General features: G+C 41.5%; 6 protein-coding genes and 3 long non-coding RNA genes across 9 annotated transcripts; 7 read left to right on the forward strand and 2 right to left on the reverse strand.

The window, feature by feature from the left end:
• Positions 1 to 9,239: 9,239 nt before the first annotated feature.
• Positions 9,240 to 10,118, forward strand: LOC147517437 (uncharacterized). The gene is made up of 3 exons (XR_015213875.1): positions 9,240 to 9,362; positions 9,449 to 9,632; positions 10,042 to 10,118. It is a non-coding gene; the product is annotated as an uncharacterized LOC147517437 (long non-coding RNA).
• A 1,191-nt stretch (positions 10,119 to 11,309) lies between these two features.
• LOC147517438 (uncharacterized) lies at positions 11,310 to 11,660 on the reverse strand. Its single transcript, XR_015213876.1, has 2 exons — positions 11,611 to 11,660; positions 11,310 to 11,525 (listed from the first exon to the last, which is right to left on the reverse strand). It is a non-coding gene; the product is annotated as an uncharacterized LOC147517438 (long non-coding RNA).
• An 11,112-nt stretch (positions 11,661 to 22,772) lies between these two features.
• Positions 22,773 to 26,819, forward strand: LOC147517439 (uncharacterized). Its single transcript, XM_086593588.1, has 5 exons — positions 22,773 to 23,024; positions 25,030 to 25,660; positions 25,745 to 26,026; positions 26,103 to 26,439; positions 26,667 to 26,819. Exons 2-5 carry the CDS (start codon positions 25,500 to 25,502, stop codon positions 26,817 to 26,819), a joined length of 933 nt encoding a protein of 310 aa, XP_086449714.1. The 5' UTR covers positions 22,773 to 23,024; positions 25,030 to 25,499.
• LOC147517440 (uncharacterized) lies at positions 26,526 to 28,182 on the forward strand. Its single transcript, XM_086593589.1, has 3 exons — positions 26,526 to 27,135; positions 27,679 to 27,882; positions 27,959 to 28,182. Exons 1-3 carry the CDS (start codon positions 27,060 to 27,062, stop codon positions 28,180 to 28,182), a joined length of 504 nt encoding a protein of 167 aa, XP_086449715.1. The 5' UTR covers positions 26,526 to 27,059.
• A 305-nt stretch (positions 28,183 to 28,487) lies between these two features.
• On the forward strand, positions 28,488 to 30,746 carry LOC147517441 (uncharacterized). Its single transcript, XM_086593590.1, has 4 exons — positions 28,488 to 29,567; positions 29,669 to 29,806; positions 29,937 to 30,601; positions 30,686 to 30,746. The coding sequence occupies exons 1-4, from the start codon at positions 28,488 to 28,490 to the stop codon at positions 30,744 to 30,746; spliced, it is 1,944 nt and encodes a 647-aa protein (XP_086449716.1).
• On the forward strand, positions 29,945 to 31,793 carry LOC147517442 (uncharacterized). The gene is made up of 3 exons (XM_086594682.1): positions 29,945 to 30,601; positions 30,686 to 30,969; positions 31,046 to 31,793. Exons 2-3 carry the CDS (start codon positions 30,773 to 30,775, stop codon positions 31,764 to 31,766), a joined length of 918 nt encoding a protein of 305 aa, XP_086450808.1. The 5' UTR covers positions 29,945 to 30,601; positions 30,686 to 30,772; the 3' UTR covers positions 31,767 to 31,793.
• A 1,114-nt stretch (positions 31,794 to 32,907) lies between these two features.
• Positions 32,908 to 35,883, forward strand: LOC147517443 (uncharacterized). The gene is made up of 9 exons (XM_086593591.1): positions 32,908 to 33,249; positions 33,347 to 33,547; positions 33,626 to 33,718; positions 33,813 to 33,920; positions 34,008 to 34,334; positions 34,420 to 34,461; positions 34,580 to 34,835; positions 35,201 to 35,301; positions 35,502 to 35,883. The coding sequence occupies exons 1-9, from the start codon at positions 32,908 to 32,910 to the stop codon at positions 35,736 to 35,738; spliced, it is 1,707 nt and encodes a 568-aa protein (XP_086449717.1). The 3' UTR covers positions 35,739 to 35,883.
• A 336-nt stretch (positions 35,884 to 36,219) lies between these two features.
• LOC147517444 (isoprene synthase, chloroplastic-like) lies at positions 36,220 to 37,835 on the reverse strand. The gene is made up of 4 exons (XM_086589634.1): positions 37,329 to 37,835; positions 36,844 to 37,210; positions 36,496 to 36,714; positions 36,220 to 36,400 (listed from the first exon to the last, which is right to left on the reverse strand). The coding sequence occupies exons 1-4, from the start codon at positions 37,576 to 37,578 to the stop codon at positions 36,271 to 36,273; spliced, it is 966 nt and encodes a 321-aa protein (XP_086445760.1). The 5' UTR covers positions 37,579 to 37,835; the 3' UTR covers positions 36,220 to 36,270.
• Positions 37,836 to 50,838: 13,003 nt separating this feature from the next.
• On the forward strand, positions 50,839 to 51,899 carry LOC147517445 (uncharacterized). Its single transcript, XR_015213877.1, has 2 exons — positions 50,839 to 50,907; positions 50,976 to 51,899. It is a non-coding gene; the product is annotated as an uncharacterized LOC147517445 (long non-coding RNA).
• Positions 51,900 to 70,295: the final 18,396 nt, after the last annotated feature.

Raw genomic sequence — 70,295 nt, forward strand, 5'->3', positions numbered from 1 at the left:
GTCCGACATTGCCACAGATAGGGGAGTTCTTCCTCCTTCCTTTTCTGTTGGGCTAAGATAAGTATTGAAGTCGCCTATAATGAACCATGCTCTAGACTGAGAGTTTAATTTGCTCAACTCCGCCCATAGTTGTCTTTATCTCACATACACTGAGCTTGAATGAATGATAGTAATCAACCCATTCGGAGACTCTACCGTGATGTGTTGGCTCGATTGACTGTGTAGAGTTGGAGCTAACAAGTCATTCTTCCAGAGCAGCCAGAGATTAGGCACCATGTTATCATTAGAGTTGTGAACAATTTGGGTGTAAAGCCCCAACGAACGGAGATAAGATGTAGAAAAACTAGAAGGATCAATCTTAGGCTCAGCTATACCAATGATATCTGGCTCCCATTTTTTCACAAGCTTTGCCAGCCTAGATTTCGTTTCATCATTCGAGATACCTCGAACATTCCAAAATATGCACCTCATTAGGAAAAGAGATAAGTTTATTATCAAATATGGCAAGCCTCAATTCTTATTTGCTGATTTTACCCTAGACTAAAGCCTTGTCTTGGGTGGAGAACCATTTTGCAACTTCCATTGAGGCATATAGCCTATTTTCTTTGCTGGGTTGTCCCCCTTGTCAGGTGGTAAATGTTCCTCTGCCATATCCGCCCTGTTCTTTGATGAGAAACCCCAATCTTTATTAAACCCTGAGTTCTCCGCATGCTGCGTACCCCCAATTCTTGACTATGGAGGAGTACTCATTACTGCATTGTTTCTCTCTGTTGCATCTTGTTGTGAGCTAATATTATTTAAGTTTTCCTGATCCCCATATGAAGTACCCTGATGAACCACCATATGTAGAACCATATCGGCCTCCACATTTATAATTTGTCTCTACTGCTCTGCCGGTGCTGATGGAGTGGTGTGATTACCACTCATATCATGAATCACCATAGCCAATGTAGTCGAGGAGTCCTCCTTATCGACATCCACAGTATCATTAACCACTTGCGGCTCTGTATCATCAAAGAAAACCTCTTTGGTAGCCCCTTCCACCTCTTCACTGATTGTGTTCAAGGTCTCGAAACTATTTTTTACCACAGGTTCATTAGCCGTTCCTGAGGTACTACCTTCCTTAACTTTCTAGACCTCTGAGCTTGTTTCCCCATGTTCCCGCCTGTGCCTGTGTCCCCTTTTCCTCTTGGGATGATTGACGTCTGTGGGAGGAGGAGGAGTCTAGTCTGTGACCACAGTCTTCCCACCTTCACTCATGGCCCTCTTGAACTTCTTACATTCCGTTACGAGAGGCCCGACAATTTTGCAGTGATTGCACATTTTAGGCAACTTCCCCACTTCCACTGTTTGCCAGAAGTTATAGTGAGGCATTTTAACATATATCTGGTCTGGTAAAGGCTTCGACAGGTCGACATCCACCAGAATGCTTGTGTAATACCCATATTCTTTGCACATCATTTTCTCATCTATTTGCATTGGGTAACCAACCCCTCGTGCAATAGAGAGCAGAGTTTCTGGCACCCAGAATTCTTGTCCAAGTCCCGGCAGACGAATCCAAACCAAGGCATGTGATTGTCACTGCAAATCTGGGTTGAAATTGGGACTCCATTGACTTAGGCAGAGAGGAACCTCGTCAAAGTTCCAGGCCCCCTGAGCCCAAACTCTATTCATGTCCTTAGCATTAGAGAAACGAAGGAAGAGAAAGCCCTTCCCAATTGGCGTGATAAGCCACTCCCCAGTTGGATGCCATTTTTCCTTTACTAGTCGTCTGACCTTCTCAAGCGGCATCTTCACCAAATTAATTCGACCGATGAGACAATGTTTCCAGTACTCCAATCCTTTTTCATAGGTGGAGGGGGAGATAGTGACGGAGGGGTAGTCTCCCATCTATTTTGGAGGTGGAAGTTCATTCATCACCACCTGAAGCAGAGAGCTTTGCTTCGTTGCTTCTGCATAGCTCCTGGTTGGTACTGTGTTATCAGCAACACTCCTATTGCCCACCACCCCCGAGGGAGTTGGGTTCTCAATCTCATAAAGGTTCATCCTTGACAAACATTTTCGAAACACTCATTGTAATTCAATGAGGGACTTTACCCGAAAAAAGAGAGCATGAGGATAAGAAGCCAAAATGTCTAACCTTTTTAAAACTCTCACTGTTCACAGTGAAGGATTTGACCCAAAAAGGCAGGAAGAAAAGAGATCTTCAGAACTCCCACTGTTGAGCAGTGCAGGATTTTACCCAAAATGGAAAGGAAAAAGGATTGAGAAGATAGAGAAGAGTCTCCTATCTTTAATATTAACTAAAAGCGGGAAAAGCAAGGAGTACTGGATCCTAAACGCAACTTATGTAATATCACACCCAGTCGCCCCAAAAAGAGTCCCCATTGCACCCCTTCCTAATAATAAATCACTATGTCTTTTGGTTAGATTCTCAAAGGATATGGAAAATAAGTTGTCTAACCATGGGTCCCAGAAACTTACTGCTATGTACATTTAATGATAGTCAGTGTATGAATGTTCATGAAAAGATTTAAAAACTATTGCATATGTATTAACTTAAGTTTCTAAGAACAAATCCTAATTCTAATGCTAGGGTGAGATTTCTAGATATTTTTCATCACTGAAAAGGAAACAAAACTTTGTCACTAAATACACTTATTTAGACAAAAATTAAAACTATATACAACCTATAAATGTTTAATTTTTGCAAAAGGTTCTAACCACCCCCAAACAGTAAGACGTTGTGTCCTCAAATTGTCAAGAGGAAGAAAGAATATACCTGATAGGCTTGACCAACAATAAAGCTGATATCTTCAACAGAAAATTATGCTGACACCACATATAGTATACAACATAACAAGGAAAAGGACACTGTTAAGTTATTTATTTTTCACATCAAAAAGTAAAACAAAAAATATATACATCAACTTACATTGTCCTAATTATGAATTAGAGGTATGTCCATTCTAGCCTCATCTCTATCGAAGTGCCATTCTTTGGCATCACGCCAGTTTATCATTGTCTGCCAAACTTCGCTCCACTTTCTCTTCTTAGAAGTGTCCAAATGAGCTATCATGTCTTTGTCTTTGGGGAAGCAACAAACGTACCTCAAGTACCTTGAAGAACGCCAACGCCAGACCCGAAATCTCAAAGAACAAATTATCCTGTTCGTCGGACACATAGAATCTACTCGTACCCAGTCATGAAAAGTGGCCGAAAACTGTGGGAAGAATGTCCTCATTATCCGGCATGCGGTAACTGGCAAAGTGATATAATGGTCTCGAAAAAAACGAGTCCTTTTCAGGTTCTCAATTACGAGGTTCGTGATGTCGAAGGCGGTATGTTGCTAAGCGAGAGCATGGAAAGTCTTCCAAGTTGATTCGGAGGTGGTGGAAAAATGCCAATCCCCCATGATGTTCAGAAGGGTAAATAACATGGCAGTCCGGCCATCGTCTAGGTTCGTCACGTTCAATGACTTGGGTGAGGCCATCGCCATAGAGGCCGGCAAAATCTTTCCAAAAGTAGTGATTAAAGGTGGTTTGTATGATGTATTGAATGGGGTTGGCTGATTATAGGGAAGGTCCAAAGTCATAGCAACTGTTGGCTCATAAAAGAGATGTCTGGTGTTACCAATACGGATTACAAATCCGTTCAAAAAGAACCCACGTGCAGCATTAAATGTAGGTGTATCCTCCATATGGTCATAAAAATAAGTTGCTAAACCTGGAGAGTATGTCTACTCAGGGTGCAGAATGAAGGAGGTCCACCCAACTTGGGTGATAAGGTCTTTGAAAAGATGTCCATATGTAGGAGAATTCAACAAAGCATGGAAAGATTGTTCAGGAATAATCTTTGGAGGTGCCATTGCAGAAGACGTGTGATGAAAGATACCACATGTAGACAAAGATAAACCAAAAATAAGAATACGATGGAAATGACTAAGTAAAAACAAATGACATTTATTACAATAGGAAAATTGCACAATACTAAACACTAAAAAGAAAATGACAAAGAACATAAATTTGCAAAATTTAATTTGGGTCATGGCCCAAGTAACAGCGAGGATTCTTAGGTGAGAGAAATCCATTTATAAGATTCTCGATGAAGTCAATCCGTGCAACAGCCCGTTGCAACAGGGCGCTTTGTGTCTGGTAAATCTCGGCTTGGTTCTCCATTATGAGAGTGTGATTTTCCAAGAACTAGTTGTGGTTGTGCAAGAATTGTGCTTGTTCCTCGTCTTGTATTGTCCGCAGGTCATGAAATTCAAGAAGACTAGTGATGATGATGTTTTGACGTGTGTACAATGTCATAAGTCCTTGGTGAATTAAATGAAGGGCTTCCATAGGATTAAGTACGTCGTGTATTGCATTTTCAGTGAAGATGTTGACAACTGAACAAGCTTCGCCAGTTTCTGCACCGGCATGGTTCTTTGCAACGTAGGGAGTCCAAAAACCGTTCATACAGATGGAGTGAATGGTGAGAATGTTCGATGTTCTAAGATAGGTATTAGGAGCAGTAATAGGAAAACCCCAACGCACCACGATAAGTGTCACAATGGTTAGCAAAGGAGCTAACTTTTTCCTGGCATGTGCAATCGTGTTGCGGAGAAATTGAATTATGCAAAAATCATTATTTTTAGTCTGTAGTACCCAAAGTAGATGGAGGAGGGGTTTTGTTATTTCAGAAGTCTTAGATGTGCCGAGCACATTATAAGCTAGCCATTGGATCACAGATAATTGGTTTCTTTGCAAAAATCGCTGATAAACAATGCGGTTTTTCCGGTTGTATTCGCCATAAAGGATAGTTGCAAACATCAGATGCCTTATATTGTTGAATGGTGAATCCTGAAGGTGTACCCTAGGGTTTGTTATGGGAATTTGAAGGACCTCGGAGATGATTTCCGGAGTCAATTTGCGCTCTCATCCGTTTACACGGGCAAAGAATTGCCCGTTTTGGAAATAACCATGTTTATAGAAATGCAGAACAAATTCTCTGGAATAAACTACCTCCTTATGATGTAATAGAGGGAACCATCCTCGATGTAAAATTTCAGTATCAAAATATGGGTGAAATAGACCGCTCTGAAAATTTTCCATAAAGTTTTGCTCGGGCACGAAAATCCGAGTGAGGGCCATTAAAGATGGAAGGAATGGAGTGGTGAAGGTAATTTAGTGAAAAAGGGAAGACTGGATTTGAGAGGTGTCTAGCCTAGCTATAAATAGGCACCAATCCGCAAGTTAAGAAAATACGGATCGAGGTGTCACAAGGTAGTTAGATCAAGTGTATCTTCTAAAATAATTATATCGAGGTGCTTGCCCAAAAGATCGTTTAAAATAAAATCCCTGAGATTGTGAATCAAACGTGGGAAAAGATAGAATATACGAGAGAAGGTTTCACAGGATAGTTTGACTAACTTGTATATTCCTAAAACAAGGTGCAAAAGTGGATGTAGTGTGGATGGGAAAGAATAGAGCATATGACTACAAGGAGTGGCGTCCTCTTCATTTTTTTTTTTTTTAAAAAAAGTTTTTTTAAAGTAAGAAGAACAAGGAATACGTAAATGTAATCTCACAATAAGTTGTAATAACGTACCGGGATGTGAAAACACACCATAATGGCAACGGGAAAACAAAATACAAATATATATAGGCATATAGGACTATATGCCACATTAACAACATTATGATAATAAAACTAACGAGCATGAAGATTTGAGTAGCATATTCAATTTGCTGCTGCCCGAACTTTTCTAGCGCATCCATGAAGCTTGAAATATGGTAAAATCTTAAAAAAAAACGTGATTAGAATTAAAGAAAAAAATGTAGAGGGAAGAAGATGAAAGTCTGAATGTGAAGGATGTGGTGAATTTTCTATTTATAGAAAGAAAATAGAGCCGTTTTCTAACCGTTTTGGTCACTGTTTTAAAACCATTTTCTGACTGTTTTGCAAATCATTAGTGGACGGTAAAGCTCGCCGTTAAGTGTGATGTCATATATATATATATATATATATACGGTTTGTCTAGAGTGCTACTCTAATCTCACACTTCTCCTCAGCCGTCCGATCCACCTCAAGATCTGATGATCTAACACTCTAAATTTCAACCAATCAAGTGGGGGTAAAAACATCTTTTACGTCTCATCTTCTCAAAAAAAGAAAAAAAAACAGATCTACAAAAAAAAGAGGGATCGACTAATTTGAGGGAACCTTCTTTTTCCAATTTTAACGAGCATGAGAAAGATCAGTTTCTGTTCTTAGATGCAGGTTCAACTAATCAGAACGAAAAGACACTATTGAATCACGAGTTCAGCAATTCAGACCTTTACATGTAAACCAAAGTCCAAATGGGATAGTTCCAACAAAACAACCAACCTTGCTTTGCTTTTGGAGCATCGTTACATCTCAATTACACCAGCAGCAAGCCAGAGAAGGGACAGGTATCATTTGGCAATTCAACTACCAATTGCATCAATTCAAATTTAAACTTCTTTTGACTGTCTTTGTGGATAGAATTGATAGATATGTAATTACTATAGTGCACTTTTGGTTATGGTGCTTGCCTATTGGAACGTTTTAATTGACACTTGGATTATTATACCATAAAAACTTGAATTTTAATTTAATTTAGGTTGCTATGATTATAGTTATGATTGATACCCTCGTTTAAAGGCGGCGACAATTTCGGTGAACTCTGTCAGAGTTCGGTGAAGTAGCATATTCGGTAAACTCTGTCAGAGTTTTAACTAGCATATTCGGTGAACTCTGTCAGAGTTTTGAACTTTGTCAGAGTTCAGTGAACTAGCATATTCGGTGAACTCTGTCAGAGTTTTGAACTCTGTCAGAGTTCGGTGAACTCTGTCAGAGTTTTGAACTCTTTCAGAGTTCGGTGAAGTAGCATATTCGGTGAACTTTATCAGAGTTTTGAACTCTGTCAGAGTTCGGTGAAGTAGCATATTCGGTGAACTCTATCAGAGTTTTGAACTCTGTCAATGTTTTGAACTCTGTCAAAGTTCGGTGAAGTAGCATATTCGGTGAACCCTGTCAGAGTTCGGTGAACTCTATCAGAGTTTTGAACTCTGTCAGAGTTCGGTGAAGTAGCATATTTGGTGAACTCTTTCAGAGTTTTGAATTCTATCAGAGTTCGGTGAACTCTGTCAGAGTTCGGTGAATTAGCATATTCGATGAACTCTGTTAGAGTTCGGTGAACTCTATCAGAGTTTTGAACTCTGTCAGAGTTTTGATGTTTAAGTTATTTACAATGTTTATGTACATTGGGATTTTTTTTGTTTTAAGTTATTTATATTTTTTAATTTTTCGATTTATAGAAATGGAGACAGAGACATCAATCAATATCGAAGAAGACGTGAAGTTGGGTCTTTCGCCTACTAAAGCCCCGTTCAAGGCACGCAAACATTAGTCGCTCCTTTTATAGGAATGACATTTACAAGTGTTGAAGAGGCAAAGAGTTATTACAAAGAGTATGGTCAACAAGAGGGATTTGAGACTCGCGGTTGGACGACTTCAAGCAACAAAATCAAGTGGATTTGGTTAGTGGTTGTTCTTGGTTTGTTCACGTGAAGGGGTTAACAAAGAGATGAAGTCCGATCAAGAAATACATCAACTATCCGATTGTGATTGCCAAGCTAGAATTCAGATTAAGAAAAGAATGCATGAAGAGATATATGAGGGGCGTTGGTCATAATGACCATAGTCACGGTCTGGTGACCCCATCGAAGAGAATTTGCATGAAAACTAACAAACATATGCCTAAAGCAAAGTGCTTGGTGAGATATTTAGTGATAACGGTTTATCTGTTGGGAAAGTGGCATCTCTTTTCCATGGAGAGGAAGTTGGGTTTACACGAAAGATTGTTGGAACCATTATTATGGTTTGACCGAAAAGATGCCTAAAGAAGGTGATGCAACCTGCGGCCGCAATATTTTATCTGTAAGAGTGCCGAGGATCCCCGGTTCTACTATTTATTGATTTAGATGAAAATGGGATCGCGGTGAACTTTTTTCTCGGGTTCATGGGAGGTCTCGATACCAAGATGACTATTTAGGGGGATGTTGTGTCTTTTGATACCACATATCGTACCAATGCATATTCCATGCCTTTTGCCCCTTTTACTGGAGTCAACCATCATTATCAGTCGATTCAGTTTGGTTATGCATTGTTGCTTGATGAGACAGAAGATACATTCATATGGCTATTTAAGGCCTGGCTTGTAGCCATGGGTGGTCGTGCACCAACTGCAATCATCACTGACCAGGATAGAGCGATGACTGCAGCCATTGCCAAAGTGTTTCCTAGTACTCGTCATCGTTACTGTCTTTGGCATATTATATAGAAATTCCAAGAGAAGATGTCATTTGCCAAATTTGAGACATTGGTAACTGAGTTGAAGAACACTATTTTTTTTTCGTATAGGATTGTTGATTTTGAGAGAAGATGGTGTACAATCATTGAGAAGTATGAGTTGTCTGAAAATCCTTGGTTGACAGAGATATATTCAATGCGGGAGAAATGGGTTCCTTGTTATCTCAGTGGCACCTTTTTTGTTGGTATGCACACGACTGGTCGAAGTGAATCGATGAATGCTCATTATGACCAGTTTGTCAATTCGACAACTACGCTTATGCAGTTTGTACATGGTAATGAGAAGTCTTTGGCTTTGCTTGTTAGGAAAGAAAGAGATTCTAATTACCGCACCGAGCATAGTTCACGGATTGTGCCTAACGATACTTTCTTCCTTATGCATGCCGCGAAGGTCTATACGATCTCAATATTCAATAAATTTAAAGAGCAACTAGAAAAGGCAAAGATGGAGTACAAAATTGATGGGGAACAGATTGAGGTATGGAACCGAAGCTACATGGTGAAATGGAGAGACCTTTGAAGAATTCGTTGGAGAGTGAGTTTCGATAGAGGAACCTTAGAGGGAGATCATGAATGCAAGTACTTGGGTTTATGGGTTTGCTTTGTGGTCATATCTTAAAGGTTTTATGCACTACGAGATTGAAGAGATTCCAAACCATTTTAGATTGACGCGGTGGATGCAAAAGGCTAGCACTTATAGAGCGGAGTTTGATATTGGATTTGTGGTCGGGAATGTCTCAAATGAACCTTTGAGAGTGGCTCATTCTATCAAGGTTGCTTCTCAAGTGGCTTACGATGCGTCGCATACTTTTGAGGGTTATTTATATTTTATTGAAAAGATTGGTGAAATGGCTATTGAAAAGATTGGTGAAATGGCTATTGAAATTTCAAAGTTTAATGAGACTTCCTACGAAGGAGACGCAGAAGTTGTAGAGCCTCCAGTTGCAGAGCCTTCGATACCTTCGGTTAATACATCACAGGTTTTTTTTATTTGAATGTTTAATTTGATATAAATTTAGTGTTTAATTTGATATAAATATTTATTTTAATTCGGTCTTTATTTCAGCTATTGATTTTGAATCCCAACATTTCTCAAACAAAAGGGAGGGGGAAGAAGAAAGCGGATAGATGGAAATCCCCCAAAGAGATAGCCCTAAACAATTCAGGAAGAAAGTGTCACAGATGTGGACAGATTGCTAACCATGACTCGAGAAATTGTCCGGAGAAAAATAATACGTAATCTGTCGATTGTAAGTATAGCTTTATTCAAAACTCTTTGATTCATTTTTTCACTAGTTCTAATGATATTTTATCTGCGCGTCGAATATTTGATTCTATATTGGTCCCAGATGTTGTGTCATGGACTTCATTGATGTCTGGACTTGTTAAGAGTGGTTTAGATATGGCAGCCTTGTTAGAGTTTATCAAGTGTTGTTAAGTAGAACTGTGTCGAGGGTTGTGGTCTATTGCATCATTATGTCCATTGGATAGTATCTAATGTTGCATTCTAGGCTCTAGATAGGAAACAACATAATGATAGACCGGTGCTTTTTTTGATAACTTCTTTCTCCCTTTTTATTTTCAAAGTTCAATATTGCTGGTTTAGGTTACTTTTGGGGAGTTTAATTAGACTGAGTTCTAATCTCATTGATGTTGTAGAAAAGAGAAGTATGGCTCAAGGAGAAATGGAGAATCTGGAGGCAAAGCTTTGCTTTAGGTAAAAATACTGCCTACTCATCCGCTCGTTTCCACCCCTCGACTTTGCATCGGTCGATCTTGATCTTTTCATCATTCTCTCGGTTATGTTTCGATCGCTACAGTTCCACAAGATGCTACTGATATCATCACTGCCACCTCGACTATGCACCATTCAAGAAAGTCGTCAAAATTGAGTTATTAGCTACAACGGGAGAAATTGTCGCGGAAAGAGCGAGAGAAGAAGCGTATGTTGAAAGAAGGTGGAGAAGTTGAAGAGAGCTGAAACTTGGAGTGAAAGGCTTGAACAAGCCAAAGCTAGGTGCGCAGGCTATACTTGTTGCTAATTCATTCGATGTGCTTAAATGTTGTAATACGAACAATAATATTTGGGATTGCATAAAGCATTTTGATGTGCTTATTATAAATGTTCTTGTTGTTACACAATGCGCCCACTTGCAATTTTGTTCGTAAGTTGATATGATGCATTGATGCGCATACTATACCACCAAATTATAATGGCAACGCTTTGTCAACAACAAATTTACCTCAACTCATATGATCATCAATCAACATCAACAAAATTTAGCTCAACTGATAAATTGCCAAAACACGAAACTTCTGTTTTTTTGCCTCTTGACCGGTGTGGCCAAGGGGCAAAAAAACAGACACGTCATTTTTTTATCCAAGTTCAAATCCAAACGATATGGCCACACCGTTTGGACTTAGTCCTAAACGGCATGGCCACACCGTTTGGGACTAAGTCCAAACGGTGTGGCCGTATCGTTTGGATTTGAACTTGGATCAAAAAAATGACGTGTCTGTTTGGACTTAGTCCCAAACAGATCTTTTGTGTTTTGGCAAAAACATTGCGTACTGCATTAGATTTTTGTGTTTTGGCAAATAATATTGGGATTTTTGTTGATAACATTGGGATTTTTGTGTTCTGCATTAGATTATTAATATAGATACTTCGCTGTGACAAATTAAAATGCGCAAGTTGTCGGAGAGCACAAGAAGAGCCATTGAATGGATATAAACTGAGATCTAAGCAAAGCAAGGCGGGCAGCCCGGTAAGTAGTATAACTGTTTACTCCACTGACAGACGTCCTATTAAATTCAATGCCTGCTAATAGCAGAAACATAACCAAAGGCCATTCTTTGGCATGCCGTTTTACTAGATCTTGCACCAAAAAACCCTAGGATCTTAGGTGAACATCAAAAGAATGACAAGTCCAAAGCAAGATCACTATCATTTCATATTTCAACAATGTGACACCATGTGAAATACATTGTCTGAATTATTGAACATAAAGCTAAGTTGCTACATATCAACAACTTGCACTTACAAAAGAGTCCTAACATAACATTTTTTGACTACAAAGAGATTTCCAATCTAACTTTCTGACTTTAGTTGTATATCTAACTCTTTGTTCTTTATCTCCTTCCTGCAAAACAAAAAAATTGAATAAATAGGTCAGTCAAGCAAAGTTAAATCAAACTGCTTTATTAAGGTCTGACAGAAAAACTAACCTCTCCACTTGCTTCCTCATGTTCACCATCTTCCTCCACCACCATTTGCCTAATTACCCCCCAATAAAAACGCATGAATCAATATAAATACTACCACATATGCATGTCAAATCCAACACCAAATCTAGAAACCTCATTGATTGGAAAACTCTTGAACTTAAGTCATGATCAACTCTCAAAAGAACGAAGAAAGACAAATGCCAATAAACACTCCCTGCACCGCATCATCTCAAACAAGAAGTATACAACTCTGTAGCACTCCCCGCATCATCTCAACTAACACAAACTGAAAAGTAAAGCAAAACCCACCAAAAAACAAACACAAATTCCAACTAAAATGATCTCCTAACTCTTTCTTTAGCTCCAAGACACATAGTACACTTACAACTCTCAGTCTGCTAAAGAATCAAAGTTAAGAAAGAAAGAATCTTGGAATCAATACCCCTCATTTCGGTCGACAATAACTCAGAAGATCGCGGTGCATAATGCATGAGCATTTTTATCTACCGGACAAAAACAAAACCACCCTCACTTCCCACTTCCCCACTTAAAACTCTAAAAAAAACAATACAAGAACTGATAAACACTATTGAGAACTGATAAACACTATTGAGAACTGATAAACCATTGAGAACTGACAAACAAACCATTTCCATTTCCAACACTCATCCCAACACAAGATAAAAGGAGGTAAACTAACCAAACTAACCACTAAACCCTAAACTAACCAAACTCAACATACCTAAATCCTATGCTCCTTCACGATATCGTCCGCCAATGAACTTGCATCGGGTCAAATTGTATGCCTCCATGAACTCGTTCTGTGCATCGTCTGGAATCGCAGTCCCACCCAATTGCAGGCCTTGATTGAGCAAGCGAGAAATTTCATCGATGACGGAGTGCTGCCAAAATTAAAATGAAAAACTACATTAGTATATACATTTACATTTATAAAATACCAAAACAAAACAAAACAAAAATTAACGTTGTAAGATATTAACTCACCGATTATGATATGGAAGACTCGTAGGGGAGTAGTGACTAAGATGATCGGGGTTTATCATTCAAATATGACTATTGTTTTCGTACCAACTCATGTATCTACTAACACACTCCTATGGATAAGAAGGAATGGGTCCTCGTTGTTCAAGTTGAATCAAGTGATTCGCCATTTACTCGATAGGAAGACGCAATATTAAATTAAACATCATACCAAGGCCCGTAAGTAGTTAAGCGTCGAGGTCTCGGTTTGGGGATCCGAGGGTACAAACTGCATATGACCTAACCGACGACAACCCTCGAAACATTGTAATCGCTTTCGACATTATCAAGAAAGCATATAAATCCCTCGAAAAATGCTATTTCATCCACCAGCCGTGTAGCTCGGACTTCAACATAGGGATACCATTCAACCTGTCAAATAGCATATGATCGAGGAAATTAATCATTAACCACATACTAATAATATCAATTAATAAATAAAACTATTTACATACAAAAATGCTTTACATCAAGATAAGTCATATTATCAAAGGTGGCTCGGGTATGCTTCAATGCAATTTTTGTTGTGCTAGCATAAAAGATCGATAATAATCGAGTACCTATGAGCACGGGACATGCTCAACTGATAGTCCTCATTTGGGTATGGCCTCAACACCGGGAAGTACTCATAAATCCATGCCTACATTAATATAGACACCCAGTTAATATTGTAATAGATAGATAAAATTGACATTGAAAAGAAAAACAAAAAAACTAATACCTGTAGGAGAGTGAAATAGCCTGAAACACCCTTCACCTTGGCACTTGTGGCAGTCCCAAGACCCCTGTACAAGTAAGCTAGTAAGGCTGTGTACCCCACGCGTAGTCTCTGATCTCGGCAAATTTTGAAAGCAGTCTCAGATAACAAACAGGAACTGCAGTTCCAGACATGTCGGTGAAGGCGGTACATCCAAAGAAAAATAACAGATAAGCTCTCACAAAGAAATCGCACCTCTTTTTGGGTTGGCCTTCTTCTTCACAACAACCCCATTTTCATCACGTAAATCTTCATCCGTTACCTTCCCAAAGAAACCTGCTTCATCAAGAAATCCATCCCAACTTTGGAAGTGAACTTATTGGATTTCATCTCCGTGATCTATCTTATCCATGGGTATGCCAAGATCTTTGTGGAGGAGTCTTTTTGTTCCGTTCAAGGTCAAATCGGTGTCCCGATCCAACTGCTTTGCCTCGATCGAACTCCTAAGAGTTGGGAAACATCGTCCAACGTGATTGTCATCTTGCCCCACGGCATATGAAACGTGTTGGTCTCGGATGCCACCTCTCCACAAACGCAGAGACCAACATAGGATCCTCGATGCGTATACACCTAAGACCCGAGCACATAAGCCCGGTCCTTTGAAGCTCCGTGAAAAGTAGAACGGTCGAGCGGTCTCGATGATATCCCATTGTACCAACTTGTTTAGGTGCCCATGGCACTTCAACACCCTCGCTCGCCTAAAACAACAAAAACTTAGTATTAATGTATGCACAAGTTTCATAATACAAAATTTAAATACTAATAGACACTATATGATAATATTACCTGCCCCTCCCAAACATCGTGGAGCCGCGTTACTTTGCATAGTCATACAACGGATGTGACACACAAGGGCCACCTCCATAAACACCTCTCTTGAACTCCAAGTCATTGTTAGACTTTCTCACAATATTCACTGGAGGTACAGGTACATGGACTTCCTCGTTATCCTCGTCATCCTCCTCCTCCTCCTCCGCGTCCTTTTCCTCCTCGTCAGTCTCCTCTTCTGCATCATCAACACCCTCTTCTTTACTATCAGCATGACTTAGAACTACACTCTTCCCATGATCCATATTTACGTCATCATCATCTACATCTAAATCTAAATCTAAATCTAAATCTACATCTACATCTACATCTACATCACTCAGAACTGTCCCCTTTCTTCTCTTTTGATTTCCTAACTCTACACCACTTACAGCATTACTGGGATCATCCGCTTTCCGATCCCCTCTACGAACTAATGCCGAAGTGGTTGTTCTCCTTCCTCTCTTTTTCTCAGGCTCCTCATCGCGACCCGAACTACTACTCCCCCCACCTAACAACTTCTTAGCACCCGTGAAAATACTTTTTGCTGCATTCTTCACATTCACATTCTTTGTTCGAGGCATTGCTACAAAATAAATAGGAGTTAAAAATAAGACATTCAACTAATTCAAATTGTTGCAATACCAACGTGAAAAAACAAAGAAGGAAATAAGGCGGTGTGCATGCCAATCTATATCTAAGGTGTGCATGCTATCTTGGCAAACTATACTCCTCTATTAAATCCCCCCTCCACACACTAACAAAAAAAACCCAATCTAATTCAAGCATGCGAAATCGACTAGGAAAACTTTGCGAGAACGACTCATGTAAAACTTTAAAGCCGCCATGGAGATAATGAACATCAAAAAAAGAAGCACATTTGTAAAACGAAAATAGTCGACGCGGCATAAAAGAAAGACAATATAAGAGCTGAAGCTCAATGGGGAAAATGAAAGGGCCATAATCTCACGAGTGGAGGAATGAAGAAAGAGCAACATCAAAGGGGAACAACTGTCGATACTCGATCTTAAGTCTCTAACTCAAAAACTAATGAATATGAACTGAGTGTAGAAGCTATTAAAGTCACAGTTATATACATAGCACATCAAGATCAAGAAGTCAGAGAAAACTGTAGAGTCGAATGCATCTACTTTGCACATATATATATAGCAGGAGGCATTATAGAAAAATTGCTATCAGTTATTAAGTTGGATTCGAGCATATGGCATAGATGCAAGTTAAATGCAGCCACGTGGTCTTGAGTTTGAGGCAAGTATAGTGTCGGCGATACACATTAATGAATTTTGGCATCTCTCTTGCTAGTTTGGGACGTCCAACATAAACTAAAATGTCAAAAACTTTTAATCTTTTGTACTTGCATGATCTTCATGGAAAATTCTTAGCTGGAAAGAAGCCTTACGACCATGCACGAGAGTACCAGGGTAGGACGGTAGGTAGTCGGGACCTTAATTAGTTTAGTTAAGCGTCACACTCCTACTATGATTTGCATGTACAAAATGGGTGTCTAGAATTCAAAAGAATTGAATCAAACATAACATTATACAAAAAAAAAAGATAGAAAGATAGAACAGTTACCCGAAACAGAGCTATATATTTATTTTGAATCAAGCAAAGCGCATCTACCGATCGATATGGCCTCAAATAAAAATCTAGTGATATCAACAGGAGAGACAATAAGTTCATAACTTCATTGCTTGATTTAATGATTTATTTATTTTGAACATGGATAAACATAACATTGATGTCTCTGTCTCCATTTCTATAAATCGAAAAAATTAAAAATATAAATAATTTAAATAGTCAAAAATCCCAATGTACATAAACAGTGTAAATAACTTAAACATCAAAACTCTGACTGAGTTCAAAACTCTGAAAGAGTTCAAAACTCTGATAGAGTTCACCAAATATGCTACTTCACTGAACTCTGAAAGAGTTCAAAACTCTGATAGAGTTCACCGAATATGCTAGTTCACCGAACTCTGAAAGAGTTCAAAACTCTGATAGAGTTCACCGAACTCTGACAGAGTTCACCGAATATGTGTTTGTCACCGAACTCTGACAGAGTTCACCAAATATGCTACTTCACCGAACTCTGACAGAGTTAAAAACTCTGACAGAGTTCACCGAATATGCTACTTCACCGAACTCTGACAGAGTTCAAAACTCTGAAAGAGTTCAAAACTCTGATAGAGTTCACCGAATATGCTACTTCACCGAACTCTGACAGAGTTCAAAACTCTGAAAGAGTTCAAAACTCTGATAGAGTTCACCGAACTCTGACAAAGTTCAAAACTCTAAAAGAGTTCAAAACTCTGATAGAGTTCACCGAACTCTGACAGAGTTCACCGAATATGCTACTTCACCGAACTCTGACAGAGTTCACCGAATATGAGTTTGTCACCGAACTCTGACAGAGTTCAAAACTCTGAAAGAGTTTAAAACTCTGATAGAGTTCACCGAATATGCTACTTCACCGAACTCTGACAGAGTTCAAAACTCTGGCAGAGTTCACCGAATATGCTACTTCACCGAACTCTGACAGAGTTCACCAAATATGCTACTTCACAGAACTCTGATAGAGTTCACCGAACTTTGACAGAGTTCACCGAATATGCTACTTCACTGAACTCTGACAGAGTTTAAAACTCTGAAAGAGTTCAAAACTCTAATAGAGTTCATCGAACTCTGACAGAGTTCAAAACTCTGAAAGAGTTCAAAACTCTGATAGAGTTCAAAACTCTGACAGAGTTCACCGAATATGCTACTTCATCGAACTCTGACAGAGTTCAGAACTCTAACAGAGTTCACCAAATATGCTAGTTCACCGAACTCTGACAGAGTTCACCGAATATGCTAGTTAAAACTCTGCCAGAGTTCACCGAATATGCTACTTCACCGAACTCTGACAGATTTCACCGAAATTGTCGCCGTCTTTAAACGAGCGTATCAATCATAACTATAATCATAGCAACCTAAATTAAATCAAAATTCAAGTTTTTATGGTATAATGACAACCAAGTGTCAATTAAAACGTTCCAATAAGCTAGCACCATAACCAAAAGTGCACTATAGTAATTACATATCTATCAATTCTATCCACAAAGACAGTCAAAAGAAGTTTAAATTTGAATTGATGCAACTAGTAGTTGAATTGCCAAATGATACATGTCCCTTCTCTGGCTTGCTGTTGGTGTAATTGAGATGTAACGATGCTCCAAAAGCAAAGCAAGGTTGGTTGTTTTGTTGGAACTATCCCATTTGGACTTTGGTTTGCATGTAAAGGTCTGAATTGCCGAACTCATGATTCAATAGTGTCTTTTCGTTCTGATTAGTTGAACCTGCATCTAAGAATAGAAACTGATATTTCTCATGCTCGTTAAAATTGGAAAAAGAAGGTTCCCTCATATTAGTCGATCCCTCTCTTTTTTTTGTAAATCTGTTTTTTTTTTTTCTTTTTTTGAGAAGATGAGACGTAAAAGATGTTTTTACCCCCACTTGATTGGTTGAAATTTGGAGTGTTAGATCATCAAATCTTGAGGTGGATTGGACGGCTGAGGAGAAGTGTGAGATTAGAGTGGCAATATTAGAGTGGCACTCTAGACAAACCGATATGTATATATATATATATACTCCTTCTCTAAAATGTAGCTACTTAAGTTAACTTTAAAATTAGTACATAAGTAAAACTTCACCTATAAAATGAATTCAAACCTATTTTTGTGTGGATATGATATACTCAATATTAAGATCATCTCTACAAATTTTCAGCTAATTTGGAAGCCTCTAATATAGATAAAAATTGTTGGCATCTTTAAATAGAAATCTAACGGTCCAAAAATGTTAAGTTTTTGCTAGTGTTGTAGGTTTCCAAATGAGCTGAAATTTTATGGAGATGATCTTAATATTGAGTATATATCTACAAAACATTGGGGTTAAATTTATTTTCTAGGTGAAGTTTTACCTACGTGCTTATTTTAAAGTTAACTTAAGTAGCTACTTTTTAGAGAAGGACTATATATATATATATATATATATATATATATATATATATATATATATAGGGGAGGGGGATCCGTTTACCATGATTTATACCATGCCTTTACAAGATGAGTTAAAAGCTAATATTTTGTGGATATGATCTCCTAACTATGGATAGATTTTCCACAAAAATTCGGCTCATTTGGAAATCTCTAACCTATTTAAAAATTGTTTACAACTTTAAAATTTTTTTAACGGGCCAAATTTTTCGATTTTGCAATCATCTTTTGTCATTGTTAAACATCATCAAATGAGCTGAAATTTTGTGGAGGTGATCTTCATGGTTTGTTGGACATATTCACAAAAAATTAGGTTCTAGTTCGTCTTATGGGTGAAGTTGTGAGCCATAGTATAGACCATGGTCTCTCTCTGTCTCTCTGTCTCTCTCACCATAGTTCATACCATAGTATAAACCATGGTATGAAAACCATAGTATATATATATATGGGGAGGGATCCATTTACCATGGATTTTTATACCATGGTTTATACCACGCCCCTTTACAAGATGAGTTAAAAGCTACTATTTTGTGGATATGTTCTCCTAACTATGGATAGATTATCTACAAAAATTTGTCTCATTTGGAAATCTCTAATCTATTTAAAAATTGTTGACAACTTTAAATTGTTTTAACGGCCCAGATTTTTCAATTTTGCAATCATCTTTTGACATTGTTAAACATCATCAAATGAGTTAAAATTTTGTGGAGGTGATTTTCATGGTTTGTTGGACATATCCGCAAAACATTAGGTTCTAGTTCATCTTGTGGGTGAAGTTGTGGGCCATGGTATAATCCAAGGTATGAAAACCATGGTATATTGATCCTTCCCCTATATATATAAGACAAATAATACGTAATATACAACCTAATATGTGCTTAAATATTTACAACGTGTTTCTATACCACCCCCAAACAAAATCATGTTTTGTCCCCAAAATATGGAATAAAAATAAAGGATAAAGAGTACCATAGAAACGTGCTTGTAAATGGAAGCACCTGAAAAAAAATGTTAATCTATACTAATATAAAGAAATAAAAATATACGCAACTCCTATATGAGTTCTACACATTATGGGGATAACATAAAATAATAAATAGCGCTTAGGACATAAGCGGACTCTAACATAAATAAAATAATATCATACGTTTACAAATCAAACATGCGCCTATCGTGGCTCCTATCGGATTAGCTTTTGAAATTCTGTGAAATAGTGAATTTTATGAAATTAAGGTACCTAATTACATTATGCATCCCAATAAAATCAACAAGGCCTATGGATTCTATATTTTGATATTTATACATGCAATTTTAATACGTGAACGTACAATGTGCTAAAACTAAATATACCACCCCCAAACAATTTGGGAGAAGGGGGTTCATGAAACAATTCAATAGCACAATTAAATTACGTAGCGAACTACTTTTTATGATTTTTAACATTTTATAAAGAAAAGTGCGTAATTTACATCCTAAAACTGCCTAATTTTTGCAAATATTTCTATCCCACTTCCAAACAATCGAACGTTTTGTCCTCAAAGTGTAAAGAGATAAGGAAATAATTTACCATAGAAACGTGGGCAAAATTGACAGTACTTGTAATAGAAATATTATAAAGATAATATGATAATATGAAGCACAATTAAACTGTTACGTACTAACTAACACAAACTCTACTAGACTAAACATGACAGGCAAAGGGTGGTAAAAAGTTTTGAAAAAAATACCAAAATACGCCACCCCCAAACAAAATTTGAAAACACTTTTTAAGTTTGAAAAAATGTGTTTGGCCTATACTCTAGAAATGTGGTATCTTACAAAAACTTGGGTCTTTTAAAGTCAGATTCTCTAGACTTTATCTAAAACATCTATTAACATGCAGTTTACCATATATCAACAACCTAAAGAGTTGTGGGTCGTTCTATAAATAATTAACATGGAATGCACCACCAAACAAAATCAAGCACCAAGACTTTCTATGATGCAACTTAGTGAAATGAGAGAGAGGCCTGATAAACCTAGAACATAACCGAGCATGCACCTTCTTCTTCTTCTTTGAATGAAAGGGTGTCCAACTGAATGACCATGAGAAAATGGATGGCTGTGGAAGATACGTGGGATATGGATAAGTTTTAGAATGAAGGAATGGAAAAAATGAGAATGTGGGTTTAGCACAAAACTCATTCATGGTGTAGGTATGAACTGTCTCAAATCTAAAAATAAAGGTATCAGGTGGCTTGTCGTTAGGTATTATTTCCATATCAGGAGGGTTTAAAAAATCATGAAGCATAAGAGAAGCAAGAAGGTCAAGTGCAAACTCAAGATTCCTTTGATAAGGTGGAGGGCGAGGAACATTGGTGATGGAAGGTGAATGAGTGATAGGATGATATGAGGTGGGTGAATGGTGCTTAGCTAGTCTTCTTAGTTCGAGATCAACAGAAGCCTTGAGATATGCTAGACATTCCTTAATAGGTGGGTCAGAAGAATCAGTGGGATAAAGGTTGAAAAATTCTTCTTCTGTCATGGTGTCAAGGGATGAATGGATGTCAATATGAGGGGACTCGTGAGGTGGCAAAAAAGGGTTGCAAAATAGTTGAAGAAAATTTTTCTCGATTTCATCTATACGTCTAGGGAATCAAAGTTGTGATCTTTGTTTACTTCCATAAGAGGGGTATGTACTAGTGTGGGGATGAAAGCATCGCCCGCACTAATGTGAGATACAAAACTCTCAATGGACTTTATTTCTCCTTCTACAAGAAAACCTAGTTGTCCCTACTTGAGTCTAAACATGTTAACCTCCACAGACGGATTTCTAAAGGAAAGAGTCATTGATTCATCCCGACAATTGATTTGGGCATTGGCGGTTGCCAAAAAAAGATGCCCTAAGATGATTGGAATAGAGTCATGAGCAACTTCTGTGTCAAGAATAACGAAGTCGACTAGATAGTAAAAATCTTAAACTTTAACGTGAATGTTTTCAACTACGCCCTTGGGGTACTTAATAGAACGACCGGTTAACTGTAAAGTCATTTTAGTTGGTTTAAGTTCTTGGAGACCTAGCTATTTATATAAATAAAAATGGAGTAAGTTAACACCCACCCCCAGGTCTAATAGAGCAGCTGTTATGAAGTAATCTCCCAAGGTGCATTGTACAATAGGACGACCAGGGTCCTTCTACTTAATAATTCTGTTATGTTCAGATAAAGAGGGATATTGTTCAGTTAAGAAAACTTTGTTAGGTATGTTGGTTTTCCTCTTCTTGGTGCACAACTCTCTTAGAAACTTAGCGTGTCTAGGTAGACTTTTTATAGCATCTAGAAAGGGTAGGTTTATAGTCAGATTTTTAAACACTTTCTTAATCTCTTCAAAATTCTCGTCCTTTTTAGACACAACTAGTCTCTGAGAATACACTGGTTTATCTCTATATTTAGCATAAGGGTCTTTATCTTTAGCCGTTTTCCATCTAGGTGTCCATATTGGAACCTCTACAGGTGTAGGATCTTCAATTTCTATGGTGGCATTCGATAAGGTTGTACCTTTTGGTTGTGGTTGGACTGGAACTTTTACAGTTGTAGGGTCTTTAGTTTCTATGATAGTATTCTGTATGGTTTCATTTTCAGCTTCCGTTTGCGGGTGATCTACAGGCATAATCACTTTATTATCAACTACTCTACCTGAACGAAGGGTAGTGACTGCCTGTAGGTCCCCTTGGCTTATATCACAATTACAGTGAATACTGTTCACTTCGAAGGCAGTGTTTGTTGATGTAGGATTAGGCACTGCTTGACCTGGAAGCACGCCTGTTTGGTTATTATTTTGGTTAGGAGACATGTCAATAACCTTTTGGCACAAAGACTACATCATTTGAAATGTTTGTTGCATAATCTGATTTTATTTTTCCAGCAAGGTCACTACTATTTTGTCTATAGATGGTTTGATGGGTTGAGTGGCCATAGGAGGAGTGACGGGAATTAAGGCTTGTTGCATGGTCATGTCTTGATGTTGATAGTTCTGGGTCATGGGCACTAAACCTCTATTCTAGACACCTAAGTTTCCTTGTCCTTGCAGTTAAGTAAACTGGTTGAAGTTTGTAGTGGGCCTAACATTCACTACAACAAAAAGTAGCAGCAATAGCGACCACAGGATAGCCTACCTCATGGGCACGCTATTTCAACCAGCAATAGTAGCGAACCTAATCTGCTTCGAATTAAAACAAGAAGCGACGTAACCCCGCCCGCTATTTCAACTCTTCCCAAAAAAAAAATAGCGCCGCATAAGTGAAACCAAAAATGAAATCACAAGCACAAATCACTCCCCGGGTTTCCAAACTCTTGAGACCAGAAAATCGAGAAAACCATAAAATCAAGTGTCGCTATTTTCTTTTTCCTATTTTTCACTCTTTACTCCTCACATAAAATCGAGAAAACCCATTTCTATTTTGTCTCAAAAAAACTGGAAGAGAAAACTCATTTCTCAAGCCAAGTTTAAAATGAGGCGAGTGAAAATTAGGGATTTCAGATTTGATTATTTGGGATTTCAATGGTGATAAATTGATAATTAGGGATTTCAGATTTGATCATTTGGGATTTCAATAGTGATAAATTGATAATTAGGGATTTCAGATTTGATCATTACTAATTTCTTACATTTTTATGTAGATCAAATTGAATTTCAAGGCAGATCGATCTGTTTCTTCATTAAATTCGAGGAGATTTCGAGCTGTTTGTGTTGATTGATTTTCTGCTGTGTAGGTAATATACATATTTCATATTTATTTCATTTCATTATTGATTTCATTTGGTTATTGATTTCATTTTGTTATTTTGATACTAATATTGCTAGTTCAAACAAGGGTAGTGAAAGCATGTTTGAAACAGTTTAACTATATGCTTAGTATTGCATGGATTCATTGATATTGGTAGAATTGTTAGTTGTTTGAACTTCAAACTTTTGTTTGTTTGACTTTGAAAATTGAATAGAGAGAGAGAGTGACGGAGAAGATGGACAAGGAGTGGATGTCATATGACAGTAAAACAACACTTTAAGCGTCAAGACCTTCTCACTTCTTAAGTAGTTAGGTTGTTGATTCCTGTTTGTTACTTGTAGAAACACCAATGAGTATAAAGCTGGGGTTCGAGAGTTTATATTGTTCGCTAGAGGGAATGCTTTGAAAACTGGAGAAGACCTAGATAATATCTTATGCCCTTGCAAACAGTGTAAGAACCTAAGGCGTCAGAGTTGTGAAACTGTATGGGATCACCTAATAATTAAAGGGATGGATATGACATATGATACTTTCATCTGTCATGGGGAGAAACCAAATAAAGTCATACCAAATTTTGAAATGTCAGAAACATATAACTTGTGTAGAGCTGCTTATATGGAGAATGAGAGGAAATCAGTAATTGATGATGATCAAACCAATGATGAGTTTAAGAATTACATGGAAAATGTTGAATCACCTTTATATCTTGGTTGTACAACGCATTACCTAGATTATCAGCAGCAGCGATGGTTTTATACAAACTTAAAGCTATCGATTGGCTGGTCTAACAAGAGTTTTAATAGGCTATTGGACATATTGTGTGAAATGCTTCCAAATAACAATACACTACCGATTCTCTATATTCGTGAAAAGGTTACTAAAGGAGTTTGATTTAGAGGAGAGGAAAATCCATGCTTGTGTGAATGATTGTGTTCTTTTTAGGGGTGATCTAGAGCTTGCAAATACATGTCCAAAATGTGATTCTTCTCGATGGAAAGTAGATGACAGGACTGATAAGGTTTATAAGAAAGTTCCGAAAAAGGTGTTGAGGTATTTTCCTATAATTCCAAGGTTTAAGAGGATTTTTGGGTCGGTTGAGAAGGCTGAACTTTTGAGGTGGCATTTTAATAATAAAAGTAAAGATGGCTACATGCACCATCCGGTGGATTCCTTTGCGTGGGACAAAATCAATAAAAACTGGCTCTCTTTCTCAAATGATCCCCGAAATCTTAGACTTGCTTTGGTGGGGCCGATGGAATGAATCCTTACCGTGGTCTAAGTTCTAAGTATAGTATTTGGCCGGTAATGCTAGTGATATACAACTTACCACCGTGGTTATGCATGAAAAAGGAATACATGATGTTGGCATTATTAATACCAGGGGATAAGCAGCCGGGGGATGAAATAGACGTGTACTTACAACCACTTATAGATGACTTGCTTGAGTTGTGGAATAAAGGGGTTCAAGTTTATGATGCATTCACCAAAAGCTTTTTTAGTTTGAAGGCAGTTTTGATGTGGACTATAAGTGATTTTCCAGCTCTTGGAAATTTATTTGGATGTCTGATTAAGGGGAAAAAGCATGTCCTGTGTGTGCCAATGAAACCCATTCATGCTGGTTGCCTTTTAGTAAAAAGTTTGCATACATGGGCAGTAGGAAATTTCTTCCCAGTAACCATCCTTATCGGCAGAAAAAAAGTCGGTTTAACGGGAAGAAAGAACTTGAGAGAAAAGCCAAGTATTGGGTGGCACTAAAGTTTTTGCAGAGGTTGAGAACATTCAAAATGATTTTGGGAAAGTCAGGATAGGAATGAAAAGAAAGAAGAAGTGTGGGCGCATGTGGAAGAAGAGATCAATTTTCTTCGACTTGCCGTATTGGGAGGTAATAACTATCTTCGATTTGTATATAGTCCATATGTTTTTTTTTCCTAAGTTTGTAATAAATTTTCATTTTGCAGTGTGATAAAATAGTTCTTCATTCTGTTTTTCAGCATCTAGTTTTGTTACACAACTTGGATGTGATGCATATGGAAAAAAACGCGTGTGAAAGCATTGTCGGGACATTATTGAATGTGAAAGAAAAATCTAAAGATGGACTTCATTCTCGCCAAGATTTACAAGTAATGGGAATTAGGTGTGCATTGCATCCAAAAGATAATGGTAAAAGAACCTTTCTTCCTGCTGCACCTCATACTTTATCAAAGAAGGACAAAAATATCATGTTAAAGAGATTGACGGACTTAAAGTTGCCGGATGGTTATAGCTCAAACATTGGAAAAAGATGCGTTAAGATGGTGGAAGGCAAGATAATTGGTCTCAAGTCTCATGATTGCCATGTTCTAATGCAACAATTGTTGCCTGTATCTTTGAGAGGGCTTCTTCCAAGAGGTCCAAGACGCAATATTTCGATTTTGTGCTTTTTTTCAACAAGTTATGTCAAAGAGTCATACATAGAGAAGAGATGGAAGCCCTTGAGGATGAAGTTGCTGAAACTTTGTGCATGTTAGAAAGGTTCTTTCCTCCTTCCTTCTTTGATATAATGGTGCACTTGACTATTCACTTAGCACGGGAAGCACGAGTGGGTGGGCCAGTTCATCTTCGTTGGATGTTTGCATTTGAGAGGTAATTACTTGGCTTTACTCAGATCAATTTTGTCAAAATAATAAAAAATTAACATTATAAGTTACATCTTACATATTTCTTTAGATACATGAAGATGCTTAAAGGTTACGTTAGGAATCCCGCACGTCCTGAAGGTTGCATAGCAGAAAACTATGTTGCAAATGAAGCTATGAGGTTTTGTAGTGAGCATATGAAGAAAGTAGCTGAAATGGATGTAAGAGAATCTCGACATGAAGAGTATAATGAAACGATACTTGAAGGACGCCCTACTTCTAAGAAGAGACCAGTTTCATTAACAGACGAGATGCTTGAGAGTGCACATCGTTATGTGCTATTTAACATGGCTGTAGTGGAACCATATGTAAAGTATGTATAACTAAATCTTGTCTATTATTTAATTTTTAACATCAAACACGTGCATGATTGTTTTTGAATTGACCAGATTGCACATAGATGAACTTAAGCATTTAGAGCCACGTCTCTCAAAGAATGAAAGCTTGTTGTGGGCAAGACATGTAGCAAGTTTTTCTAGTTGGTTGAGGCAAAAGGTCACAGATGAAGAGAAGAAAACCAAGATATCCAACTTATTGAAGTGGCTTGCTTATGGTCCTCGCAATCAAGCAATGTCATGCTCATGTTATATCATCAAGGGACAACGCTTCCATACCAAAGAGGGAGAGAAATCTACTCAAGATAGCGGCGTTTGCATCAATTCGAAAACATTGTGCCGATCTAGTTCAAAGGATACAAACCAAGTTTTGAGACGGTTTCAGATTATGGTTATATAAAAGACATTATTTTGCTTGATTATCATACTTTTCAATTCCCTGTTTAATTGTTATTGGGCAAATGTTACCGTGGTGTTAAAGTTGACGATGGGTTCACCTTGGTTAACCTTCACCAAGGACAAAGCCAACAGAAAGAGCCTTTCATACTAGCATCACAAGCTAACAAAGTCTTTTACTCTAGGGAAAGTGATTTATCTGCCTGGTATGTCCTATTGAAGGTTCCGCCGAAAGGTTTCATTGAGTTGGTGATGCATGAGAACATTGTTGACATTTTCCCACAAGCACAAGATGTTTCTAGCCGTAACTGGAATGTCAATAATGATGATGATGAGACTTATGTGAGAAAGGATTGTGAAGGCGTATGGGTATAATAGTATATGCATGTAATTGGTGGTCGATTTAGTTTTGTTCAGAAATGTAATAGAATATTATGTCTCGACTTTTTGTTGGAATTTCTTATATGCTATTTTGTATTATTGACAAGTATGTTTGATGAATTTATATTTTGTTTGATGAACTTTGTGTCACTTTGTGTATGTATTATATATATTAAAGGTTGTTGATTGAACTTTATATAATGACTTCTCTGCCCTGGTCACATATTAGACATCATGGGTAAATCTCGGCTGTATCGCAATGGGGCTCATGGCAATGAGGAGGAAGAGAACAAGAAGAAAATGAAGAAAGGTAAGAATATTGATGATAGAGACCCTGAACCACTGTCATTCAGACGGTGGTGTACACATTTCAAATCCTCGCAATGATGTCTTTACTTCAGGTATACATGCATCCTTATATCTAATTATAACTTATTAGGAAGTATGTGGTCTCTGCCTTCAGACCTCTTCCAAGCAGGTTGGTCTGTTACCCACTTGTAAGACCAGGTTCTCCATTTTAATTACAAAAAACTAGATGCAAACCTTTCAAAAGACGTATTGAGTACTCAACTCTCAATTGCTATCATAAATCGATTAATGGCCAACACTAAAATTTGGAAACTGGAGATGGGTTATGTATGCTTCAGTAAATGCAAAGAGGATGGCACATGAGAAAGTTTTAAGCTGAAAAGAATAATGAAGAAACGAAAGACGACACATTACGTATGATCCTAGAGTTGTATCATGATACTATGCATCACATTCAATTAATAACTCGCATGGACAAGTTTAAATCACAATAGCAAGAATACAAGTTTTAACATGTCAGTTTTTCATACTGTGTTTGATGCAGACCAGAATATTAGACCAACTGAAAGAATATCTAATCATCGATTAAATGATGAGACTCACCAAGGTGACTCTTTCAAAAGCGGGCTGAACCCATCTACAAAAGGATTAACAAAGAATTCAACCAAAAGGGGGCCTGCTGTATGCAATGTCATACCAGCTGAAAAAAGCAAACGGTTGAATCCTCGCAATGATGTCTTTATTTCAGGTATACATGCATCCTTATATCGATTTGTCCTCACTATTGATTTCATGTTAAGTTTTTCATACTGTGTTTGATGCAGACCAGAATATTAGACCAACTGAAAGAATATCTAATCATCGATTAAATGATGAGACTCACCAAGGTGACTCTTTCGAAAGCGGGTTGAACCCATCTACAAAAGGATTAACAAAGAATTCAACCAAAAGGGGGCCTGCTGTATGCAATGTCATACCAACTGAAAAAAGCAAACGGTTGAAAGTCACATACAACGAAAGGGGTCAACTGAAAAAAGCAAACGGTTGAAAATTGAATAGAGAGAGAGAGTGACGTGAGAAGATGGACAAGGAGTGGATGTCATATGACAGGTAAAACAACACTTTGCGTCAGTACCTTCTCACTTCTTAAGTAGTTAGGTTGTTGATTCCTGTTTGTTACTTGTAGAAACACCAATGAGTATAAAGCTGGGGTTCGAGAGTTTATATTGTTCGCTAGAGGGAATGCTTTGAAAACTGGAGAAGACCTAGATAATATCTTATGCCCCTTGCAAACAAAGTAAGAACCTAAGGCCGAGTTGTGAAACCGTATGGGATCACCTAATAATTAAAGGGATGGATATGACATATGATACTTTCATCTGTCATGGGGAGAAACCAAATAAAGTCATACCAAATTTTGAAATGTCAGAAACATATAACTTGTGTAGAGCTGCTTATATGGAGAATGAGAGGAAATCAGTAATTGATGATGATCAAACCAATGATGAGTTTAAGAATTACATGGAAAATGTTGAATCACCTTTATATCTTGGTTGTACAACGTACACGAGATTATCAGCAGCAGTGGTTTTATACAAACTTAAAGCTATCAGTGGCTGGTCTAACAAGAGTTTTAATAGGCTATTGGACATATTGTGTGAAATGCTTCCAAATAACAATACACTACCAGATTCTCTATATTCGGTGAAAAGGTTACTAAAGGAGTTTGATTTAGAGGAGAGGAAAATCCATGCTTGTGTGAATGATTGTGTTCTTTTTAGGGGTGATCTAGAGCTTGCAAATACATGTCCAAAATGTGATTCTTCTCGATGGAAAGTAGATGACAGGACTGATAAGGTTTATAAGAAAGTTCCGAAAAAGGTGTTGAGGTATTTTCCTATAATTCCAAGGTTTAAGAGGATGTTTGGGTCGGTTGAGAAGGCTGAACTTTTGAGGTGGCATTTTAATAATAAAAGTAAAGATGGCTACATGCACCATCCGGTGGATTCCTTTGCGTGGGACAAAATCAATAAAAACTGGCTCTCTTTCTCAAATGATCCCCGAAATCTTAGACTTGCTTTGGCTGCTGATGGAATGAATCCTTACCGTGGTCTAAGTTCTAAGTATAGTATTTGGCCAGTAATGCTAGTGATATACAACTTACCACCGTGGTTATGCATGAAAAAGGAATACATGATGTTGGCATTATTAATACCAGGGGATAAGCAGCCGGGGGATGAAATAGACGTGTACTTACAACCACTTATAGATGACTTGCTTGAGTTGTGGAATAAAGGGGTTCAAGTTTATGATGCATTCACCAAAAGCTTTTTTAGTTTGAAGGCAGTTTTGATGTGGACTATAAGTGATTTTCCAGCTCTTGGAAATTTAATTTGGATGTACGAGTTAAGGGGAAAAAGCATGTCCTGTGTGGTATTACCAATGAAACCCATTCATCTTTGGTTGCCTTTTAGTAAAAAGTTTGCATACATGGGCAGTAGGAAATTTCTTCCCAAGAACCATCCTTATCGCAGAAAAAAAGTCGGTTTAACGGGAAGAAAGAACTTGGAGAAAAGCCAAGTATATTACCGGCACTAAAGTTTTTGCAGAGGTTGAGAACATTCAAAATGATTTTTGGGAAAGTCAGGGATAGGAATGAAAAGAAAGAAGAAGTGTGATGCATGTGGAAGAAGAGATCAATTTTCTTCGACTTGCCGTGATTGGGAGGTAATAACTATCTTCGATTTGTATATAGTCCATATGTTTTTTTTCCTAAGTTTGTAATAAATTTTCATTTTGCAGTGTGATAAAATAGTTCTTCATTCTGTTTTTCAGCATCTAGTTTTGTTACACAACTTGGATGTGATGCATATGGAAAAAAACGCGTGTGAAAGCATTGTCGGGACATTATTGAATGTGAAAGAAAAATCTAAAGATGGACTTCATTCTCGCCAAGATTTACAAGTAATGGGAATTAGGTGTGCATTGCATCCAAAAGATAATGGTAAAAGAACCTTTCTTCCTGCTGCACCTCATACTTTATCAAAGAAGGACAAAAATATCATGTTAAAGAGATTGACGGACTTAAAGTTGCCGGATGGTTATAGCTCAAACATTGGAAAAAGATGCGTTAAGATGGTGGAAGGCAAGATAATTGGTCTCAAGTCTCATGATTGCCATGTTCTAATGCAACAATTGTTGCCTGTATCTTTGAGAGGGCTTCTTCCAAGAGGTCCAAGAGACGCAATATTTCGATTTTGTGCTTTTTTCAACAAGTTATGTCAAAGAGTCATACATAGAGAAGAGATGGAAGCCCTTGAGGATGAAGTTGCTGAAACTTTGTGCATGTTAGAAAGGTTCTTTCCTCCTTCCTTCTTTGATATAATGGTGCACTTGACTATTCACTTAGCACGGGAAGCACGAGTGGGTGGGCCAGTTCATCTTCGTTGGATGTTTGCATTTGAGAGGTAATTACTTGGCTTTACTCAGATCAATTTTGTCAAAATAATAAAAAATTAACATTATAAGTTACATCTTACATATTTCTTTAGATACATGAAGATGCTTAAAGGTTACGTTAGGAATCCCCAAGACGTCCCGAAGGTTGCATAGCAGAAAACTATGTTGCAAATGAAGCTATGAGGTTTTGTAGTGAGCATATGAAGAAAGTAGCTGAAATGGATGTAAGAGAATCTCGACATGAAGAGTATAATGAAACGATACCTGAAGGACGCCCTACTTCTAAGGAGAGACCAGTTTCATTAACAGACGAGATGCTTGAGAGTGCACATCGTTATGTGCTATTTAACATGGCTGTAGTGGAACCATATGTAAAGTATGTATAACTAAATCTTGTCTATTATTTAATTTTTAACATCAAACACGTGCATGATTGTTTTTGAATTGACCAGATTGCACATAGATGAACTTAAGCATTTAGAGCCACGTCTCTCAAAGAATGAAAGCTTGTTGTGGGCAAGACATGTAGCAAGTTTTTCTAGTTGGTTGAGGCAAAAGGTCACAGATGAAGAGAAGAAAACCAAGATATCCAACTTATTGAAGTGGCTTGCTTATGGTCCTCGCAATCAAGCAATGTCATGCTCATGTTATATCATCAAGGGACAACGCTTCCATACCAAAGAGGGAGAGAAATCTACTCAAGATAGCGGCGTTTGCATCAATTCGAAAACATTGTGCCGATCTAGTTCAAAGGATACAAACCAAGTTTTTGAGACGGTTTCGTATTATGGTTATATAAAAGACATTATTTTGCTTGATTATCATACTTTTCGAATTCCTGTGTTTAATTGTTATTGGGCAAATGTTACCAGTGGTGTTAAAGTTGACGATGGGTTCACCTTGGTTAACCTTCACCAAGGACAAAGCCAACAGAAAGAGCCTTTCATACTAGCATCACAAGCTAACAAAGTCTTTTACTCTAGGGAAAGTGATTTATCTGCCTGGTATGTCCTATTGAAGGTTCCGCCGAAAGGTTTCATTGAGTTGGTGATGCATGAGAACATTGTTGACATTTTCCCACAAGCACAAGATGTTTCTAGCCGTAACTGGAATGTCAATAATGATGATGATGAGACTTATGTGAGAAAGGATTGTGAAGGCGTATGGGTATAATAGTATATGCATGTAATTGGTGGTCGATTTAGTTTTGTTCGAGAAATGTAATAGAATATTATGTCTCGACTTTTTTTGTTGGAATTTCTTATATGCTATTTTGTATTATTGACAAGTATGTTTGATGAATTTATATTTTGTTTGATGAACTTTGTGTCACTTTGTGTATGTATTATATATATTAAAGGTTGTTGATTGAACTTTATATAATGACTTCTCTGCCTCGGTCACATATTAGACATCATGGGTAAATCTCATTACCAGATCGCGAATGGGGCTCATGGCAATGAGGAGGAAGAGAACAAGAAGAAAATGAAGAAAGGTAAGAATATTGATGATAGAGACCCTGAACCACTGTCATTCAGACGGTGGTGTACACATTTCAAATCCTCGCAATGATGTCTTTACTTCAGGTATACATGCATCCTTATATCTAATTATAACTTATTAGGAAGTATGTGGTCTCTGCCTTCAGACCTCTTCCAAGCAGGTTGGTCTGTTACCCACTTGTAAGACCAGGTTCTCCATTTTAATTACAAAAAACTAGATGCAAACCTTCAGGTGCAGCACGTATTGAGTACTCAACTCTCAATTGCTATCATAAATCGATTAATGGCCAACACTAAAATTTGGAAACTAGAGATGGGTTATGTATGCTTCAGTAAATGCAAAGAGGATGGCACATGAGAAAGTTTTAAGCTGAAAAGAATAATGAAGAAACGAAAGACGACACATTACGTATGATCCTAGAGTTGTATCATGATACTATGCATCACATTCAATTAATAACTCGCATGGACAAGTTTAAATCACAATAGCAAGAATACAAGTTTTAACATGTCGGGCTTTTCATCGCGGTTTGATGCGCACTGAATATTAGACCAACCGAAAGAATATCTAATCATCGATTAAATGATGAGACTCACCAAGGTGACTCTTTCAAAAGCGGGCTGAACCCATCTACAAAAGGATTAACAAAGAATTCAACCAAAAGGGGCCTGCCAGATGCAATGTCATACCAAATTTGAAAAAAGCAAACGGTTGAATCCTCGCAATGATGTCTTTATTCAGGTATACATGCATCCTTATATCGATTTGTCCTCACTATTGATTTCATGTTAAGTTTTTCATCTTGTGTTTGATGCGCACTGAGAATATTAGACCAACCGAAAGAATATCTAATCATCGATTAAATGATGAGACTCACCAAGGTGACTCTTTCGAAAGCGGGTTGAACCCATCTACAAAAGGATTAACAAAGAATTCAACCAAAAGGGGGCCTGCTGTATGCAATGTCATACCAACTGAAAAAAGCAAACGGTTGAAAGTCACATACAACGAAAGGGGTCAACCTATACATGAAGAGTCTAAGAAGCTTGTGTCTTTCTTGGGAGCTCAAGTACGGCTGATGGTTGATATAAATATTGACAATTGGAAGAAAGTTTCAAATGAAACGAAAGATTCATTGTGGACAGTAACAAAGGTATTATTTAATGCAATATTGCTAAATTTTGTTTAATGTTACATGGTTATTATCAGTCCTTAAAATTTACTGTACTTTTTTTTATTTTGTTTTGTAGCAAAAGTTTGTCGTTCCTGAAAGTGCAAGACATATTACCATGAGAGAGTTGGGCTACTTGTGGAGATCGTCAAAGTCCAGATTCTCAAGGATAATAGCATCATGTGCAAATGAAGAGGAAAGAATGGAAAAAAGGCCTAAGAATATTAAGCTCGAATGGTGGAAAACTTTTGTGAGAAAAAGGCTCTCCAAAGAATTTCAAGTATGTATAGTTTATTGTTCTTAATAGTTTTGTTCATAATATTTTAAACTTAAGAGGGAGTACTGTTTTTTTCCCTAGGCGATAAGTATGAAGTTCAAGAAGATGAGAGCAAAACAAAATCTTCCACACACATGTAGTCGAAAGGGATATGCTAGATTGGAGGCTGAAATGGTAAGATCATTCAATTATGATTATGTCATTTCTAAGAGAATAATTAGCTTAACATGTCTAGTTCACTGTCTAACTTGTTTAAAATTATATGTAGAAAGAAGAGAGTTCCAACCCATCCTCTGTATCGAGAGCTGATGTGTGGGAGAAAGCACATACTAAGAAGAATGGTGAACCCGCCAATGATGCAGTTGCTGCGAAAGTGGTAAAATAATACCGTGTAAATATACTTGAATTTTTCTATTGTTTCATTTATTTAGTTATTGATGGTAAGCCAAATATGGATGTTCAGGAAAAGATACAAGAATTTAGAGAAACCCAAGTAGAGTCATCTTCCTTATCTCTCCAAGACGATGCTATTTCTCAGCTGTTTGGACCTGAACGTCGTGGCCGAGTGAGAGGATATGGGTTTGGTGTATGTCCATCGATGTTAGGACTTATTGCTCAAAACAACGAAACAGTGGCCCAACTGCAAGAAGTAGTTTCTGTTTTAAACGAGAAGGTTGCTAGCATGGAAACTTTGAGACAGGACATGCAACACCATATAATTGAAAAGAGGGAAATGCAAGAACAAATGAAAAACATGCAACAAGTAATGACTCAGCTTATGCAAAGTCAGGCAAGTGTGTAAAGTAGTTTGGTTCCAGTTATGTTTCTCGGTTTTAGATATTTGTCACATTATTACTGATTTACAATTAAAACAGGGCATTTCATCATTTGTCCATGCTAATAAATCTCCACCCCAGGTATACAACCTTCACTGATGTAGTTAAGTTTGATTTATATTTGAAACTGGTTTGATTGTCTACTTATACGAACTTTTTGTGTATAATTGCATTTTTTCTTGCTCTTGTTTTATGATAGCCATCTTTTGAAGGTATTGAGTGCAAGTTGTTCAGGATGGATAAAGAGGATATAGTTGCTGAAGGAACATGGCTAACAAATGATCCGAATGCAATCTGCAGCGGTGTCAAACTTGGGCCAGGTGCTTGCAAGGTTTGGGTAACTAATGCGCTTGAACCTAGTGCAAAAGTTTGGAAACCATCCAATGGATTACGAACGATGGAGCAGGCTGTGACAAGATCGATAGCATGGCCCAGTGATCATATTATTAAAATGGGTATGCTTCATTTCTTTTTTTTTTTGGACATGACAATGACGATGACGATGACGATCATCATCACTGAACTGGCTCTTCTCACCAGAAATTATTTTGGTCATCTGAGACTTTGTCTGCTATAGGCTGTAGTTCTAAACAACAATGTTTTTGTTTGCTTTTAGTTGGGTTTTGTGGTTATCACTGCTTGTCTTTTTCTGTTAATAACATGATTGATTTATTTTGCATTCATTTTGCTATATCTAATGTTATATCTGAATAAGGTTAGTACTCAAACTATTGAGATTGGATATTAAGTAAGAACTTTAGATTCGCACCCAAATCAAGGACATCAGCCTACTTAAGTATGAGGAACTCACTTTTTGCAGTTTTTCTAATAAATACAACAACAAACAGTAGAATATGGAAATCTTTACACAAGTTACGGAATGTGAAGATACTCAAGGAGGTTTCATGCCCTGATTCAGCGGTATGAAACATTTTAAATTAATCTCACTTTTGTATGGGCATTGCACTAGTATTTATAGTATATGGTGTTCCTGTCACTGTTGATTTATATCTCAGATTTGTTTTGCATTTGTTTTGCTAAGTCATTTTGACTTTTCCATAGAGTAATAAAATTAAGCTATGTAAAAGATGGTTCCTATGATGTTCTTATCTATCTTGCAGATCGAGGGTACTTGTAATCTCTGTTCGCATATTGATGACATGCATGCTGAAACTTTGGGTGGGAGATTGTCCATACTGAATGAATCTCAAGCTGCTGCTGTGCGTGGTTGTATATTGTCAGCTCGTGTCGTGAAGCTGATGAGAGAAGCCTATGGCTTGGATTATAGGAATAATGCCTCACTTTGTTCTTTTTGGGGATCTACTCTTATTTGGCAACGATATGTGCTAGAACTATAGGCTGACCTCTGTGGAGCTTGTTGCATTTGAAAGTCAGATTTTTGTTGTTGTTATTGTTGTTGTTATGATTGTAGGATATATACATATGAGTGTATAACCATATATTATGGTTTTAGTGATTAATACAATTAGAATTTGAGTTTAAGTTGTCTTTGCAAATATTTGAATTCCAATATTTGTAGTAAAGAGGGTAATTCAGAAGCCACTGCAGGACAAAAAAAAAAAAACCAAATAACAAGTCAGTGATAGCGTGCAGTGGAGTCATCTTATTAATGGCTTGCACTTTAGGCTATAAGTGGTTCAGCAGCCATAGCTTGTCAGGGATGCTATGTTTGACTTGGCAGCAAAGATAGCAGGAGCTTCAATAGCTTGCACCACAACGCTATTATAGATCTTTCATAACTTTCTTTGGAAGCTATCGTTGCTATATTTTGTTGTTGTGATAGCAAGCATATAAACGTTAAGTTTGTCAGGGAAAACAGACGATTTCCATAATGGTAAACAGATGAAGTGAATGGACTAACCTGTTTCCTCAAGTGTGGAAGGATATTAAACCCATGCTCCTAAGGGCATTATAAGCAAATTCATTAACGGTGTTGTAAAGAGCAAAGAAACACAACTTCATATAATCTGGAAGTTGTTCCACTGCATTAATATCCCATCTGCATATTGAGTTGAACACGTACGTGTTTTAGAAATTTCAAGTAAATTTCCAACAGAAAGAGAACATTGAACAAAAAAGAACATTGTTCCGAACCTTTCAACTGCATCAGTAAAGAGTTTGGCTTCATCATATGTGGCATAAACGTCATAGACATCGTCAATTATGGTTACCAGAGCAATGACTTTCGTAATTACTTGTCTACAATAACTGTATTGTGGTTCGTCAGTCATTCCGACAGACCATAAGAAGGATTCTGCCAACCTATCTCTTGAGAAGGGCAAGTTCATTACTATGTCTAACTTTTTCCACCACCTACAATAGTAACGACAGAGGAAACATTATAACACGTAGAAGGTTACTGCTCAATAGTACACGCCGTGTCTTCTTGACTTCTTGTGATAGCTCCTTAAATTGTAACTAATGAAGGGTCTTAACTCTTACCTTGACGTTTCCATGAGATCTTTCTGATAAGTAGCTTGAATCATATTGTAGTCCAACTTCGCAAGTTCAAGCAACGTTGAATTCACGTCCTTTCTTCTTGAGTAGGCATCAATATACCATCTAGCCTCTAACCTTGTAATCCGATGATGCAATGGCAAGTCCAAAGCATGAGTTACTAGTTCCGCAAGGTCCGCGTTTCCCTTAACATCCAATAAATGCCTACGGGCAAAGGCGTTGGCCTCGTCAAGTATGTCTTCTCCTTCTAAGCCCAGATAAGAAGCCTCAAACAATCTAACCATACCCTTGACATCCTGGCCGAGACTCTCCTTGAAACTGTTTTGACGGTCCCTAAATATGCTGAAGACATCTGTTTCACCAATTTACAAAAAAGAAAAAGAGAAGCAATTAAAACTAAAAACAGAGGTACATAACAGATGATGATGAGCAATGAAGATTAAAACCTGAGCCAAAGGAGTTGGTCGTACCTTGAGAGACCTTGAACCCGTGTTGTCTAAGGAGCCTAAAGTACAGAGTTGTAGTTTCAAGACTCTCTTCCATTTTTAGATTCTTTTCGATCAGAAATCCCAAGGCTATTCGGATCTTCTTTTCGAAAATATATCCTAACCCCAACCTCTGTATGTCATCTATCAGCACAAGCAACGCGAAAGGGCTGCTAGCATCTCGCGCATGGTCCAGTATGTGTGTCACCTCATCTTTTAGAATGTTGGCCCTCATTCTCCTCAACACATACACTTCGGCCTGTACAAGACTTGAAAATTAGTTATTTCTTTCTTTCTTCGTGTAAGGACATTTAATTTATTTCATAAAAAGCATTCGATCTGTTATCTGTAAAATGGCGTTGAAGTTCATCTTTTAACAATTGGACAGGAAAAGAACCATGCATGCATGGTGCCTGCTTTGTCACCGAAAAGAACTATACACTAAACGTGATCATGATCACAGGCCTAGTACAACAGAGGGAAGTTATTGTAATTATGCACCAGAATGATCTATTCCGATTTAAGCAAAGAATTCTAGCTATATATAGGAAGTTTTAGAGTTGTAATGATGACCGTGTAATCATTTTTCAAAGTCAACCGCAGGTCAAATAGTGATGGGGCCGGTCTAGGGATTACATATCCAGTGGTCCCCGACAGGCGGGGTGGGGCGGGGCAGGTTGAAGTGTCATGTCTTAAGATCGCCATCCGTTTCCAAGACATGACACGGGGTGGGTTTTAAGGTCATCCAGGTCGAGTGGAAATTAACATTTTAACCCAATTTCACCCAAAAAACTTTCTAATTTCGCGAAATAATATATTTCCAATTCACAACATCTGAAAAAAAAATGGAATCAATCAATAAAAAATAAACAAATATAAAAAAACTTGAACTTGAACCCAAAACCATATCTGCAAATTTGAAACTTATTTATCGTGATTTACCATTTGTAAATTGATTATTTTTCATAGCATGATAAAATGAAGATGGGAGTGAGGATCTATGGTACAAAACAATAAAATATAAACTAAAAGAATCTGAAATTAATACAAGGATGAATGATTCATCTTCTCCAAAATTCGAAAGTTGAATTTGAACTTTTGATATTTACCAAATGTTCAAACTTGAATATTATAAATTGATGTTGAACTCATAAGTTTGTGTTTATATTTCCCAAATATAAACAAAATACAAAAATATTAGATTTAGAGTCTTGAAATTGTGCGGGTCAACGGGGTTGGGTCAACGGCTTTTGACACGGTGCGGGTCAGGCGGTTTGACGGGACGGATTTGAGTATAGAATCTACACCCATAGCCCGACTGCGTAAAAACGGTGGTGGGGCAGACCGGGTCTGTTTTCAGGTCGGTACGGGTTTGGGTGGCGGGTGAAGACCGGGTACCCAACCGGATGATGGGTCAACGATTTTTTTTTACTCTCCTAATGCTCCCATATGCTGTCTTTATAATTTGCAGATCGCCTCTCAGTTTGAGCAACGACGCCATTCTGGGTAGTAGCTAGACACTTGCGTGGAGAAGTTGTGAATTCAACATTACGAGATTTTTGTGATGGGACTTGCTTTGGAAAGGGAGTGGAGGAGGAAATCTTAGTTGACAAGAAGTTGAGGTGGAGGAGAGCCATTTTCAGAGTTACTCTTGCCAAATTATGCTTGTAATTGAAGTACAACAACCTCGTGCCGGTCCAACTTTATAGGCAAAAGAGACAACTAGTCTTTCATTTGGCCTGCTTTTGTATATTTAGGGTGTGTTTGTTAAATTTTAACTCATGGAAAGGAAAGAAAATAAAATGGGTGGTCCACTATGAAATAGAATGGAATGGAATGGAAATGAAATAATTTTAAATGGTATGTGTTTGGTAAACTGGGGAAAGAAAAGTAAAAAGTGGAGAAAGGAATAATCGGGAATAATTGTATTGTTGGGTGATGGGTGTGTTAGTAGTAAGTCCTTAGCTATCTATTTCCTTTCCTTTTCTTTCCACAAAATTTTTAGGGGTTAGCTAAGGACACAAAACCTTTTCCATTTCCATGATTTTGTTTCCATATGGAAAATCTCATTTTCTTTCCATTGGTAAACAAACGCCTTAAAAACTATGGAAAAGGTGGACCACTCTTATTTCCTTTTCCTTTCCATAGTGTTTCCATCATAACAAACACACTCTTAATAAGAGAGATATTTACTATTTGATAAAAAAAAAACAAATTCAATAATATATATATATATATATATATATATATATATATATATATATATATATATATATACTAGTAAACGGGTACGTGCGTTGCACGTTCTAGAAAAGAAAATTGGGGTGAAAAAAATCAAAAGAATGAACGCATGTAAATTAGAATAGTAACATATTACATTTGTTTGAATGGATATATTATGTAATATGTTTTAGATTAATACAGGTCGAGGTCTTACAAAAAACTTCAATAAGAAAAGAGCACTTCAGTACGCTAGTTGTGTTCTTTGTCCGATTTGTTTTTTGCTGCTCTTCCATGGTGCAAATAAATATATTCAAAGAGGTATTTAACCGCCTATAATTTAGTCAATATGAGTGCATATGCCACAAACCAATTTACCAAAAATATAGGTATTATGTTGATGAAGTTAACCTTTGTGTTGCTGGTTGTGTAATTATCTTGTCGAGTATTTATATGTGATTGAGGAACATTGTTGGATTCATATGAATATACTATCTGTAAGATATAAGAATATTATATCATGGTGTGCAACATAATTGTTATTCTACACTGGAGAATAAAATATCTCAAAAAAAAAATGCAAGAAGAATAACTTTTTTTTTTATTTTTTTTTATTTTATCATTGTCTTTAGAATGATCTAGTGAATCCATCAACTTTTTTTTTTTTTTTTTTTTTTTTTAAAATATAAGCAGGTAGGTTGGACAGAGAAAAAAATTGTAGCTAGCTAACAAAAGCAATTTATTTATTTATTTAGAAACGATCACATTGAGAAACAATTAGGAAAATACATTGTACATTGTAAATATTTGTTCTATATATAGATCTATTAAGGCGGATATAATATGTGGATTGAATTGAATTTGTAAATAAATGTTTTCCGGAAGATGGCTATGTGGCAAGATTACTATTTAAAAGCTTTAAATATAATATATTTTGGTCTGTTTAAATAAGCATGTAGTTTGGACAGATAAAGATGTTGTAGCTAGGTAACAAATACCATTTTTTTTTTTTTTAAAATGATCACATTGAGAAACAATTAGAAAAAAAATACATTGGCCTCTATTGATAGTTGTTCTATATATGGACCAAAATATCGCCGATATATATCGGTATTTTGGTACACCGATATCGATATTTTCGACATATATCCACCGAATATAGAACCCTTTTTTTCCTGATATATATCAGAATTTCCTATATAAAACTTTATATCGCCGATATAATCGATATATCCGATATTTACAATATATATCGGTTGACTTTTTGACCATTTTTTAATATAAATCCGATATTTTCAATATATTTCCGATATTTCCGATATTTCCGACATTTTAAATAATTTGGACTGGTCACCAAAAAAATAGATATATCCGATATATATCGGTTTTTGGGTATACCGATATATTCATCGATATCGATATTTTGGGCCTTGGTTCTATAGAGCTATTAAGTCGGATATAATGTGTGGAGTGAATTAAATGTGTAAGTACAAGTTTTCTGGAAAATGTCTATGTAGTACAAACAAATTATGGAATATATTACAATATGTGGAGTGAATTGAGTGAATTGAATGCTCTGCACGGTTGACAAACAAATTTATTACAGAGTATACAAATATTATGAAATTTATTGCTGGTTGGGATTTTTTGAACAAAATGAATTGCATCATAAGCTTTAACATGCCTTCTGATATTGACAGGGAGATTTATGAGGCCTGGAATATAAATATCGGAGACTCCACTTATTGGTTTGACTTTGAAGTACAGAGTGCAAAAGCGCCTGAAGATCATGCATGATTTTGTTCATAAATAATATTGACTAAAACAGACAGACAGTTGCAGGATCAGCTGAGCCGTGTTCTTTGACAAAGACTTCCAAAACTCCACCAACTCGGACATAATCTGATTTTTGTATGGTAAGGCGGTAGGCCAGTAGGGAAAGGGAATTGCACTCATCATGGGGAGAGATCCTAAGCTCCCATTGACTTCTATTCCAAAAAGCATAGGTAAGCAACTTCACTCAGGTTAAAGATTACAAAGAGAATCACAATAGAAACGAGGTGACACTTCACCTAATGATTGACATATTCACTACTTCACCTAACTGAGTTTTCCATTTCCAACATGAACTCCTTATCGAATGAAAATCTGTATATTTGTTGCTCCATCATTAAACAGTGTTGATAACTTAAGGCAATATATTTTGATATATTCAACAGAATAGTAATAGACTACGAGCTGCATCCCCCAAACTTGAAATAATATATATATGTAGCCCAAGTACTCAGAAGAAGTGGCAATAATGTGAAGAAACAATGCATGCACATGCAGAACATACATAGACAAAGAAATTGTAATCCGAAAAATGCATAGGCAGAACAAATACAAACCAATGCATTTATTATGTATCTACTCCAAAAATACAAAAACCTAAACAAATTGTATTTTGAAATGAAAGATACTTTGTATTACAAAAAGCATGACCCTTGGAGTCTGTAAACAAAAGCTTAAAAAGAGCAACAAAGAACATCACCAAAATGAGCAACTAATAGAACCCAATATTTTTCATGCTCATTAATAAACATCCTTAGAAACCAAAGACAGTGGGCTTTAGTAAAACCTTAAGAAGGTGCTGCAGAAGAAATCATCCCAGTCTTCCTAGCATAAGCAAAAATCCCACCAGCATCAATAATAGACCCTGCATCTCCGATGGGCTTCAACTTATATTCCTTTCCAATAGTATGATTAATTAGAAGGTTCTCCGCAAGCTCAACAGTAACAACATCACCAATAAAACACTCATCACACAACCTCCCCTCTTATTCCAATGGGTAGACTTCACCAGTCGCAACTGAATTCCTAAAAAATATCCTTGCATAAGACTCCTCCACAACCGCCTTGACCCCTGCAGCACCAAGTGCAACAGGGGCATGTTCCCTCGATGACCCACAACCAAAATTTTCTCCTCCAATTTAGATTGGACTTCACCTGTTTCAATGAATCGAGTTTCATAAGTAGAGGGAAGACCAATGAGGGCATGAGATCCAAGCTTGCGACATGCGATGGTTCTTACGGGTGCTTATTTGAAGTTAATGCTGGATTAAAAACTGAAGCTGAAGTAGTCGCCATTGATTGATCGCTTCAGACAACGAATGAACTTTTCTTTCACTGTCTGCAAACCTTTTGAAAAAAGTCAGTATAAGAAAATGCTATGTTAGCTTCGTTTAGACAAACAAAAAAAGAAAAACATAATACTATACATGCCCAATATGCATCGAATACATTGCCCCACACTTTGTCAACAGAGCGTGTGGAAATATAGGAAAAAAGGAAAGGCATGCTGAAGAATATGTACCACAACGCTCTTAACTTTTAAGCATAGTCTCTAAAGCTTACCAAAACTGCTACACAAAAGTTTTAGTACCTATTACACCTATACATTAGCATATCAGCATATGGTAGGTGGTAGGTGGAATCGATCGAATTCAATATTGACTTGAATTTAAGTAGTCACTACTTACTCATTTTTCTTTCTTAATCATCTACTGATTCAGTCTTCGCATGGGCAGTATACCCTTGAATTTGTTTAGGAAATGAAAAAAACCAAGAAGGTCAACTAAGTATTGATAAGGTGAGAAAATTTGTACTTTGTACTTGATCATCGGCAATGTATTGATAGGTTCTTCTTTAATAGTGATTATCCCCTACGATTCTGTTCTTGTTGAGTTCGTTATCGACGTCCGCTTTTGCTTATTTCTCGTTCTCTGGTACTCTGTTAATAAGAAAGCCAAACCTTTATGAGAACCAATTCAAAGCACGACAAAACTAATACCAAAAAACTAATTGCAACCAAGGCCCAAAATATCGAATTTGGTGAATATTTTGATGTACCCAAAAACCGATATATATCAGATATATCGGAAATATCTATTTTTTTTGTTGACCAGGCAAAATTTTGTTTGGTATGTCGATATATCGGAAATATCGTTGATTATATCGGAAATATCATCGATTATATCGGTCAAAGTCAACAATATTTGGTCAAAATCAACAATTTATATCGGATATATTGTATATATCGGTCGATATATATTGTTATATCAGAAATTACGATATATATCGGGGAAAAAAATTCAATATTCGGTTGAAATATAACGAATATATCCATGTCGGTGTACCAAAAAAACGATATATATCGGATATATCGGCGATATTTTGGGCCTTGATTGCAACCAATATATTAGAATAGAACACTAAGACTTAATTTAATATATAAGACTTGATTGTAACCAAATTAAGAAGCAAGTATCAGCTTTATATATAAGACTTGATTTAATTCTTCTTAGCTTCATAATCTAGTCCCAACAAATTGCAAAGATATCATATGGACATTCTGCTCATTGAATGTCTTTTAAAGCCACAAAGAGAGTCATCAAAGGTTAACTTGGTGAGCGAGTTCTAATTAGCAAATAACTCAATTAGCACTCCCTCTCTCTGCGCAAAAGGAAATTGTAAGAAATGTGTTCCATATTAAACATTTACTTTCAAACTTGCATATCAAATGACATCATCACCAAAAGTAGGTAAGACATGATGAAGGAATTTGATTCAATCATACAACAGTGACATCACCTATGTGGACTTCATATCGACAAACCACGGTTGCACGTAACATTTGGAAACTAAGCGGAAACTAAAGAATATTAAACATAAAGAATAACCTAAAAGTGGAAACTAAGTGTCTATAACTGTTGATGATCGTTGTTCTCCACTTACTGTTGTTACTGTTACAACCTATTCACTTAAGAGGCAATTCTCTACCCCTTACCCACTATTCTCTCCCTCAACTTTTTTTCCTCTCTCTTCTCTTAGGTCCCTCTCACCCTTTAGGTTAATGAATCCGCCTCCCCCTTCTCTCTCACCCACTATTCCCCTTTATACCTTTCTTTCCATCCATCATGGCCCTCCACCTGTCCCTCCATCTCGCGGTCCTATTAGCTCCATGTGTAGGGTTTCCGTACCGCGACCCCATCTTTGTCGGCGATTCGGTGGATCGCCCGGACCTCGGCTTCGCTGCTTCGCCCAGCTCACTACTCCTATTCAGGTTGATACATACGCCACTACTGGATGCCCCTCTCGAGTCGCGATGGTATGTCGATCGGGGAGTCGAGAGCCCCTACATTAATCTTTTCCCCGTAGCCTTCCATCTTCCTTTCCGCTGCTTTGGATTCACGAAGTTCCCATGTGACTACAGGTGGCCTTCGATTCTTGTGCATCCACGCGTCCTTCATTGGCTGGATCCTTTTGGTGTCCCCTCGATTTCAGCTCCCCTCAAATTACCTTTTTACCCCCTCCTCTTATAAAAAGCCCGCTCGATTTTTCTTCTCTCACTTTGCCTTTCTCTTGCCTTTCAGTTTCTTTCAACCTCCCCTTCTACCTTTCTTCTTATTTTTCAACATTGGTTGCTCTTGTGGTCGTCGTTTCTCCGGTTTCCTCCGTGGGAATTCTTACTTCGGCTGCTTTTCTCCTACCTCAGGTTGGTTTTCTCTTCTCTCTAGCTCCCTTTACTTGCTATATTGCGCATTTCTCCTTGGTTCTTGGCGTTAGAGTCGTTTTTATTTTCCCTTCCTTCTCCTTGCTTTGTTGAAGCGTGTGTCTTCCACTCCGACCACGATGTCGACAAACAAGATCCGCCACCTCTTCCTCTTCCCAGTCCGTAGCCCGTGCTTCCCCTCTCCTCGACCGGACCGAGGCCCCTTCAACCTCGGACAAGCTTTTTACCCTCCGCCGCCCTGCGCGTAGCGCCGTGAACATAACCTTGAAGGCTGTTAAAGCGGCTTATGGAATACCGCTGACATCATCCTAGAGCATGTGCGACCTAACTCACTTCCCCACCTAGTTCCCTACGGGCGGGGTGCCTTGTGGCCGCGGTAGGACAAATCGTTGCCGACCTGCGATTGCCCCTCACCCATACCGATGTCGAGGTGTGCAATCACTTTAACATCCCCTTGCCAAGGCAGGCGGCGGCCACGGAGGGTCATGTATGCCGCGAACCACTACAACCGTTCCGAAGTACCCAAGATAACGGTTCGCGACATGACCGCTCACTTCTTCATCAAAAAGAGCACCAAGGAGGTCGGTGTCGGCTATCACTCCTTCTGTGTCCGTCCTAGGAAGCGTCACTTTATTCTTCGTATCACTTCCTCTGACAAACTGTGGCACCACTACCCTCTTTATATCTCAGGCAACTTCCTCTCCGCTGATCTTCCCTCTGAACTGAACCTTAAACACTTGGCTTTTCTTCCTAGTGGTGAGTGTATGATCAAATATTACAACCAATGAGATCACTCTATCTCTCTCTTACTCTCTCTCTCTCTTACTCTCTCTCCCTATTCTTCTCTTTCTCTCTTACTCTCTCTCCCTATTCTTCTCTTTTTTCTTTTTCTCCACCTCTCTCTCTTGCCTTTATACTCCATAACCGCTCTCTTTCTCCAACCGCTCCCTCTTCTCTAACCGCTCTCCATGATCTTTTTCATGTCCCACGTCTCCCCCTTTGTCCAACCGTCTCCCTAGTCATCGTGTTCTAGCTACTGTGCTCTTCCTGCCTCTTTCCTTAATCCACCTTCATTCAGGCCCTAACACTTCGCGGAATCCTATGCCTCACTAGGTTCCGCGATGTATCTCTGTTCCCCGAGCTTGATTCGTCGCTCCCTCCTCCTTCTCGGCGTCCCTAGGACAGCTCTCGGCCGTTGTATCACCGCGGACACGATCCGTTACACTAGGTATCTTCTTTGCTACCTGGCATACAACCCACTTGCCACCTATAACTCCACGTGTCATGAATACGTCCTATACAGATGCCCCTCTCGGTCCCGTTTGATATTCCGCGATATCACATTAAGTCCGCGGATAAACTACGAGACCGAGAAAAGTCTCCCCCTTCTTTTACATCTGTGACACGTGCACCCATGGCACGTGCGCTATCATCACCTCTCGATGTTCGATCCGCACGTGTATCGAGCCTGTCATTTCGGCGCACGCGCATCGAGCCTGCTTTTCCACTTTTCGAGGCCACACGTGTCCCCTGTTTCTTGGTTCTTTCCCCGAATGAAATAACCTTTTTGCCCTTATCGATTAGTATCCCGCCCAAACCTCTCTCTTCCTTTAAAAACCCCTAAACTCATCTCTAAACCCTTTCATCTTCTTCTTCTTCCAGTTTCTTTCTCATTTCTTCTCGTTCTCATCTTCAGTGGGTCTTCGGTTTTCTGCAAGATTCGTACTTCTCTTAATTGCTACTCGACGCTTCGCTCTTCAGGTTTGTCTTTCTCCATTTAGTTCTTGTCATTGTTCCGATTATTCTCCATTGTTTTACTGTTCCCATTTCTCTTCTTCCATAGCCTGTTTTCACTATTGTTCTTCAGTTTAGGGCGTCTCCGTCGTTTAATTTTGTCATGTCTGAGTCCAAATCGACGAATTCCTCAACCACTCGACCTGACGGATCGGAGTCCTCAGCTCCCAGATCTAGCGGTCACACCGTGGACATATCTGATTCCGCGGCTTCGGGCTCTGCTAGCCCTGTCGCGGAACCTTCCTCCTCAGGAAGGAAAACCACTCTGCCTTCCCCCCCTTCTTACCGCTGTAGGCCCAACTTAGATGCAGTTAAAGCTGCGTATGGCATCCCCCCACGTGATCCTTGAGCGCGTGGTGTAAATCTCCCATTTCCGTGATCTAGTCCCACCGCGGTCTGGTTGTCTCATTGCAACTGTTGGTCAGATTGCGGCCGGCTTGCGATTTCCATTAACTCTCCTCGATGTCGAAGTATGTAACCACTTCAACATCCCCCCCTGCCAAGGCATTGGTAATTTTTGGCGTATCTTATATGCCGCAAATCATTACAACAAAACCAATTCTCCCAAAATCCAACTCTGCGATATGATAGCTCACTACTATATAAAAAAGAGTACCAAATTTGGTAGTGTAGGATATCAGTCTTTCTGTACCCGTCCGCAGAAGAAGTCCTTTATCCTCCACCTTACTACCTCTGATAAAGTGTGGCATCATTATCCGTTATATGTGTCTGGTAGTTATCTGTCCGCGGATCTGCCCTCTGACGTTTCTCTAAGGCATCTCAGTTTCCTTTCTAGTGGTACGTCAAACTTTTTATTCGCTATGCTCCTTCCTGACTTTACCTTTAACTTGTATCTCTTTTGTACCACAGGTTGGCGCCCAGATTCGCGATCCAAACTTTACAACGGTGTCTACTCAGCTATTTTTCAAAACTCCGCGACTTGGGAAGTGGACAGAGTGAAGTCCTCGGCATAGATTCAGAAAAGGGCCATCCTCTTCTCCTCGATCCTTCATTGAAAAATATTGGTCCGTATTAAGGTCCACTTTATCGCCCAGCCCCTCCCAAAGAGAGACTCCCCAAATCCTCTCCTCACCCAAAGAGAAAACCCTACAAATCTTTCAAGTATACTAACAAGATATCGCACTCCAGAGCCGTAGCCCAACGTTTTGCCGCTGCGTCTAAGGCCTATCCCCCTGCTCCTATACCGCCCCTCTCCTACTCATTGTGAGCGGATTGGGAAGACGATTTAGATCAACCTTCCTCCTCAGTTCAAGAAGCTGCAATGGACTCTTCTAAACTCAAATTGTGGGATAGTGACTCTGAAGGGGATGAACCCGTTGAAGTCACTACTAAGAGCCCTCCTGCTAAAAGGGCTAGGACTGCAGCGCCCAACCCCACTGGAGCTGCTGCTGTATTGCCGCTGACCTCTTGTTTTCGCTTTCGCCCGTCCTTCTACAAGTTCCCGACCATCCGGGTCGGCACCACTGGCGTGCACTGAAATATGGCGACCTCGATTCAGGGCTAGAGATCGTGAAGTAACTATCGGCGACTTCGGCCACGGAGAATCCTCTGTTGTTGCGGCTCTTTTCTTGGTTCTCATCGCCTAAAGATCAAGCGTATGGTGATTCCGGCGGCTTTGCCTCACATAGAACCTCCATATACCACGGTTGGGAAAAGGTATTAGTCTTTTTTTTTTTAGTCGTTCAACTCTTTGATAATCCGTGACCTTTTCAGGTGAGTTTGGATATTGGTTACATGATCAGCGGTCTCACCAACACAGCTTGACTCTGTGGAGACCATGAAGCGAGGAGATTGAAGGACCCGGCAATTTGGAAGGCCAAATATCTTTGCGTTGGAAAAAGATCGCGATGCTCTTGAATTGTGGCGTGAAGGCCCAAAAGGCGCCGGTGGCGAAGATCAGCATCGGGATTATGTTGCAGGTGTTTCATCAAAGCGGAGAGCGAAAAGAGGCAGCCAAAGGTCGCCACTTTCCGGTCGCCGTTGATAAAATTTGTTCAAGATGCGCCGACCGTTTTGAAGCTTTGGCGGAGAAGAAGATTAGCCGCGAACTTAAACAACAGCTTGTAGAACTCTCTGCGGCCGGTCGCCTCCTTCCTGTTCAGAGTGCAGATCAAATAGCGCGTTCTCCCACCATTACATCGACTTCAGCTCCTGTCTCGGTCCCCTCCCCAACTGAAGTTGTTAATTCAGTGAAGCCTGCACCCATCATAGTGGATAATCCCCTTCCGTCTGCCGGTGAGGTGGAATCATTGCCTGCCCACCAAAATGTTGGCGAAGGGCCTCAGTAATTTCTAGGAATTCCTATTGATGTTTTGTACTTTAAATGTTCCCTTTTGTACTTTATACATTTTGTGATTCCCACTCTGACAGTCCTTGTTTGGAATATCTATTTCACCTGATTCCTTGGAATGGCCAGCAGGTTTTTAATGTAATTGCTTTGCATTCTAGAATTCCTCTCTTTACCAGTGTATATATCTCTGTTAATTTTATTCTCATCTGAGTTGTACTCAAATTTTGCAGTAGGTGCACCGACATGAGCGTTGTATTAAGGTGTGGCCTAATTGGACACTTATTCATACAATCTTGTTGACTTGGATATTTACGCGGCTAAGTGTTTCTTCCCCTTGTTTTGAAAGAAGGCTGGGAAGCCTGGAGGGGCAACTCAGGTTGCCCCCAAGTTGATTCGGACACATAGTCCGCAAAGGGCTCATCCCTCAGCGTATCGGGGCGGCTGTGAAGCCTGGAGGGGCAACTCAGCTTGCCCGTTAGTCCGCAAAGGGCTCATCCCCCCCACTTTCTCAGACGGCTGTGAAGCCAGGAGGGGCAACTCAGCTTGCCCCAAAGTTGATTCGGACTGTTAGTCCGCGAAGGGCTCATCCCCCCCGCTTTCTCAGACGGCTGTGAAGCATGGAGGGGCAACTCAACTTGCTCCCAACATGATTTGGACTGTCAGAAGAAGTCCTTTATCCTCCACCTTACTACCTCTGATAAAGTGTGGCATCATTATCCGTTATATGTGTCTGGTAGTTATCTGTCCGCAGATCTGCCCTCTGACGTTTCTCTAAGGCATCTCAGTTTCCTTTCTAGTGGTACGTCGAACTTTTTATTCGCTATGCTCCTTCCTGACTTTACCTTTAACTTGTATCTCTTTTGTACCACAGGTTGGCGCCCAGATTCGCGATCCAAACTTTACAACGGTGTCTACTCAGCTATTTTTCAAAAACTCCGCGACTTGGGAAGTGGACAGAGTGAAGTCCTCGGCATAGATTCAGAAAAGGGCCATCCTCTTCTCCTCGATCCTTCATTGAAAAATATTGGTCCGTATTAAGGTCCACTTTATCGCCCAGCCCCTCCCAAAGAGAGACTCCCCAAATCCTCTCCTCACCCAAAGAGAAAACCCTACAAATCTTTCAAGTATACTAACAAGATATCGCACTCCAGAGCCGTAGCCCAACGTTTTGCCGCTGCGTCTAAGGCCCATCCCCCTGCTCCCTATACCGCCCCCTATTCCTACTCTGCTGTAGCGGATTGGGAAGACGATTTAGATCAACCTTCCTCCTCAGTTCAAGAAGTTGCAATGGACTCTTCTAAACTCAAATTGTGGGATAGTGACTCTGAAGGGGATGAACCCGTTGAAGTCACTACTAAGAGCCCTCCTGCTAAAAGGGCTAGGACTGCGGTATTAACCCCTTGGAGCTGCTGCTTTGTATTGCCGCTGACCTACTATTTCGCTTTCGCCCGTCCTTCTACAAGTTCGACCATCCGATTGACCACCACTGGCGTGCACGAAATATGGCGACCTCAATTCGAGGGCTAGAGATCGTGAAGTAACTATATCTGGCGACTTCGATACGGAGAATCCCTCTGTTGTTTGCGGCTCTTTTCTTCGGTTCTCATCTGCCCAAAGATCAAGCGTATGGTGATTCTGGCAGCTTTGCCTCACATAGAACCTCCATATACCACGGTTGGGAAAAGGTATTAGTCTGTTTTTTTTTTTTTTTTTTTAGTCGTTCAACTCTTTGATAATCCGTGACCTTTTTCAGCTGAGTTTGGATATTGGTTACATGATCCGCGGTCTCACCAACACGCTTGACTCTGTGGAGACCATGAAGCAGGAGATTGAAGGACTGACAATTTTGGAAGGCCAAATATGCTGCGTTGGAAAAAGATCGCGATGCTCTTCGAATTGTGGCCGTGAAGGCCCAAAAGGCGCTTCAGGTGGCCGAAGATCAGCATCGGGATTATGTTGCAGGTGTTTCATCAAAACTGGAGAGCCAGAAAGAGGCAGCCAAGGTCGCCACTCAGGTCGCCGTTGATAAAGCTGTTCAAGATGCCGCCGACCGTTTTCGAAGCCTGGCGGAGAAGAAGATTAGCCGCGAACTTAAACAACAGCTTGTAGAACTCTCTGCGGCCGGTCGCCTCCTTCCTGTTCAGAGTGCAGATCAAATAGCGCGTTCTCCCACCATTACATCGACTTCAGCTCCTGTCTCGGTCCCCTCCCCAACTGAAGTTGTTAATTGATGAAGCCTGCACCCATCATAGTGGATAATCCCCTTCCGTCTGCCGGTGAGGTGGAATCATTGCCTGCCCACCAAAATGTTGGCGAAGGGCCTCAGTAATTTCTAGGAATTCCTATTGATGTTTTGTACTTTAAATGTTCCCTTTTGTACTTTATACATTTTGTGATTCCCACTCTGACAGTCCTTGTTTGGAATATCTATTTCACCTGATTCCTTGGAATGGCCAGCAGGTTTTTAATGTAATTGCTTTGCATTCTAGAATTCCTCTCTTTACCAGTGTATATATCTCTGTTAATTTTATTCTCAGCTGAGTTGTACTCAAATTTTGCAGTAGGTGCACCGACATGAGCGTTGTATTAAGCTGTGACGCCTAATTGGACACTTATTCATACAATCTTGTTGACTTGGATATTTACTGCGCTAAGTGTTTCTTCCCCCTTGTTTTTCTGAAGGCTGGGAAGCCTGGAGGGGCAACTCAGGTTGCCCCCAAGTTGATTCGGACACATAGTCCGCAAAGGGCTCATCCCTCCCAGCGTTATCGGGCGGGTGAAGCCTGGAGGGGCAACTCAGCTTGCCCGTTAGTCCGCAAAGGGCTCATCCCCCACTTTCTCGGGCGGGCCGTGAAGCCGGGGAGGGGCAACTTCGGCTTTGCCCCAAAGTTGATTCGATTTGTTAGTCCGCGAAGGCTCATCCCCCGCTTTCTCGGACGGGCATTGTGAAGCATGGAGGGGCAACTCAACTTGCTCCCAACATGATTTGGACTGTCAGAAGAAGTCCTTTATCCTCCACCTTACTACCTCTGATAAAGTGTGGCATCATTATCCGTTATATGTGTCTGGTAGTTATCTGTCCGCAGATCTGCCCTCTGCGTTTCTCTAAGGCATCTCAGTTTCCTTTCTAGTGGTAACCGTCGAACTTTTTATTCGCTATGCTCCTTTCTGACTTTACCTTTAACTTGTATCTCTTTTGTACCACAGGTTGGCGCCCAGATTCGCGATCCAAACTTTACAACGGTGTCTACTCAGCTATTTTTCAAAAACTCCGCGACTTGGGAAGTGGACAGAGTGAAGTCCTCGGCATAGATTCAGAAAAGGGCCATCCTCTTCTCCTCGATCCTTCATTGAAAAATATTGGTCCGTATTAAGGTCCACTTTATCGTGACCCCTCCCAAAAAGACTCCCCAAATCCTCTCCTCACCCAAAGAGAAAACCCTACAAATCTTTCAAGTATACTAACAAGATATCGTCGCCTCGAGCCGTAGCCTAACGCTTTTTTGCCGCGCCTAAGGCCCATCCCCTGCTCCCCTATACCGCCCCTATTCCTACTCTGCTGTAGCGGATTGGGAAGACGATTTAGATCAACCTTCCTCCTCAGTTCAAGAAGTTGCAATGGACTCTTCTAAACTCAAATTGTGGGATAGTGACTCTGAAGGGGATGAACCCGTTGAAGTCACTACTAAGAGCCCTCCTGCTAAAAGGGCTAGGACTGCTGGCCTTAACCTTGGAGCCGCTTCTTTGTATTGCCGCGGCCTACTATTTCTGCTCGCCGTCCTTCTACAAGTTCCCAGCCATCTGGGTCAGCACCACCTGGCGTACCTGAAATATGGCGACCTCAATTCAGGGCTAGAGATCGTGAAGTAACTATACGCGACTCGGCCCTGGAGAATCCCTCTGTTGTTGCGGCTCTTTTCTTCAGTTCTCATCTGCCCAAAGATCAAGCGTATGGTGATTCTGGCAGCTTTGCCTCACATAGAACCTCCATATACCACGGTTGGGAAAAGGTATTAGTCTGTCTTTTTTTTTTTTTTTTTAGTCGTTCAACTCTTTGATAATCCGTGACCTTTTTCAGCTGAGTTTGGATATTGGTTACATGATCCGCGGTCTCACCAACACGCTTGACTCTGTGGAGACCATGAAGCAGGAGATTGAAGGACCTGACGGCTGGAAGGCCAAATATGCTGCGTTGGAAAAAGATCGCGATGCTCTTCGAATTGTGGCCGTGAAGGCCCAAAAGGCGCTTCAGGTGGCCGAAGATCAGCATCGGGATTATGTTGCAGGTGTTTCATCAAAACTGGAGAGCGAAAAGAGGCGACCAAAGATTCGCCACTTTCAGTCGCCGTTGATAAAATTTTGTTCAAGATGCCGCCGACCGTTTGAAGCCTGGCGGAGAAGAAGATTAGCCGCGAACTTAAACAGCGGCTTTGTAGAACTCTCGCGCGGCGGTCGCCTCCTTCTGTTGAGTCTGCCAGATCAAATAGCGCATTCTCCCACCATTACATCGACTTCAGCTCTGTCTCCGTCCCTCCCCAACCGTACATTTAATTACGTGAAGCCCTGCACCCATCATATTGGATAATCCCCTTCCGTCTGCCGGTGAGGTGGAATCATTGCCTGCCCACCAAAATGTTGGCGAAGGGCCTCAGTAATTTCTAGGAATTCCTATTGATGTTTTGTACTTTAAATGTTCCCTTTTGTACTTTATACATTTTGTGATTCCCACTCTGACAGTCCTTGTTTGGAATATCTATTTCACCTTATTCCTTGGAATGGCCAGCAGGTTTTTAATGTAATCGCTTTGCATTCTAGAATTCCTCTCTTTACCAGTGTATATATCTCTGTTAATTTTATTCTCAGCTGAGTTGTACTCAAATTTTGCAGTAGGTGCACCGACATGGCGTTGTATTAATTTTGTGGCCCTAATTGGACACTTATTCATACAATCTTGTTGACTTGGATATTTCTTTGCGCTAAGTGTTTCTTCCCCTTGTTTTTTCAAGGCGGGAAGCCTGGAGGGGCAACTCAGGTTGCCCCCAAGTTGAGTCGGACACATAGTCCGCGAAGGGCTCATCGCCCGTTATCGGGCGGTGGAAGCCTGGAGAGGCCTTCGGCTTGCCGTTAGTCCTTGAAGGGCTCATCCCCCCACTTTCTCGGGCGAACCGTGCGGCGGGAGGGGCAACTTCGGCTTGCCCCAAAGTTGATTCGGACTGTTAGTCTGCGAAGGGCTCATCCCCCCCGCTTTCTCAGACGGCTGTGAAGCATGGAGGGGCAACTCAACTTGCCCCCAACATGATTTGGACTGTTAGTCTGCGAAGGGCTCATCCCCCCCGCTTTCTCAAACGGCTGTGAAGCTGTGGGGCAACTTCGGCTGCCCCCAAGTTGATTCGGACTGTTAGTCCGCGAAGGGCTCATCCCCCCCGCTTTCTCAGACGGCTGTGAAGCCATGAGGGGCAACTCAGCTTGCCCCCAAGTTGATTCGGACTTGTAGTCCGCGAAGGCTCTCATCCCCGCTTTCTCGGGCGGGTTGAAGCCCCGGGGGGCAACTTCGGCTTGCCCCAAGTTGATTCGGACTTGTAGTCCGCGAAGGGCTCATCCCCCCCGCTTTCTAAGATGGCTGTGAAGCCAGGAGGGGCAACTCAGCTTGCCCCAAAGTTGATTCGGACGCGTAGTCCGCGAAGGGCTCATCCCAATCGCTTTCGCAGACGGATGTGAAGTCTGGAGAGGCAACTCAGCTTGTCCCCAACTTGGTTTGGAGTTCGTTCGTCAAACTTTCTTCTATTTTCCTTACCAACCATAAAGTGGAAGGACTCGTTTTATTCATGGCTAAACATATAATGTAGCAGCTATTACACTTCATCACTTCTCACTTGAAAACTAAACAAGGTTCTCACTATGGTAAATTTTCAACATTCTTACATTCCACGGTTTATCAATCATTTTCCCTTCTGACGTCCGTAACCTATAAGTTCCAGAAGTTCCTTTTTCCGTCACGACATATGGTCCCTCCCAATTAGGCCCCAGTTTGCCGTCGTTCTCCTTCCTGGTGGCCGGCGTAACCCGTCGCAGCACCTGATCCCCCACATTGAAAGTTCGCGGCTTCATCTTTTTATCGTACTGTCTTTGTAGCTTCCGATGATATTCTTCCAGACGAATGAGCGCCAATTCTCTTTTTTCCTCTATGAGGTTCAACTCCGTGGTTAGGATCCCCTCATTCGTGCCTGACTCCACTGCGCTGGTTCTTGTTGATTTCTCTATCATTTCCACCGGAATCACAGCTTCCACCCCATACGCCATTGAAAATGGTGATTCTTTTGTTGATGTTCGCGGTGTTGTGCGGTAAGCCCATAGCACATGATGCAACTGGTCAGCCCATGCTCCCTTCCGCTCCTCCAGCTTCTTTTTAAGATTATCCATTATAATTTTGTTCGAAGCCTCTGCCTGTCCATTCCCCTCCGGATTGTATGGGGCTGAGAACCCCTGCTTCACCTTAAACGCTTGGAGGAACTTTCGTACCTTTCCCCCAGTAAATTGTGTTCCATTGTCCGCGATGACTGTATGTGGCAATCCAAACCTACAAATTATATTTTCCCACAGAAATTTGTTCACATTTTCTTCCTTGACTTGTTGCAGAGCCACTCCTTCCACCCACTTTGTAAAATAATCGGTTGCTGCCAACATATATCTCCTCTTGCCGCTTGCCGTTGGCAGGGGCCCTACTATATCCATCGCCCACATGGCGAATGGCCACGGACTAAACACACTATGCAACGGCTCCGCCGGAGCATGTATCAGCGGTGCAAATTTCTGACATTTTTCACACCCCTTTGCATATCCTATTGCATCTCTTTTCATATGCGGCCAAAAATACCCCTGTGAAATCAATCGGTGTGTGGTCGTTCGCCCTGCAGAATGACTTCCACAGTCGCCTTCATGTACCTCCGCCAGCACTTCTTTAATCTGCGGCGGCCCTATGCATTTTAACATTGGTCCGCCAAAACTTCTCCTATACAGATCCCCATCCAGTAAAGTGTATCTTTGGCTCACCTGTTCCATTCTTCGCCTTTCCTGTTTGTTGTCTATCTCTATCCCCACCAAGAAAGCTTTGATGGGTGTTATCCAACTGGGCTCCACATCCGCGACAAAGCAGATATTTTCCTCTTCCGCGGTACTGGGCTTGTTCAACACTCTTACTTCAATAGATCGTCCCTCTGTCCCTGGTAGTACTGCGGCGACATACGCCAATGCATCGGCATGTCTATTTTCGCCGTGGTTCAAATGTGCAAACTTAATATTCTTGAACTCACGTGCCTTTCTCTGCAACACTTCCAAGTATCTCGCCATCCTTGGGCAGTGAGCCATGAATCCTCCATTCACTTGACACACTACTACGTTAGAATCGAGGTAAGCGGACGGTTAAAGCTCCTCCTAAATCTTGGGCCATACCCAAACCGCTATCAACTGCCGTACTTTCGGACTCATTGTTGGAAGCCGCAAATCCGGTTTCATCGATAATTCCAACCTATTGTTCTCGGGGAGTCACCGGGGCGACACCTATCCGTTCCTCAGTATCGTAGCCCGACCCATCCGCGAAAACTCTCCAACCGTTCAGCATCCCATGGATCAATGGATCGTGGTTAAGCTCTCGCCCGCGATCCATGACCATTTCTTCTCCCCATGTTGGATCCTCAGCTGGGAATTCTGCTAACACCTCCGCCATTGCTTGTGCTTTTTCTGCGGTTACGATGCGGTGCTTGGATTTTCGTAGTAACCGAGTATTCTTGTCCACTTCAGCATTCTTCCTGACTTCTCTGCCCTCAACGCCTGCTTGAGTGGCAGGTTTGTTATCACCACCACGGAATGAGCTTCGAAATAAGGTTTCAGTTTTAGTGCCGAGAATACCAATGCCAAAGCGTATTTCTCAATTCTGCTGTATCTGGTTTCCGCGTCCAGCATGGTCTTACTCTGAAAGTAAACGGGTTTCTCTATCTTTTCGACGATTCGCACCAATACGGAGCTCACCGCGAACTTTGAAACCCCCAGATACAAATACAGTGTTTCCCCTTGTTCAGGCCGCGACAAAAGTGGTGCTTTACCTAAATAACTCTTCAACTGCTGGAAGGCTCCCTCACATTCCGCGGTCCATTGGAAGTCTTGTGTTTTCCTCAACAATCGATACAGCGGTCGACATTTGTCCGACGATTTAGAAATAAATCGATTCAATGCCGCGACTCTTCCCGCTAAACTTTGTACCTCCTTCACGTTTTGCGGGGACGCCATTTCTATCAGTGATCTAATTTGTTCTGGATTTGCTTCTATACCGCGGTGTGTTACTATGTAACCCAAGAACTTCCCAGACGCTACACCAAAGGTACATTTCTCGGGGTTAAGCTTCAACTGGTGCCTTCGTAGTATGTGAAAAGTTTCCTGAAGACCTTCCAAGTGTTCGTCCTCTGACATGCTCTTTTCCACCATATCATCAATATATATCTCCATCCCCTTCCGAATTTTCCCTTGGAACATTTTTTCTCCTACTTTCGTTGAAATGTTGCCCGGCATTTTTAATCAAAGGGCATCCGGTGTAATGATAAGTGCCCCCTCTACCACGAACGTGGTCTTTTCCTGATCCGGGCCGTACATGGCGATCTGATTGTATCCCATGGAGGCGTCCATGAATGAGAACACCTTGAATCCTGCCGTTCGATCCACAAGTTCATCCACTCGCGGCATAGGGTAACAATCTTTCGGACACTCCTTGTTCACGTCCGTAAAGTCCACGCACATTCTGACTTTGCCATTTCTTTTTGTAACCGCGACCACGTTGGACAACCATTCCGTGTATTCTACCTCCCTTATTATCCCGCCCCTTTCGGTCGAATAACCTCCTCACGAATAAACCTGCGTGCCGGCCGTATGCTTCTCATCCTTTGGCGAACTGGCTTAGCACCCTCATTCATGTGCAGATGATGACATGCAAACTCTGGATCCAAACCCGTGATATCCTCTATCCCCCACGCAAACACGTCTGAATTTTCAGTTAAGAACTGCACGAGTTTGTTTTTCCATTCTCCTTGCAAGTCAGTTCCTACGGATGTAAACTTCTCATCGTCTCCTACCCCCAGGTTAACTACTTCAACCGCATCCAGGGTTTTCGGAACCATTGGCGGCTCGGATTTGATTGTCTCTGCCGCTTCCGGTAATTGCTACGCCACTCCTTGTTCACGAGACGACCCCTCGCCTTCTGTTCCGCGGACAAAACGCTTCGCAGTTACCTGCTGAATACTCTGTCGCGGCCACTTGATCCCCCTTGATTTCATACGTTCCCCCCTTCGTGGGAAAGCGGATCACCTGGTAATATGTCGATGGAATGGCCTTCATTTCATGAATCCATTTTCTCCCTAAAATCGCATTATACTGCGAACCAGTGTCCACCACCATGAACCTAGTGAATACGATACCGGTGGTCCTGGCTGTCCGCGGGGGCGTTAACTCCCCAACGGGCTCAGTCATACTACCATTGAACCCATACAGATTGGTTTGCGGAGCCTTCAACTGGTTTCTGTCGATATTCATCTCCTCCATGGCCCCTTTGAACAACAAATCCACTGAGCTACCGCAGTCTATCAACACTCTTCGAACCAGGTAATTTCCCATCGCTATGGTAATTACCAAGGCGTCCTCGTGCGGCGAAATTACCGACTCTAAATCCTTCGAGGTGAACAATATACTCCCGTCTGTCATCGCAGAGTCAAGGAAGAGACGCTAAGAGTGGAAAATTTGGAGGAGCATACGGCGGTCATAGCCTTCCAGCACGGATTGAGATCAGGAACGAGGGTCCATGAGTCGGTTTCTAAAATCGAAATTACTACTTTGCACGCACTATACCCGAAAGTAGAAAAATACATACGATATGAGGATATAATGCAGAGAACTGCAAAGGAACAGAAGAAATCGGGAAAGGCAGTGCAAGAGGTTGAGAGAGAAGAGCGAAAGGGTAAAAGAAAGGTAGAGGACAAGGAGAGGGGATCTTACAAAGGGGAGAGCCGAGGTCCGGAGAGGACAGGAGACCGTGGTAGAAGGGACGTGCGAGAAAGGAAGTCGTACCGTGAGTTAGAACAGACACCTCTTAGCAGACCTTTAGAGGAAATCTTGCCTCTAATAAAGGGGAACCAGTATTATGAGGGGCCGCGAAGTACCCCAAGGGAGATAGAAGGGAAACCATTCTGCGAGTATCATCAAATCAGAAACCATGCTACAAATGAGTGTTACGCCTTGAAATGGCTAGTAGAAAGGATGATAGAAAAGGGAATGCTCAGAGAGTTTGTTGCAGAAGTTCACCAAGCTGAGAGAGTGCCGGCCACGGCTAGAATCTTGGGTACAATCAATGTCATTTTCAGTGGAGAGACGCTAGGTAGGAATACACACAGGGATAAGATCACGAAGGGCAGCAAGTCTACGACAGGTGTGTGAGGTGGTGAGTATACCGCGGTTAGTTAGTGGAACCGCGATGACAGACGGGAGTATATTGTTCACCCCGAAGGATTTAGAGTCGGTAATTTCGCCTCACGAGGACGCCTTGGTAATTACCATAGCGATGGGAAATTACCTGGTTCGAAGAGTGTTGATAGACTGTGGTAGCTCAGTGGATTTGTTGTTCAAAGGGGCCATGGAGGAGATGAATATCGACAGAAACCAGTTGAAGGCTCCGCAAACCAATCTGTATGGGTTCAACGGTAGTATGACCGAGAGCCGTTGGGGAGTTAACGCGCTCCACGTGGCAGCGGGACCGGATTTGTATTCACTAGGTTCATGGTGGTGGACACTGGTTCGCAGTATAATGCGATTTTAGGGAGAAAATGGATTCATGAAATGAAGGCCATTCCATCGACATATTACCAGGTGATCCGCTTTCTCACGAAGGGGGCGTTATGAAATCAAAGGGGATCAAGTGGCCTTGAGTATTCAAGGTAGCTGCGCGCGTTTTGTCCGGAGCGAGGCGAGGTGTCGTCTCGTGAACAAGGAGTGGCGTAGCAATTACCGGAAGCGGCAGAGACAATCAAATCCGAGCCGCCAATGGTTCTGAAAATGCTGGATGCGGTTGAAGTAGTTAACCTGGGGGTAGGAGACGATGAGAAGTTTACATCCGTAGGAACTGACTTGCAAGGAGAATGGAAAAACAAACTCGTGCAGTTCTTAACTGAAAATTCAGACGTGTTTGCGTGGGGGATAGAGGATATCACGGGTTTGGATACAGAGTAATTGTGTTTGCTTCTAATAAGCGTAAGACAAGGGTTCGAATCCCTTCATCCCTCGCACCATTTTCTTGATCTATACTTCTAACATTCTCAGCGCCTACTACCCCTCTCTCTGTTGTTGAATCCATTTGGCCAGAGAACGCCTGTTTATGTGCACCCACCAGCTCCATAGAGTCTGTACCTGCAGCGAGATTCTGATCATACTTGCCGTTTTGGAATTCAAAAATCCAAGTAGACACTCCTCAACTTAAAAACGAAAATCAGCTAGCTCCTTGTGCACACAATGTTCTCCAATCCCCAATAAAGCTACCCTAAAACGAAAATCAGCTAGCTCTCTCTCTCTCTCTCTCTCTCTCTCTCTCTCTCTCTCTCTCTCTCTCTCTCTCTATTTTCTTCATTTCCAATTTTCTAGTTTCTGGGGATGAGAAATGGGTGTTAGTCTGTTAGAGAATGGGGATAATACTCAGGTGGGCGAGCGCGGAGTTCAACTTTCTGATGGTCAGAAACAGAGGATTGCCATTGCCAAAGCTATGTTGAAGAACCCAAAAATTCTTCTACTTGACGAGGCCACTAGTGCTCTTGATGCGGGCTCTCGAGCTTTGTACAAGAAGCTCTTGACGCCTCATGGTGGGAAGAGCAAGCTGTAGTTGTTGCTCATCGCCTTTGCACAATAAGAAATGTTGATACACTTGCTGTTCTTCAGCAAGGCCAAGTTGTTGAAACCAGTACACACGAAGAAATGATCTCCAAAGGTGATACTCAACGGAAAAATCTGTAAGAAGAAGAAGCTCGAACTACTACTGCGCAGCGAAAAGAAAAGCAACACACTTGAAATGAGTATTTCTTATTAAAAGACTGTTTTGTTCAAAATGGTGCAGAACCAGTTCTTCCCACTCTAAAAGACTCCATCTTTACCGTTGCCATTATACAAAAAATAGCTCTCCCTTGCTTCCGCGTGAAACCATGAACCGATCGGTTGTTGAGAGTTGAGATTTGAAACTTGAAACTAAACCCATTTGTTTTAGGTTGGTTCGATCCTTGATTCTGTGTTCTCTCTTTGTCTTCATCAGCAAAGTCAGCCAGATCCACTGCTTGCATAGACAAAGTCAGGTGGATTCCTCATCCTCCACGCACGAATGAAAGTCGAGTATTTAACTTTGAAAATAGTTTATCAGTTCAGCCGAAGTCCCGACTTCCCCACAGACGGCGCCATTTGTGTGAACCCAGTTAGTACCCTTTAACTTCACACCTCCACTCTCCTCTGTCTCTTCTCAAAGATGAGACTCCCTCTCTTTTGAACCTTTCAACTGAACCCATTTAGGGCTGCCTACGTACCCCCTTCATGGAGGATCAAGCTGTGCCGTAGTTCTCTCTCACTCCACTCTTGGATCTCCTCCTTTTTTTTTCCCTCTTCCTCTCTTCTCTGGTTCTCCTCTTTTATATATCTTCTAACCACCCCCTTCTCTCTAACCGCTAACCGCTCTCTTATCCCACGATCTTCTTTCTAGTCCCCTGACCACTAATTGTCCAACTATCTCTTGATCTATCACGGCTTTGCTATCGTACTCCCGTATGCCCCTTCACTATTCTGCCTCCCTTTGGGTCACTCAAACCACACTGGTCCCTATGCCCCTCCAGATTCCGCATCCCTCCAGATTTCGCGCCCCTTACATGATTCGCGGACTGGATCACGTGCTCCATCTTTCTCCTACCTTACATTGTCTCGGTCCCGAAGACATGTCATCTTGTTGGTCATGAATTAGGCCGATACAGACGTTCCACTAACTAACCGCGGTATACTCACCACCTCACACACCTGTCGTAGACTTGCTGCCCTTCGCATCTTATCCCTGTGTGTATTCCTACCTAGCGTCTCTCCACTGAAAATGACATTGATTGTACCCAAGATTCTAGCCGTGGCCGGCACTCTCTCAGCTTGGTGAACTTCTGCAACAAACTCTCTGAGCATTCCCTTTCCTATCATCCTTTCTACTAGCCATTTCAAGGCGTAACACTCATTTGTAGCATGGTTTCTGATTTGATGATACTCGCAGAATGGTTTCCCTTCTATCTCCCTTGGGGTGCCAGCGGCCCCTCATAATCTTTGGTTCCCCTTTATTAGAGGCAAGATTTCCTCTAAAGGTCGCTAAGAGGTGTAATGCGTTCTAACTCGCGATCACGACTTCCTTTCTCGCCGACGTCCCTTCTACCACGGTCTCTGTCCTCTCCGGACCTCGGCTCTCCCCTTTGTAAGATCCCTCTCCTTGTCCTCTACCTTTCTTTTTACCCTTTCGGCTATTCTCTCTCAACCTCTTTGCTTTGCCTTTCCCGATTTCTTCGTTTCCTTTACGGTTCTGCGCATTATATCCTCATATCGTATGTATTTTTCTACTTTCGGTATAGTATAGCGTGCAAAGTAGTAATTCGATTTTAGAAACCGACTCATGGACCCTCGCGTTCGATCTCAATCCGTCTTTGGAAGGCTATGACCGCCCGTATGCTCCTCCAAATTTTCCACTCTTAGCGTCTCTTCCTTGAACCTACATAGGAACTCCCTCAATGACTCTGCGGATCTTTGTTTGATATTGAATAAAGCCGCGATATCGACCACCCTTCTCTTCTGGTGAATGAAGTGGTCAATAAATGCGCGCTCCAATTCTTCAAACACTTGGATGCTCCGCGAAGCCAACCTGTAGTACCAGTCCGAGGCACCTCCCTTAAGGCTGGCCGGGAACATCATACAGCGGAGCCCATCATACTTACTCTCCTGCCATAACGGCATTTCTTTGTCGAAAATGGTGCAAATGATCGGTTGGTCTCTCCTTTCCCATCGCACCGTTGAATCGCGGGCTGGGTGAACCTCTCGCGACGCCGAATTCCATATTGAATCGCCGATGGGATTTTCCGAGACTTCGCTACCTCTTTCGTGCCGCGACTCGATTCACTTTTTACGCCACACGGTTCACTTCCCTATCTTTTTTCGATCATGGCCTGAACTACCTCCAAAGTGATACCCGCCGTTGGTTCGATGTCCGGTGGCGGGTACTCCACATTCTCCCCCTCTGCTTCACTGCCCCTAGGATCCCCCAGCTCTGTTTCCCCTCGGGTAGTCTCCCTGTCCTTCCTCAACTCGTAATTTTCATTTCTCAGCCTAACTACCTCTTCCTGCAGAAGTCTGGTGGCGTCAGCCGCCACATCTGATAATTCTTCCACTCCTACCCCTTCCAACCCCGCGTTCTCAACTTCCTTAGCATCTTCTCTGATGGCTCCTTTCTTTGGTCTTCCTACACCTCTCTTTACTATAGTGGCCATTTTCTCCTACAGGTCCCCACAGACGGCGCCAAAATGTATGATCAAATATTACAACCAATGAGATCACTCTATCTCTCTCTTACTCTCTCTCCCTATTCTTCTCTTTCTCTCTTACTCTCTCTCCCTATTCTTCTCTTTTTTCTTTTTCTCCACCTCTCTCTCTTGCCTTTATACTCCATAACCGCTCTCTTTCTCCAACCGCTCCCTCTTCTCTAACCGCTCTCCATGATCTTTTTCATGTCCCACGTCTCCCCCTTTGTCCAACCATCTCCCTAGTCATCGTGTTCTAGCTACTGTGCTCCTCCTGTCTCTTTCCTTAATCCACCTTCATTCAGGCCCTAACACTTCGCGGAATCCTATGCCTCACTAGGTTCCGCGATGTATCTTTGTTCCCCGAGCTTGATTCGTCGCTCCCACTCCTTCTCTGGCCGTCCTAGGACAGCTCTCGGCCGTTGTATCACCGCAGACACGATCCGTTACACTAGGTATCTTCTTTGCTACCTGGCATACAACCCACTTGCCACCTATAACTCCACGTGTCATGAATACGTCCTATATAGTGAGTCTCTCTCTTTATCTTCGCCCCCTAGATGCATATCTTTTGTTTTCTCAACTGACTTGTCGGCTCTCTTTTTCAGGTTGGCGCCCCGACTCAAAGTCGCGACCTTACGACAACATTTCCTCCACCACATTTCAAAAGCTCCGCGACCTGGGACCTGCTCAGGCCGTGATACTTGGGATTGACCCTGCCACCGCCACCCCGCTATTGGCCGATCCCGAACTGCGATCCATAGGGAAATACTGCGCCCCCTTTTTCCGTCCCCCTCCTCCCAAAGAAAGAAAACCACGTAACAATCCCCCCACCAAGGGAAAACGCCGTACCACGAAACCCCCACTCCGCCCTAAGTTTGCTCATAAGAACCCTTCTCCCGCCGCCGCCCCTACTCCTTATCGATCCCTGACCACCTGGGAGGACCAATACTCATCCTCTCATTCTCCTTCCACCGCCTCTCAAGACTCAGATATGGGTGCCCACAAACGCAAGCTCTTTGACAGCGACTCGGATGACGATGTCGTCCCCATTACTGCCCCCCTAGCTGCGGCTCCCTCCTCTCCTTCCACCGCCTCCAAACGTTCACGGCCCTCGGCTCCTGAAGAGGGTCCCCCCGCTACCAATGCCCCTCCACCTACCGCACTTCCTCAGGCGGTACAGCGGCCCGAAAAGGAGGCGGTGGCCCGGACTGAGAAGGGGGCCGCAGTGCCCGCCCCCTTCTGCCCCACTTTCAAACTTCGTAACCGCCACCTAACCATCAACGACTCTGCCTTGGAAAATCCAGCGGTGGCTTCCTCCCTATTCTTCGGGTCTCATCTCCCCAAAGACATGGCATATGCTAAGGGTGGCAACTTCGAGTCTCATCGGACCTCATTCTACACTGGCTGGGAGAAGGTAACCCTCTCTTTTCATTCTAGTGTCTCCCTTCCCTTTCTTTGAGTATTCTAACTTCTATTCTCTTCCACAGATGAGTTTGGACATCTCCTTCATGATCCGCGGCCTATTTGGTGCCCGGGCGCGGATCGATGAACTGGACAAGGAGGTCGCCCAGCTGGAAAAGGATAAGTCCGCCGCGGAAATGGACACACTGAGGGCCCAAGATGAGCTGAAAGTTGCAGAAACCGCCCACCTTGTTTACATGGACAAGGTTAATGACCGCTTGAGTAATCAGCGCGAGACCCTCCAAGCGACGCATGCCGCTGCTCTGGATGCCCTCTCCCAGAAGCATCAAGAGGAGGTGTCGGCTCTTCTGAATCAACATGAAGCTGATATGGACGAGCTCCGGGATAGTTTTTGGGCCCAGGCCGAAAAGAGGGTGGCCAAGAAGGTCAAGGAGGAATTTGACCGGCTCACCAAAGAGGGTCGTCTCCTTCCTGAAGCCCCTGCCGTGGCTCCACTACCCGAGGTCTTTGTGCCCATCCCGGACTCCCCTCCTGCCATGCAAGATGCCGCTGCGCTAGTCTCTGAGGCGATAAATGAGGCGGCGGATGTAATCATAGCCGAGGCCGCCGAGTCCGTGGTCCGTGAAAGCACTGCAGATGAAAATTAGCTTGTTTTTGGCCCTGGCTAGGCTTCCCTTGACTCTATTTTGTAACACTACTTTTGCTACAATTTTTTTTGTCTTTCCACCCCCTCTTGTTAGGATGTTTATATTATGTTATGTTTGATTGTCTGGGGTGTTTCTTTTGCTACTCTTATTCATGTGTGAACAATAGCAAGACCCTATTAGTGTATTCGACCCCATTGGTAGGGAATGTTTGATTTGCTTGCCCCACGCCCAGACCAGGCCTCCGCCACTTTCTCTAACTCTGGCAGGCACTCTGCCTGCGGCGTGTGGAAGCCTCTTTGCTTCCGTTCGCCTTTATCCCATATAGGTCCGGGGCAACTCCTCTCACCCCGGAACTGCGGGGAACTCATCTCCGCGAGGCACCTAATTGTGCCTCACTAAAGTTTGGACCTCTCGTCCTTGGAGGGCTCACCCCCTCCCTTCCCTTCACTCTGAGGGGCAAAGAAAACACAAGTAACAATATTTAACTCAAAAGTGCTACAGTTTTATATATGTACAGATAGCTCAAACCATTCCCCCTTTCCCCTATTACATCTACTCGTGAAATTTTTTCAGCAACCTTACATTCCACGGCCTATCCACATCTGTGCCCTCCACAGTTTGTAACCTGTAAGTGCCTGTTCCCCCCACCTCGATCACCACATATGGCCCTTCCCAGGTCGGACCCAATTTCCCTCCGCTGGCCTTCTTGGTGCTGGGTGTCACTCGCCTAAGCACCTTGTCTCCCACCACAAATTTCCTCACTCTCAATTTCTTGTTGTATTGCCTTTGCAAGCGGCGCTGATACTCTTCCAGTTTGACGCGAGCAGTGTCTCTCCTCTCTTCCGCTAGATTCATGTCTCTGGCCAGGATGCCCCAGTTTGATCCATCATTTACAGCCGCGGTCCTAGTGGTTGCTGCCACCATTTCCAACGGTATCACGGCCTCTACTCCATACGCCAACGCAAAAGGGGTCTCCTTGGTCGAGGTCCGCGGGGTTGTCCGATCGCCAAAAGCACCCGATTTTAATTGGCCGCCCGGGCCCCCTTCTTGCCTTCCAATTTTCCCTTAAGATTGTTGAGTATGGTTTTGTTAGAGGACTCGGCTTGCCGTTCCCCTCGGGGTTGTAGGGCGAGAACCCCTGTTTGATATGATATGTTTGCAGAAAATTCTTAACCCTTGATCCCGTGAACTGGGTTCCATTATCCGCAATGATAGTGTAGGGCACCCCGAAACAACATATGATGTTTTCCCACAAGAACTTGATCACTTGCACCTCTTTTACTTACTGCAATGGCACCGCTTCGATCCACTTCGTAAAATAATCCGTCGCGGCCAACAAGAATCTCCTTTTACCACGAGCCATGGGCAGCGGTCCCACTATGTCAAGGGCCCACATTGCGAACGGCCATGGGCTAGACCGCATTTGTCGGCAAACTTCTCTGCTTGGGGCCAATATTAACTGAGAAAACCTCTGGCATTTCTCACATTTTTTGGCGAATTCCACGGCGTCTCTTTTCATGTGAGACTAGAAGTAGCCTTGTGTTAGCAACCTGTGTACCGTTGTCCTGCCTACCGAGTGGCTCCCACAGTTCCCTTCGTGCAACTCACTGAGCACCTCTTGAGCCCGCTCCGGCCCCAAGCATCTTAACAAAGGTCCATTGAAGTTCCTCCGATATAATTCCCCTCCCACCAGTACGTATCTACGTGATGTTTGTTCCAGCTTTCGTCTTTCTCTGGGGCAAATCCCCTCACCCCCTGTCAAAAACCGTTTGATTGGCATTACCCATCCCTCGTCACACTCTGCGGTGTTCATCACTCCCCATGCCTCCTCGACACTCGGCCTGCCCAATCCTTTCCTCGGATCCCGACATGGCCGCCGCTACGTACGCCAGAGCGTCTGCGTGGCGATTCTCCCCTCAATTTAAATGTGCAAAGCGGATTCTTGTGAACCTCGACGCCCGACCCGCAAGACTCCCAAATATCTCGCCATCCAGGGCACCTGTTTTGTGAACCCTCCATTCGTCTGACATACTACCAAATTAGAGTCGGAGTATACAACGAGTTCCTTCACCCCCAGGCCCTCGGCCATTCTCATGCCGGCGATTACCGCCTCATACTCCGCTTCGTTGTTGGATGTCGCGAAACCCAATTTCATTGTCAGCTCTAGCCTGTTGTTGTCCGGCGTGACCAATACTACCCCAATCCCGCTGCCCGCATCCGTCGCGGACCCATCCGCAAACACTCTCCAACCGTTTCGTTTGTCCCATGGGTTAAAGCTATCCGGCTCCTCTTCCCTCTCTGATTCCAAAACCATCTCCCCCCCATGTCGGATCCTTTGCGGGAAACTCTGCCAAGAACTCCGCCACCGCCCGAGCCTTCTCCGCTGTTCTCACCTGATATTGGATGTCATACGAACTTAGCATCACGGCCCATTTCAGCATTCTCCCCGACTTCTCTGCTCTCAAAGCCTGCTTCAGCGGCAAGTTCGTGACCACGATCACTGCGTGGGCTTCAAAGTAGGGCTTCAGCTTCAGAGCTGAAAATATCAAGGCGAGGGCGTACTTCTCCACCCGACTGTATCTGGTTTCTGCGTCCAACAACGTCTTACTCTGGAAGTATACTGGCCTTTCTATCTTATCCACTACTCGAACGAGGACCGAGCTGATTGCATAATCTGAGACCCCCAGGTATAAATACAATTTTTCTCCCTCTTCGGGCCGCGACAACAGCGGCATATCTTCTAAATACCTTTTAAGATCCTGAAATGCCTGCTCACACTCCGCCGTCCATCTGAAATCTGTGGTGTTTCTCAACAATCTGTACAGCGGCCTACATTTGTCGGATGATTTTGATATGAACCTGTTGAGAGCCGCGACCCTTCCAGCCAACCGCTGCACCTCCTTCACTGTCTTGGGTGATGGCATCTCCACCAACGCTCTTATCTGCTCTGGGTTGGCCTCTATACCTCGCTGTGTCACAATATACCCCAGAAATTTCCCTGTGGTGACTCGAACGCATTACTTTCGGGGTTGAGTTTCAAATTGTGCGTTAAGTAGTATCGAAATGTCTCCTCCAACCCTTCCAAGTGCTCCCTGTTCGGACATACTCTTCTCCACCATATCATCAATGTATACCTCAATGCCCTTTCGGATCTTGCCCTCAAACATCTTCTCCCCTTTTGGAAGGTGGCCCCGCGATTTTTAATCCAAATGGCATTGCGGTATAGCGGTATGTGCCCCCCTCCACTACGAAGGCCGTTTTTTCCTGATCAGGCCCATACATTGCCACCTGGTTGTACCCCATGGATACATCCATAAATGAGAAGAAACTAAACCCCGCCGTCCTGTCTACCAACTCATCCACTCGTGGCATTGCATAACTATCCTTCGGACATTCTGAATTTACGTCCGTGAAGTCCACACACATCCGTACCTTTCCATTTTTCTTCGGCCGCCACACCACATTGACAAACCGATCCGTGAACTCCACCTCCCTTATTATCCCGGCACCCTTTAGCCTCGCCACCTCTTCTCGGATTCCTTCTGCATATTTGGGCCTCATGTTTCTCATCTTCTATCTCACTGGCTTCGCATCCTCCCTCATGTGCAAGCGATGACACACAAACTCCAGATCTAACCTAGTGACATCCTCTATTCCCCACGCAAAGACGTCTCCGTTCCTCCTCAAGCATTGAACCAACTGTTCCTTCCATTCTCCTGTAAGACTCGACCCCTATCGATGTGAACTTTTCCTCCTCGCCCTCTCCCAAGTTTACTATCTCTATCTCATCTAAAGTCTTGGGATCCTCCTCGACCTCCCCTCCCTCCTCCGCGGCCCCGCACTGTAATTGCTATGCTGGCCTCTTTCTAGAGCCCGTCGACTCCTCTTCTGGTCCTTGGGCCATCCTCTTGATTGTATTCTGATGACTGTTCTTGGATGCCACCTGATCTCCGCGGACCTCATATATTCCCGTTGGGGTGGGGAATCGGATAACTTGATAGTAAGTCGACGGCACAGCCCTCATCTCTTGTACCCATCTCCTTCCCAAGATTGCGTTGTATTGAGAATTGGAGTCGACCACCATGAACCTTGAGAATACTGTCACGGGCCCCGTTGTTACCGGCAGCAGAAGTTCTCCCATAGGCTCTGTCACACTCCCATTGAATCCATATAAATTTGTCCGCGGAGGCCTAAGTTGCCCCGGGTTGATCCCCACCTCCTCAAGAGCTCCTCTGAATAGCAGATCCACGGCGCTACCGCCGTCTATCAGGACCCTTTTGACCACATAATTGCCCATCGCCATCGTGGGGACCAACGATCCTCGTGTGGCGTATCCGCCTTCGGAGGTCTGCCTTGGAGAACGTGATTTTCTCCTCCCCGCTCATTGAATCTGCTCTGTAT

This window comes from Coptis chinensis, chromosome 2, assembly GCF_015680905.1.
Source record: "Coptis chinensis isolate HL-2020 chromosome 2, ASM1568090v1, whole genome shotgun sequence".
NCBI lineage: Eukaryota > Viridiplantae > Streptophyta > Magnoliopsida > Ranunculales > Ranunculaceae > Coptis > Coptis chinensis.

Excerpts from the sequence above, each read along its gene's own strand:
- LOC147517440 (XM_086593589.1), top strand. The coding sequence starts at position 27,060 with ATGGGTAAATCTCGGCTGTATCGCAATGGGGCTCATGGCAATGAGGAG. Across the intron at positions 27,136-27,678 it reads CAAGAAGAAAATGAAGAAAG|ACCAGAATATTAGACCAACT; the intron begins GTAAGAATATTG and ends TGTTTGATGCAG. Across the intron at positions 27,883-27,958 it reads CAATGATGTCTTTATTTCAG|ACCAGAATATTAGACCAACT; the intron begins GTATACATGCAT and ends TGTTTGATGCAG.
- LOC147517443 (XM_086593591.1), top strand. The coding sequence starts at position 32,908 with ATGCGCACTGAGAATATTAGACCAACCGAAAGAATATCTAATCATCGA. Across the intron at positions 33,719-33,812 it reads CTAGATTGGAGGCTGAAATG|AAAGAAGAGAGTTCCAACCC; the intron begins GTAAGATCATTC and ends AATTATATGTAG. Across the intron at positions 35,302-35,501 it reads TTTCATGCCCTGATTCAGCG|ATCGAGGGTACTTGTAATCT; the intron begins GTATGAAACATT and ends TCTATCTTGCAG.
- LOC147517439 (XM_086593588.1), top strand. The coding sequence starts at position 25,500 with ATGGAAGCCCTTGAGGATGAAGTTGCTGAAACTTTGTGCATGTTAGAA. Across the intron at positions 25,661-25,744 it reads TGGATGTTTGCATTTGAGAG|ATACATGAAGATGCTTAAAG; the intron begins GTAATTACTTGG and ends ATATTTCTTTAG. Across the intron at positions 26,027-26,102 it reads GTAGTGGAACCATATGTAAA|ATTGCACATAGATGAACTTA; the intron begins GTATGTATAACT and ends TGAATTGACCAG.
- LOC147517442 (XM_086594682.1), top strand. The coding sequence starts at position 30,773 with ATGAGGTTTTGTAGTGAGCATATGAAGAAAGTAGCTGAAATGGATGTA. Across the intron at positions 30,970-31,045 it reads GTAGTGGAACCATATGTAAA|ATTGCACATAGATGAACTTA; the intron begins GTATGTATAACT and ends TGAATTGACCAG.
- LOC147517444 (XM_086589634.1), bottom strand. The coding sequence starts at position 37,578 with ATGAGGGCCAACATTCTAAAAGATGAGGTGACACACATACTGGACCAT. Across the intron at positions 36,715-36,843 it reads GATCTCATGGAAACGTCAAG|GTGGTGGAAAAAGTTAGACA; the intron begins GTAAGAGTTAAG and ends TTACTATTGTAG. Across the intron at positions 36,401-36,495 it reads TTTACTGATGCAGTTGAAAG|ATGGGATATTAATGCAGTGG; the intron begins GTTCGGAACAAT and ends CTCAATATGCAG.
- LOC147517441 (XM_086593590.1), top strand. The coding sequence starts at position 28,488 with ATGGATATGACATATGATACTTTCATCTGTCATGGGGAGAAACCAAAT. Across the intron at positions 29,568-29,668 it reads GAAAAAGCATGTCCTGTGTG|AAAAAAAGTCGGTTTAACGG; the intron begins GTATTACCAATG and ends TCCTTATCGCAG. Across the intron at positions 30,602-30,685 it reads TGGATGTTTGCATTTGAGAG|ATACATGAAGATGCTTAAAG; the intron begins GTAATTACTTGG and ends ATATTTCTTTAG.